The 72,089-nt window shown below is 42.1% G+C and overlaps 1 protein-coding gene and 1 long non-coding RNA gene across 2 annotated transcripts; one reads left to right on the top strand and one right to left on the bottom strand.

Annotated features, from left to right (window-relative positions):
* Positions 1-3,909: 3,909 nt before the first annotated feature.
* LOC144596317 (uncharacterized) lies at positions 3,910-30,935 on the bottom strand. The gene is made up of 3 exons (XR_013547585.1): positions 30,621-30,935; positions 24,330-24,506; positions 3,910-5,375 (listed from the first exon to the last, which is right to left on the bottom strand). It is a non-coding gene; the product is annotated as an uncharacterized LOC144596317 (long non-coding RNA).
* A 4,933-nt stretch (positions 30,936-35,868) lies between these two features.
* On the top strand, positions 35,869-64,220 carry zswim2 (zinc finger, SWIM-type containing 2). The gene is given in 10 exon segments (XM_078404562.1): positions 35,869-36,030; positions 40,101-40,177; positions 44,437-44,477; positions 47,053-47,272; positions 53,913-54,164; positions 56,025-56,109; positions 56,515-56,642; positions 60,902-61,061; positions 63,422-64,195; positions 64,197-64,220. Coding segments are annotated over 10 exon segments (1,911 nt in total). The 5' UTR covers positions 35,869-35,880.
* Positions 64,221-72,089: the final 7,869 nt, after the last annotated feature.

Raw genomic sequence — 72,089 nt, 5'->3', positions numbered from 1 at the left:
GCCTACCTCGTGTTCAGTTTCCAAGCCATTCTTCCCTCTGTGCTGGTGCATTTTCTTTAATATTATGTATGTTAATTTATAGAGCTAGTCCATGGTCTGAAATCTTTCCAAGCTCCTTCTAAAAATATATACTTACAACAGCTATTTTTAAAACTTGGTTTAAGGTCTCTTCTGGGAATACAATCACAAAATCATTCACACTGGCTGTTAGCGCTTTGCGCTGGCTATTTGAAGAGCTTCTGAAAGCATCTTAGGTTCCTCACCCTCAAGTACCTACTAAGCTCAGATTGATTGCTTCCAGGATCTTCCTTCGCATGCTTTTCTGGTCGCGTGTATCAGATCCCAGTAGTTCACCGAGTGAAAACATTTCTCTTCATCTCCTTCCTATAACTCATGATGATTTAAGAAACCTCACCCCTGTTTATTGACCCTTCTAACAATGATTTGGAATCCCTACCCCCTGTTTATTAAACCAGTTTACAAACTGAATGGAGGCAGGAGGAACTGCAGATGCTGGAATTTTGAGATAAACACAAAGTGCTGGAATAACTCAGCAGGTGGGGCAGAAATGATGGAGGTAACGGATCGGTAACGTTTCAAGTCGGGACCCTTTCAGTCTGAAGAAGAGTCCTGGCCTGAAACGTTGCGTAGCCAATCCCTCCGCAGATGCTTCCTTCTCTGCTCTGTTACTCCAATATTTTATGTTTTACAAACTGAATAACTTTTTTCTATGAGTGTTTCATCAACTTAAAATACCTCCATTAGGCCACTCCTTAACATGCTTTTGTCCGAGGACAATTATCCTCATTTTTTCAACTCCCTTCCGATAATTAATGTCCATCATCACTCTTAATAAATCCTCTCTGTACCCGTTCTACGGTACATGTGATTCTATATTTGAAGCAAGATGGAAAACATACTATTATTTGAATGATATCTTGATTAATTTTGGATTATTATATGAGATTACATGACCATGTTGTATGCGTATATTAGGGCAATCAATGGGTGGAAAATGGGTTGGGGTTCATAATCCAATCTCACTTATCGCTTTCTGGCAGTGAATTGCACAGTCTCACAGTAAGTAAAAACTTATCCTCACATCTCAGCAGTCAAGTTCTGATATTTCAGCTTGTGTCGGTGCTCCCTTGTTCCTGACCCTGCAATCACTGCAAATAGCCTGCATCAAATCCGTCCTATCTATTTATAAGTTTACAACATCTGACCACATCAGTGGTCGTCAGATCTAACATAAATAATTCCAATTATTTCAGGACTTCCTTGGATTTCTTAAATCAGTGTTACAGAAGGGGCCACAGGATTTATTCCCGTGAGGTATGCTCAGGGAAGGTCCCACGCAAGTGAGGCCGGCACAGTGGCGCAGCTGGTAGAGCCACTACCTCACAGTGAACGTGACCCGAGTTCGGGCCCGACCTCGGGCGCAGTCTGTGTGGAGTTTGCACATTCTCCATGTGGCTGCGCATGTTTCCTTCAGGTGCTCTGGTTTCCTCCCACATCCCAAAGACATGGGTTAATTGGCCTCTGTAAATTGCCCCTGGTGTGTCGGGAGGGGATGAAAAAGTGGGATAACATAGAATCAGCGTGAAAGAGTGATCGATGGTCGGCGTGGACTCAGTGCCCAAAAAAGCACAGAATAACTATTTTATTATAATCTACTTCAGTTCTTGAAAGTGCTTCTGGAAACATAGAAACATAGAAAATAGGTGCAGGAGGAGGCCATTCGGCCCATCGAGCCAGCACCGCCATTCATTGTGATCATGGCTGATCGTCCACAATCAATAACCCGTGCTTGCCTTCTCCCCATATCCCTTGATTCCACTAGCCCCTAGAGCTCGATCTCTCTCTTAAATCCATCCAGTGATTTGGCTTCCACTGCCCTCTGTGGCAGAGAATTCAACAGATTCACACTCTATGGGGGGAAAAGTTTCTTCTCACCTCAGTTTTAAATGGCTTCCCCTTTATTCTAAGACTGGGGCCCCTGGTTCTGGACTCGCCCAACATTGGGAACATTTTTCCTGCATCTAGCTTGTCCAGTCCTTTTATAATTTTATATGTCTCTATAAGATCCCCTCTCATCCTTCTAAACTCCTGTTTGTCATTTAGGTTCATGTGTTTGGAGTTGTTTGGAGGTCAGCTCAAAAGTGGAGAAACAGTTTTGTTCTCTGCTTCCTTGTGGAAGTATTGCCTCTGTAAATTGATCTGTTCTGTTAAATTATTGAAGGATAATTTATACGCTGAAGGAAGTCTCCAGACACCATCAGAAAAGCCTTTAGCTGTTGGTCTTATTTTCCTTTCATAACCACCAGTCATTTCATCCTGCTCTAGTTTTGCCTTCATTAAAAGCGCATAAACAGAAATGCCTTTGATGATTGCTCGCACCATAAGCAAACATATTCTTCTGCAAAAACTTGAAGGAAGAGTGTTTGGTAAATTTTCCCTTTACACTAGGACTTCAATCCAATTAAATCCATAACTGCAAACATTTCCTGGTTTCACAAGTTTTGTAGGTAATCTATTCTCCTTTACTTAAATTGGGTTAAATCCAGCATAAATCCTTTGTTTAGTTTAGTTTAGGTTAGTTTGGATTAGTTTAGTTTAGTTTAGAGATACAGCGTGGAAGCAGGCCCTTCAACCCAACGAGTCCGCCCCAACCAGCGACCCCCACACATTAACACTTTCCTACACTAGGGATCATTTTTTACATTTATACCAAGCCAATTAACCTACAAACCTGTGCGTCTTTGGAGTGTGGGAAGAAAACAAAGTTCTCAGAGAAAACCCACGCAGGTCACGGGGAGAACGTACAAACACCGTACAGACAAGCCCCCGTAGCCAGGATCGAACACGGGTCTCTGGCACTGTAAGCGCTATAAGGCAGCAACTCTACTGCTGAGCTACCATGCCGCCCATTTTCTCAAATGACCATGTGCATCATTTTGAAGAAGCAGCCGTAGCTATTAACGACAAGCTCCACGGTAATTTGGCACATATTTTAGAAATGAATAACATTTGCACACTCATCATAAATTCCCCGCCATCCCAGAAATAAGTTTTATTCCCTATAAAATATTTGATTCAAGATTTCCAAGCTGACAGATGTCAGCTGCAGAACTCTGAAGAAATATACTCAACCAACGCATAGATTTTTTGTGTTACGTTGTAATAAATTTTGCAGCATGCAGTTTGCCAACAAAATGGCAGTCAGCAGGGTGCACAGTGCACATCCTTTATTTTGATATTATTTATTTCATTACTTCCTTGGTCTCCTCCTGTAGCCTCCCATTAGAAAACATTTGTCCAGTCTGAAGCAGATGAAAGCTTAGCTCCCACACGCGTTCGGTAAAATGTAATACAAAGTAATGATGGTCATCACTTTTTTTGGCCGAATGTGAAGCAGTAAAAAGTCACAGCTTTAACATTTCCTGTTTGCAAAAGGCCATATCTGAAGTCATGTTGTAAAACTGTACTGTGTGTGCATTGCCCATTCTGTGGCAGGCAGATTTGCAAAATGATCTAAATATAGGTTTTGTGGTGATGTTCCAAGACAGATTCAGAATGGTCAAATATTTGCTATATTCGGAGCACTGCAAGTCCCACCCACTGTCCTTGTATTCCTAATGGCATCGACATCCAGGAGGCCACAACAAGACTATTGCAGGGAAATAATTGTTACTCCAGGAAGAGTTGAAAAATCCATGGGCTATCCAAGTAATGCGTAAAGGTGCATATAACAGGGACGGTAGAAATCAATACGACTCATTTATGAAGTATTTAGTTTAGTTTAGTTTAGTTTATTGTCACGTGCACCGAGGTACAGTGAAAAACCTTTGTTGCATGCTAACCAGTCAGCGGAAAGCCAATACATGATTAGAGTCGTGCCATCCACAGTGTACAGATACATGATAAAGGGAATAACGTGAATAATGTTTAGTGCAAGATAAAATCCAGTAAAGTCCCATCAAAGATAGTCCAATTGTCTCCAATGAGATAGATGCTAGTGGATGCTCCATTGGTGTCCTGGATCATCAACTACCTGACTGGACAACCACAGTATGTCAGGCTTCAGAACTGTGTCTCAGACATGGTAGTGAGCAACACAGGGGGCCCACATGGGATGGTCCTCTCTTCCTTCCTGTTCACCATCTACACCTCGGACTTTAGATACAACTCGGACTCCTACCACCACATTTTCGGATGACTTTGCAGTTCTGGGTTGCATCAGTGAGGGTAGGGAAGCTGAATACAGAGGTGTAGTCAACGACTTTGTTGAGTGGTGTGGGCTGAATCACCTGCAGCTCAACATCGGCAAGACAAAGGAGTTAGCGGTGGACTTTAGGAAGAGAAGAATGCCCCTGTCCCCTGTCTCCATCAAGGGCGTGGATGTGCAGTTTACCAAGGAGTACAAGTACTTTGGAGTTTACCTGGACAGTAAACTGGACTGATCCAGGAACGCTGAAGCACTGTATAGGAAGGGACAGAGCCATTTTTCTGAGGGGGCTCTGCTCTTTCAACGTCTGCAGTAAAGTGCTGCAGATGGACTATCAATCGGTGATGGCCACTGCCACCTTCTTCGCTGTCTGGTGCTGGGGTAGCAGGGTGAAGGCCGCGGACACCAACAGAATTAACAAGCTCATCAGGAAGGCTGTCTCCAGCCTGCGGGGGGAGTTGGATTCATTGGAGGTGCTCTTGGAGGGGAGGATGCTCCTCAAACTGCAGGGCATCTTGGACAATACAGCTCACCCCCTCCATGACACACTGGTCACCCTGAGGAGCACCTTCAGCAACAGACTGGTTCCACCAAGATGAAGAACAGAACGCCACAGGAGGTCCTTTTTCCCTGTGGCTATCAAACTGTACAACTCCTCGCCCTTCTGCCGTGGGGTAGACTGACTCCCCTCCTCCTCCCCAGTCTTTGCAATCCCAATCCTCGACTTTCCACTCATCACTTTAATTTCATGTCTCATGTATCTTGTTGTGTTTTATGACTGTTGGCAGACCAATTTCCCTCCTGGGATAAATAAGGTTCTATCATATTATATCACATCATATCATGGTAGCTCAGGACTGCTCTCTAGTTGTTGGTTGGATGGTTCATTTGCCTGATAATAGCTGGGAAGAAACTGTCACTGAATCTGAAGGTGTGCGTTTTCACACTTCTATATCTGTTGCCGGACGGGAGAGGGGGGAAGAGGGTGTGGCCGGGGTGCGGCTCATCCTTGATTCTGCTGGTGGCTTTGCCGAGGCAGCGTGAGGTGTAAATGGAGTCATCGGAAGCGAGGTTGGTTTGTGCGATGGTCTGGGCTGCATCCACAATTCCCTGTCATTTCTTGCAGTCTTCGATGGAGCTGTCCTGCCTTTGGAAAATAAGAAAGCCATTTTTATGCAATGTCTTTCACAGCATCAGGGCCATCTCAAAGTGTCTCACATCAAGTGAAATAACATTAAAATCCTAGGCACATGTAAAACATCAAGGACAAGAAAAGGAAAGGGTAAGGACAAAATACTTGAGTACAAACTAAAGGAAATATTGTTATTAAAATCTATTCACAAGACCAAAAGACATAGGAGCAGAATTAGGCCATTCAGCCCATCAAACCTGCTCCACCATTCAATCAAAGCTGATTGATTCTTCCCCTCTCAAGCCAATTCTCCCGCCTACTCCCCGTAAACTTTGACTCCCTTCCTAATCAAGAACCTATCAATCTCCGATTTTAAAATATCCCAAGTTTTGGCCTCCACAGCCGTTTGTGGCAATGAATTCATGGTTGCATTCTGTGGCTAATTTGCACACTGCAATGTTCCACAATTAACAAGGGAATAACAAGCAGATAATTTCTCCTTTTCTTTCTCAAATAAGAGATGCAAATAGGTGCCTGGGATTTTAATGTTATTTCACTTGATGTGAAGCACTTTGAGATGTTGCGAGACATTGTATAAAACTATGTTCGTTCTTCTTTTTCCAAGGCAGTACAGTGAAATACTTCATGATTGAATAGTTCTGTATTACCATCCCTGCCTACACATATGTAGCAATCACCTGGACATCCCATGGAATATTCACCTCTTCCTGGAACAACAACTCAACCAGTCTCCACCTACTAACACCTGCCATGTGATGGATGCCACAACCATATAGAGCTTTGCCTCTTCTTTCGCTCAGTATTCTGGAGGGACTGTTCCTCCAGATGCCCCAGTCCTTTCTGCCATGTCTGATATTTCACCCCTTTCCTTTAGCTCGTTCTGACTCAACATCCAGAGCCTCACATAAGGTGCCCCTCATATTTTACCAAATTCTTATAGCATATTCACTGCTCTTACTTTGTTGCCTCTTGATATATATATATTTTTTAGATTTAGAGATACAGCGCGGAAACAGGCCCTTCGGCCCACCGAGTCCGCACCGCCCAGCGATCCCCGCACATTAACACTATCCTACACAGACTAGGGACAATTTTTACATTTACCCAGTCAATTAACCTACATACCTGTACGTCTTTGGAGTATGGGAGGAAACCGAAGATCTCGGAGAAAACCCACGCAGGTCACGGGGAGAATGTACAAACTCCGTATAGACGGCGCCCATAGTCAGGATCGAACCCGAGTCTCCGGCGCTGCATTCGCTGTAAGGCAGCAACTCTACCGCTGCGCCACCGTGCCGCTAACCAGATTGGGTAACTGTTCAGCTGAAGTGTTACAAGGATAAACCTCTGCGCTGCCATTTTAATTCTCAATTCCTCTCTCATTCGATCCTCTCAGTCTCTGGCAATGATGCAATCTCAACGAACACTAACTTGCTTTTCAAACTAGACACTTTCCAGCTTTCCAATAAATACCAAAATGAAAAACTTGAGGCATCAATCAACACATTCCTTTCTCCTTTAGTCCCCAAGTGTGAATAATTGAAGATGGCTGCACCAGCCACATAGACCCATAGAGGATGGAACCAGGCCCTTTGGCCCAACTTGTCCATGCCGACCAAGATGCCGCGTCGAAACGTTCCATTTTCCTGTTTTTGGCTCATATTCCTCTAAAACGTTCCAATCCAATATACCTGTCCAAATGCCTTTTAAATGTTGTTATTGTACCCGCCTCAACTACCTTCTTTGGCAGCTCATTCCATATGCCCACCACCCCCCATGTGGAAACGTTGCCCCTCAGGTTCCTATTAAATCTTTCCCCTCTCAGCTTAAACCTATGTCCCCTAGTTCTTGATTCCCCTACTCTAGGAAAAAGATTCTGTGCATTCACCCTGTCTATTCCTTCATGAACTTATACACCTCTATAAGATCACCCCTCCTCAACCTTGAGGTGAAATATTCATTTGATTTATCTCTCCCCTGGTGCAGATCTGACCTGCTGACTCCTGCATTTTAATTTTTTCATCTGATTTTGAAAGTTTATTTTAATTCTTCTTTGCCATCTCGACACAAATGAACATTAATGCTGAGTGCAGCTGGCATTTATGCAGAGGGAGAAATTATCTTTGGTCATTCAACTTAAGGAGTATCACCTGTCACTTCTGATAACCTCAGCACATTTGAACTCTTTGAAGTTGGTGAAATATGATGAGGTCAATGCAGCTGGCAACCAATATAGTCACACATGTTAAGTACTAACAACTAAAAAATATTTTTCCCACATATGCTACATTTTTTTTTTTTTTAAAGTGTCTGAGATATATTAAAATAAAATAAAACAACTAATCATGTCAACTAATCGTGTAAAGCTGATAATTCATGGTGAATTTAGAGAACGCCTTTTGAATCCATCGCGTTGATGTAAATATGCAAGTGTGTCAGGTTACTGAGCTGAGGTTACTGAGCTGATTTAAGATTTTCAAAAAGATTTTCAGGTTAATAGGTTAATCTCCACTGTGGTACATACAAAGAAAATAACCGCACGGAGAAAGTTAATTAAGAAACAATAGAAAACGTTTATTATATTCTTTCCATTGAGTTGACAAATATGTGAAGCAATTCTCCAACTACTACTTGGTAGGTTTGTTCAAGTGGTAGAGGATGAAGACGGTCAGTCATGTAGTAGCACAACGCAATAGCCAAAATGTTAAAGAAAGATTCCCCTTCATCACTCCAGGTACACTTGTAAGTTTCATGATGATAGCAGGATATCAGTGAAGAAAATAACAAAGCCATGAGTAGCGAGGAATATCTTTGAGTGTAATATAAATTCAGGCTTTTCTAGTTCCTTGGATAACATAGAACATTGAAATGTACGGAAGAAAGACACAAAAGGCTGGAGTAACTCAGCAGGTCAGGCAGCATCTCTGGAGAAAAGGATGCTTTTCCGCACGGCCCAGTTTTATCCTCTCCCCAAAATCCATAACTCAACCCGTCTTGGTAGACCCATTGTTTCTGCCTGCGCCTGCCCCACTGAAATCATTTCCACGTACCTCATCTCCATCCTATCCCCCCCCCGCTCCAATCCCTCCCGACCTATGTCCAAGATACCTCACACGCCCTTCGTCTCTTTCATGACTCCCATTTTTCAGGCACCCGTTCCCTCATCTTTACTATGGATGTTCAGTCTCTACACTGAAATGTACTGAACAGGAATAGGTCCTTCATTCGGTGCTGAACATATTTCCAAGAAAACAAATCTCATCTACCTATATATGATCCGTATGTCTCCATTCCCAGCATGTCCATGAGCCTATCTAAAAGCCTCTTAAATGTCACAATCGTATCTTCCTCCACCACCACCTCTGGCAATGTGTTGCAGGCAGCCACTACTCTATAAAATCTTGCCCTGCAGTTCTGCATTAAACTTTGCCTCTTTCGCCTTTAAGCTATCTTTGACATTTCCATCCTGGGAAAAAAATATTTTAACTACCCTCTTTATGCTTCTCATACTTTTATATCCCTCTCAGGTCTCCCCTCAATTTCTGGCTTTCCAGAGAAAATAATCCAAGTTTGTCCAACCTCGTAGCTAATATCCCCTAATCCAGACAGCATTCTGGTAAACCTGCACCCTCTCCAAAGCCTCCACATTCTTCCTGTAACGGGACGACCAGACCTGCATGTCATACTCCAAATGCACCCTAACCAAAGTCTGTAAAGCTGCAGATAGACACAAAATGTTGGAGTACCTCAGCACGACAGACAGCATCTCTGGAGAGAAGGAATAGGTGACGTTTCGGTTCAGACCTGCAAAGCTGCATCATGATTTCTGGACTCTTATACTCAATGCCCCTACCAATGAAAGCGGGCATACCATTCACCTTCTTTATCACGTAGTATAAGAAAATAACTGCGGATGCTGGTACAAATCGAAGGTATTTATTCACAAAATGCTGGAGTAACTCAGCAGGTCAGGCAGCATCTCAGGAGAGAAGGAATCGGTGACGTTTCGGGTCGAGACTGATGTCAGGGGGCGGGATAAAGGAAGCTTCTTTAACACTCTATCTACTTTGTGTTGCCACTTTTAGGGAGAAAAAGAAAAAGACATATGTGTGAAAGGCTGTCTTTAATTTCTTTATTTACTGCATCACTTCAAGTAAAGAGTGAGGTTGTAGCAGGAGTTAGAAGACTACATAACTAATGAAAACTGACCATGTTTCAGGTTCTAGGTAATTGTTTATGGCATGATAATTGTTTAATACCTCCGAAGCAATGAACAAGATGCATTTCTATCCCACTTAAGCTTGTGTGCTATAGGCTTCAGGGGCACTAATTACTGGTTAAATGGCACAAAAAAAACCGAGCATTTTGTAAAGTTATATTTTAGGAAATTAAAAAAATTAAAATGTAAAATTATATTAAAAATTCTCCTAAAAACCATTTGATCCTTGAATTACACCGTGGGCAAACTGCACATGCATGCTAAACAGACAAGCCTCTTTCAATTATTTTAGAAGATCCACAAGTCACATGTAAATTTCAGCACTGTTTTTCTTTGACAGATTTTCATCTGCTAAAATTTATAAATAGGGAAGGAGAATAGAGCACACGTGGATAGGGAAGGGGCCCAAGCGGGACTTTGGGGGGAAAATGAAGGGGGTGATGGTTTAGTTAGGAACCTTAATCAAAGTACCAACAACATAGAATGCAAGTGAAAAGCCAGCTGGTATCTATGCCATCATTTTGATGCTGATTGTACTTACAGGAATAAGTTTAACATCAATCTTTGGGAGCTCTTTTGCACATGACGGGTCAAGACCAATTGCAATATTTTGATCAGTTAGAGGTTCGAAGGAAAACTAAACATAGAGGGAGTATGGAGAGGGAATGGTAGAAAGAAATGATGGAAAAGGAAAGGAACAAATAGAGGGACAGAGGCAATGGAAATAGTCAGAGAATCAGATGGGGAAATGGACTGCAAGCAGAATAGAGATGTTTGTTAATGGAATGCGAGGGAATAAAATTTGATAAGAGAGAAGGAACATTGAAGAAGTAACATTGAGAAGAGGACGGTGAGGAAGGATTTCCAAGAGAGAATGTGGTGGGACAAAAATATTGAATTATGGGGTGGGGAGATGGGAAAGAACTCTAAGAGAATAATGGGATTGAAAATAATTGGATGGTTAGTGGGAAGACACTTTCAGCAGGACCAATTTTCCTGGTCTTAGTTAGTTCCATAGTCAATCACTTTGAGTTTGAGGCCATTTGCCACTGACTTGTGGAATAGCAAGGGGTGTGTGGAATATCAAGGGGTGAGCTGCTGTTCAAAGCAGAGAATCTTCAACAAAACAATGTCTCAAGAAGAGACAGATTAAGGGTTGAGCAAATGTTAGGGGAAAGCGAACAGGGATCACGTTGATGCTTCAAGGGGATAAAAATGAGTGAACGTTTCAGAAATTCATTACTGTAGAGGAGTCTAAGAATTTCTTAATATAGTTGCCATCTACAGATGCAATTCAGGGTGGCCAGTATTTGAGCAGACTGTGAAAACAAGTGCCTATGGATACATTAAAGGATACGTAGCCTGCATGCGAACAGGGGAGTTGAGAGAATTAACAGGCTCAATTTCTCAGTATCAAGGTGAAAATTATAAAGTGGGATTGACTAATTAGGTTTCCAGCATTGAGAGTTTCCATGGAAAACGGACGTTAGCAGAGAGATAGGAAGTTCAATAATGCTGAGAAAGTGCCAATATTTTTACAAAAAATATTAGATTTCCTTATGAACTTAAATGCATACCTCATGTTTTTATCCAAAATTGCATAGGTGGCTACACAGCAACACCTAATGGCTAAAGTTTGCAATTGCACGCAGATGCTACTTGTTTCAGTGTGAGCTTTCAATGCGGTTATTTTAGGATCTAATGTTACATGATACTTTAACATTTGAAACTCTTAAGTTACCTGCTAGTGGTATGACTGGTATTACTACTAGATGTTGCTGCCTCTTATTTGGGTCCTCCATGACTGCTGATATTTCCCTGCATAACCAATATTAACTTTGGGTTTACTTTGCTAATCTGTAAGTTGCTGACAGCTATGTGTGATGGTTTATTTTACGTATGTGGTCTGGTGCTTGGAGTCAGCAATGGTTGATGCTTGGTATCGGGGCAGCTTCTCCATTGATTTCAATGGAGAAGCATAATTATGAGGGACTTAAGTGAGTATGAGTATTTTCAATGGTTCAGCGATACTTTATAGTCACATGTACCTAGTTCTTTATTTTTCACACACAACAGTAAAATTATACTATAAATAAGCACAATCATTCGTAAGAACAAGAGTGCACAATAGCATTATTTTATTTTAAAGATTTTAAGTCTAAAGATTTTCAAGTTATTTAGTTTTCATATTTGTATATTATAAGCGTTTAAATATTTTGAATATTATCTATAATAAACCACAAGATATTTTAAAGGTTTCTGAATGTTTGCTCAACTTTGGCAGTTAATAAAGTCAGGAGTTGTGACTTAAGTGGCCATCGCTGTTATTTTGTGCAGCTCTGTGGCAGCATTTGTATTGTGCAAAGTCAATAAGTTCAGATAATCAGCTGTTCTAGCACCTCATTCACATTTCCAACATGGTTTTATCTTGATTCGCTCTCCCCCTCCCTTCCCTCTACCCCTTCTTGTATTTCATATTTCATTCATTTCCTCCTATTCACCCCCCCCCCCCCCAGCCATTCTTCCTTTTAAACATTAGCCTCTTTTACACTATTTCAGCTAACACCATTCCTTGTATCAAGGGCCTCCCCCTTTTACTCTTGCCAGTTCTCCACTTGTTCACTGTATAAGTATATCCTTTCTCACATTACCTATTCTGATCAAAGGTCAATGACCAGAAATATTCACTCTGTTTCTCTCTCTCTGCAGATATAACCTGAACTGCTGAGTGTTTAAAGTAATTTCATTTTTATTTCAGATTTCTGCCATTTGCAGCTTTTTTTGCTTTTCAAGCCACATTTCTTTCAGCTTTGGCACTGAATCGATAGCTCTGAGGGGAACCATTCCCTCAATCTTCCGTGGTTAAAGATTATACTTCACTGTTGTTTGCAACATAAAGGAAATCAATATGAACATTTCCCTTCGGTCTCTTCACAATACCATCATAAAGCTAAAAAGCTGTATTTCACTAAGGAATATGAGTACATTTCACCTCATTTATTGCTGCTAAAAATCTAATTGCTGGGTATACATTACCTGAACATGACACTGCTCTTTGAGTTTTCCAATACATCAGTATTTTTAATTATATATGTACTTCAAGGTGAAGACAGACCTTAATAATCGGCTTATCTTGAATATATATACACATGTTAAGCATGTACACAGCTGATTTAATTATCCTGATGATTTAAGTCCTTTTGGATCTCTCCCTCTCTCCCTCTCTCCCTCTCTCCCTCTCTCCCTCTCTTCTTCTCTCTTCCTGCCACGATTTTAGCACCGTTTAATTTAAATTGGTCTTATATTTTTAAAGCTAGAGAGATTTTAAAGTTTAAAAATCACCTTTCAAACCAATGTGTGAAAGGTCCTCAGCGTGTGACTTCACAATGGGACCCACACAACATTAATTGCGCTTCCCCCCACCCCCCAGGGAGCACAGCGCCAGAGAGAAGGTGAAGGAAGATGGCCGCTGCCAGTTCGGCCGCTCTCCTGCTGCTGGCCACAGCGATGGCTGCCCGGGGCCGGGGTCAGTGGCTCCCTCTCCCCCTTCTTCTCCCCCCTCGCCCGCACCCGACCCCGGGGGAAATTCCGAGCAGGAGGAAGATGGTCGTCGAACCCATCGACTCATCGTTCCCCTCCGTCTACTCCAGCATCCGCTTCAACCGACAGCGTCGTTGAGTCCCCGCTCCCGCCCAGGCCCAGCGCCCCGCATCATCACCGGAACACAAACTCCACCGGGCAGATTCTTCTTCTCCTTCTCTTCCCGCTTCTCCTCCAGCAGCCACTTCAACCGACGGCGTCGACGACTCCACAAGGGAAGGGGGTGGGTGTGGGGGGTAGTGGGGGTGGGCGGGAGTGGAGGGGGGGAGTGGGGGTGGGGAGGACGAGAGGGGAAGGGGGAGTGGGGGGAGGGGAGTGGGGGGGTGGGAGGGGGAGTGGGGTGGGGGGAGGGGAGATGGGGAGTGAGGGAGATTAGGGATGGGGAGGGGAGGGGGAAGTGGCAGTGGGGTAGGGGAGGATGGAGTGGGTGAATGGGGGGGATAAGGGGGATTGAGTGGGGGGGTGAGGGTGCTAGACCAATACAGGAGAGGCTTTGGGTCCACAGCTCACTCTGGCTGCAGCGCTGGCGTCACGGGGCCGAGGTGAGTTGCACCCTCTCCCCTTCCCTGTCCCTCCTCTATGAGGAATGGGCCCAACGGGTCCACTTGGTCTAGTATATATCTATATACTAAAACTCTCGTTTGTTATCTTGTTTGTGACTGAACGTCAGCCAAAACGGTACACGATAGCGCAACAATTTAGGCCCACCTTACTCACCATTGTCACTTTAGTGATAATGCAAGTAGTTTTATTGAAATCGGTGTTATATTTTTTGTTATTCCCATTTTAAAGTTCAAAAGGAGGGGAGGGGAGGGGGGAGAAGGGAGAGGGAGGGGGGTTGAGGAGAGAGGGGGGGGGGAGGACAGGGTACTGCACCTATGCAGGAGAGGTTTGGGCCCAACGGGTCCACGTGGAGCCAATGCAGCCAAAACGGTACACGATAGCGCAACAATTTAAGGCCCACCTTACTCACCATTTGCCTGCGGTGTGCAGTATCAAGTTTCATTATATTTTTTAAGTAATTCACTTTATAAACTTTAATAAACTTTATACTGTGGATGAGACAAGTCATTTTGATCTAATACTTCCGTGTTTGGCATCACAATGGGAACCCAACGGGTCATATATGAGATTGCCATTTGAGATCGCCATTTTGATCTAATAGGGCGTCACAACGGGGGAGGGTTGCTGGGCCCGGCGGTGGCGTGCCTGTGCAGCAGCGCCAGGAGGACCGGTGCCCGTCCCAGCGTGCCCCGCGCCTGACCTTCCTCCCGTGGTGCAGCGCGGTGGGAGAGAGGAGCTCAAAGAAGATGGCCGCCAGCAGGACGGGCATGGTGCAGCGCCTTGCGGCCACTCTCCTGCTGCTGGCCGCCGTGAATGGCCGCCCTGGGCCGGGGTGAGTAGCTCCCTCTCCACTTTCCTCTCCCCCCTCGCTCACCCCCGGCCCCGGGGGAGCCTCGGATATACCCTGGGATCTTTCTGTGCGCTTTTGGAGTGGTGAAGGGGTGGGTGCTAGACCAATGCTGGAGAGGTTTGGACCCAACCGGTCCACGGGTCATCTAGTAATATGTGATTATCATGGCAGATGACGATGATCAGATTTCTTTTGCCACGGTAGGTTGCCAAATCCATTTTTATATCTTAGGTAGACTGGTCTGATCCGAAGAAAGACACAAAATACTGTAGTAACTCAGGTAGTCAGGCAGCATCACTGGAGAAAAGGAATAGGTGACATTTCTGATTGGAACCTTTAGTAAAACTGAAAGATAGAGGTAGTTGGAGAGGGGGGCTAATGTGGCTCTAAATGCAAGAGTTCACCTGTCTTTTGAGCCCTGCCAGTTGGAGACTTCACGACAAGATTCTGTTGCAATACAAAGTGTTTTAAACCAACCCTCCCGCGGAATATCAAAGTGCTCACATCTAAAGTGCAACAGCACTTTTGAAACGCTCTTGAAGAGGGATAAGGAAGTATAGATGCATTCCTTACAAAAATAGCTCGACTAACATCTATATCATCCATCTTACTGGACTCTGGATCAGGCAATGTGTACTGTACGATTACTGAAAGTATCCAATTTGGAGCTTACATGTGGCTATAAATTCAGCGAATGAATTCTAGAAATAGCAAACAAAATAGATTACTCTGGTGAGAGTGTGGCCAGTTTTAGTCTCAGTATTATAGTCAGGATTTGGACTAGAAAAAGTGCAAAACATATTGCAAGAATGATGCCTGAATTGAGGCTATAAACAATCAGGAAAGACCAAAAGGAGTGATATCTATTCTCGAGAAGCTGAAAAGTGACTTAATTGTGATCTTTAAGACAAGGTAAGCATGGTTAAAATATGTCCACTTGTGAAAGAGTTGGTATTTGTGGCCTGCATGAGACAGTCGCCAATCTAATGAGGAAGTCAGAAAAGATCTTTTACAGGTGAATAGAATGCACCATTTGCTTCCACAAGAATTATTTCAAGTTAATAATAAAGAGGCATTTAAGAAGAAACTGAACAATTACATATGAGAAAAGAAGAGAGGGTTATGTTCATGTGATTGGATAGAGCAGGATTACTGGAGGTCAGTGTGAAACCTGGACCACTTAGACTGAATGGCTGTTGCTGTCTTGGACGTTCAATGTTATTTTATGTTGCAGATGTTATAGAATTGACAATTCTGGATCCTGAAACCAATGTCAAAGTGCTTTTTTTCAATGAGTGTGGTTCCAGAACATTGGAACAAATTAAATTCATAAGATCATAAGTGATATGAGAGGAATTAGGCCATTCGGCCCATCAAGTATACTCCGCCACTCAATCATGGCTGATCTTTCTCTCCCTCCTAACCCCATTTTCTTGCCTTCTTCCCATAACCTCCGACACCCATACCCGCACCAAAAAGAGACCAGTAATTGGACTTACACAAGGATATGCTGGAATCATGAGCAAAAGTCAAAGTGCTGGAGGAACTCAGCGGGTCAGTCTGCATATGTGGAGGGAATGGACAGGCAAAGCTTTGGGTCGAGACCCTTCTTCAAACTGTTTGTAATAGGGGAGAGAAAGTTGGAAAAGAGATGTGGGGGCAGGACATAGCTTGGCAAGTGATAGGTGGATACAGGTGCAGGGGGTTTGATTGGCAGATGGGTGGAGTAAATAACAAAGTATTTGGACTTATATTGGCACACGTTAGATTCAGGATATCAATTTTGTGGAGGTCCACTTCTACCATTTTAATATGCACAGCATCTCAGCTTCTGTCCAATACACAATCCTCATCAGAGTTAAACAAAAATGCTGAAACTCTTCACTAAACAGCATAGGAGTACCTTTAGCAAGTAAACTGCAGTAGATCAAAAACACATCACAAGCACTTTCTCAAAGACAACTTCAATGCAAAGTCAAAAGAAAAAATACAGCATTTATAGAAAATCTGGTAGCAAATTTACATACACTAATGCCCCACAATTTCTGATGAGATAGTGACTGAATTGTCATTGTGGAACATTCCTGTATATTTCAATTGTGATAGATGAAAAATAAATATTGTTGAGTCACTGATGGGAGATCCCCTGCCCTTGGATTAAGAGTCAAGTCAAGAGTGGTTAATTGTCATATGTACCAGGAATATACAATGACATTCTTACTTGCTACACTTTTCAGGCACAACAAATAAATATACAATAAACATGAATGCAATAAACGATGAGTTATACTAGGTAACCAGACCAAAATAGTGGAAGCCGAAGTATACAGTGCAACCTATAAAATGCCCATACTAGTTCATTGCTGAGGTAGTATTGTGCAGTGTGGTTCAAGTGTGGAAGCATGCAGGTACCGCAGGCAGTGAAGAAAGCCAATGGAATGTTGCACTTCATAACAAGAGGAGTTGAGTATAGGAGCAAAGAGGTCCTTCTGCAGTTGTACAGGGCCCTAGTGAGACAGCACATGGAGTACTGTGTGCAGTTTTGGTCTCCAAATTTGAAGAAGGGTATTCTTGCTATTGAGGGCGTGCAGCGTAGTTTTACTAGGTTAATTCCCGGAATGGCGGGACTGTCAAATGTTGAAAGACTGGAGCGACTAGGCTTGTATACACTGGAATTTAGAAGGATGAGAGGGGATCTTATCAAAACATATAAGATTATTAAGGGGTTGGACACGTTAGAGACAGGAAACATGTTCCCAATGTTGGGGGAGTCCAGAACCAGGGGGCACAGTTTAAGAATAAGGGGTAGGCCATTTAGAATGGAGATGAGGAAAAACTTTTTCAGTCAGAGAGTTGTAAATCTGTGGAATTCTCTGCCTCAGAAGGCAGTGGAGGCCAATTCTCTGAATGCATTCAAGAGAGCTAGATAGAGCTCTTAAAGATAGCGGAGTCAGGGGGTATGGGGAGAAGGCAGGAACAGGGTACTGATTGAGAATGATCAGACATGATCACATTGAATGGTGGTGCTAGCTCGAAGGGCCGAATGGCCTACTCATGCACCTATTGTCTATTGTCTAAGAGCCTAACGGTTAATGAGAAGAATCTGTTCTTGATCCTGGAGGCAATGGTTTTCAGGCTCCTGTTCCCAATGGTAGCAGCGAGATGGGAGCATAGCCAGAGAAGTGTGGGTTTTTGATTATGTTAGCTGCCTTCACAAAGCATGGTAAAGGACATTTGACATGTTGAGTAGAGTAATCCCATCTGTACCATTCCTCAGCTTTTACTTGGGCTTTGAAAATTATCCTCTGTCACGCACATTTCCAATTCCCTTTTTAAAAGCAGCTATTATTTCTTTATACCAGTCCTCTTTGCAGCAAATTACAGATGATGTTTACCTTTTGACTAATAGAGTTTTTGCTCACATTGCCCCCTTGAACCTTTTGCCCAAAATGGTTAATTTGTCTCCCTGGACAATTTGGTAATGGGAACAACTTCTTTATAATGATCCCATGGATTCCATTGCCTCTACTTGAGAAGAGCAAAGAGGTCTTTCTGCAGATGTACAGGGCCCTGGTGAGACCACACCTGATGAAGATGATGAATGATGATGAATAAATTTATTGGCCAACATACAAGGAATGTGCCTTGGTGCTCCGCTCGCAAGTAACAACACGAACATACAGTAAACAATTAAGAATAAAGCATAAAACATTAAAACATTAAGAATACAACATTACAGTTTAAACATGTGAGTGAAATATACCAGAGCAAAAAGAGACTACAGACTTTTGGTTATTGAGTAGAGCTACTACTCGAGGAAAAAAAGCGTTTTTTATGTCCGGCTCATGATGAGTTTTAAGGATTACTAATTTTGCTCATTGTTTGTTATACTTTGATATTTTCTATATTTAGGAAATTGATTTTAAACATAAAATAATAAGATACTTAACTAAGAAAGCAAAGTGGCATTGCTAATCTTGTTTGCATTCAGTACAGGGAAAGTGTTCCACTTCCCCTCTTTGTCGGGTTACTCCCTTACTGACTGCAGTGATGGTATTGAGATCTATGTACAGTGCCATCCATAATGTTTGGGACAAAGACCCATCATTTATTTATTTGCCTACGTATAAACACTACTGTAATTTCTACATGGTGAAACCAAAAGGTATAAAAATGGCCTTTATTAAAATGTGACAATGTGCACTTTAACCACACGATTTTTTTTCTATTACAAATCTCAAATTGTGGAGCACAGAGGCAAATAAATAAATGATGGGTCTTTGTCCCAAACATTATGGATGGCTCTGAAAATGAATAAGCCAGACCTCAGGCTAACGTTTTACCTGGAGAGCAGAATCTCTAACAATGCTGTGAAACACCTGGACGGCACGGTGGCACAGCGGTAGAGTTGCTGCCTTACAGCGCTTTCAGCACCAAAGACCCAAGTTCGATCCTGACTACAGGTGCTGTCTGCAAGTAGTTTGTACGTTCTCCCCATGACCGCGTGGGATTTCTCTGAGTTCTTTGGTTTCTTCCCACACTCCAAAGACATACAGTTTTGTCAGTTAATTGGCTTTCTATTAAAATCTAAATTGTCCCTAGTGTGTGTAGGATAGTGTTAATGTGCGGGAATCACTGGTCGGCGCAGACTCGGTGGGCCTAAGCGCCAGTTTCCCCGCTGTATGTCTAAACTAAACTAAACTAAAATCATTTGACAAAGATCTCTGTGAAAGACAAAGCCCTCCAACTGTTGTTGATTATTGTGGTTAAATAATATGCAGAAGAGCTGAGATATATTAATTTTAATGGTTTAACATAGTTTTATGAAGATTTTGTATCCCTGAAATTGAACCTTCATATACTTGTTTGAGAATTTGTTCATTACATCTTACATCTTGATAAGGGTTAGCATGAATAAACATCTGTGGTGGGCACCCTTGCTTTGTATTGTACTGATTATAACTTCTACTGCCAAGAGCAAAGGAGAAAGACTGTAACAAATTGGTTGACTTCAATGCGCGCATGTGGTTCTCTGAAATTCTCTCAGTCACTTTGTGTGTATACTGGATAGCAGCTGCCAGTGCCTTTAGGATCTGTGAAAGTCAAGTATTTGAGTTAAGAGTTATATATTTCATGACATCTGCCTGATGAGTTTTGAAGAAATGAAAATAGCAGAAGGCAACTAATTTGTTAGCTTTCATTAGATTTTCCTGGAATCACTTCCAAAATATAATGATATCCAATCTAATTGCATGCTTGGTATCACTTAAACAACTGTTTCAACTAAACAACACCTGGAATCCACATTAAATTAAAAGGGTGCATTAGTTGCAACAGATGAGTCATTCTTGGACACACAGATCAAATGCTGGGAGTCAAAAATAAATACATAAATTATAGAAATACTTAGGGTAGGTGAGTGAAAAATCTTGTTAATATTTTAGAATGTGAGTTTTATTGGGATCTAAGAAAAGTTAGAAAATAGTGTGTTTTAAGTTAGAAAGAGCTGGTGGGTAGGGGTGTGGAGAAAATACAGGGAAAGTCTATGAATACGAGATACCAAGGAAGGTTGAAAGAGTCAACGAGTGATGCAGCGTGGAAACAGGCCCATATCCCTCTGAACCTGTCCTATCCATGTAAATGAAGCTATGTTGCAGTTGATGGCACTCCCAGTTGAAAGTGGGTGATGAAGGCTTATTCGTCACAGCTGTTCAGTACCCTGACAGCTCAAATTTGCCTGACAAAGAGATGAAGTGCTGTTCCTCAACCGTTTGTTGGGCTTGTGGGAACGATATAAGAAAATAAAGCCTGGGGTCAGAATGCCAAGGAGAATTTAAGTGATAGGCATCTGGAAGGTTAGGGTCATCCTATGGACCAAAGAGAAGAGCTCGGGAAATCACCAGATCAGACTATCACTCCATACGTCCTCTTAATCCTTCTAACTTTCCTTTATGCTAATGGGAGTGCAACAACCCAAAACATTAAACCGATTCTCTCTCCAGAGATTCTGTCTAACCTGCTGAATATTTCCAGCATCTTCCGATTTGAGCTTGGATAGTAGATTGTCTATTGATATTAATTGAGAGTTGTAGTCTGCAATGCACCTAATTTCAGATAGCCACCTTCTCTTTGATGGGTATTTTCTTCGAAATTTGGTTTACCTTTGGAGAACAATTTCAATATATTGCACTGTGCCATGGATAGTGGAGTATTTTATTAAATACAAAGACCTGGGAAATCAACATTTCCCCAGGCATAGTTGAATATTGCCTCAGGAATTGATGGTATAATGGTCATTGCCCAGGCAACGAATGTATATTATATATTGAAATGTGATATATTGATATATTATATATTGAAATATACTAGAAAATCTAATAAAAGGGAACTAAAGATGCTGGATTATACTAAAGATCGACACAAAATGCTGGAGTAACTCAGCGGGTCAGGCATCATCTCTGGTGAAAATGGATAGGTGACGTTTCGGGTCTGAAGAAAGGTCCTGAACCAATTTTTTTTCCAGAGAGGCTGTCTGACCTGCTGAGTTACTCGGCATTTTGTGTCTATACTAGAAAACCTGCTCTTCTTAAATTAAAGGGTACTTTGAATCATCACGAAATATTACATATTTATTCAATAAACTGATAGGTGTAGTTTAAATAATTTACTAGTGAATAAATTTGACTATTCATTCACATAGATAATCCCATCATTTATGAGCAATTTTCCCACTTTTTCAGCAAGTACAGCAAACGGATACGGTAGGTTTGGAGGGATATGGACCAAACGCGGGCAGGTGGGACTAGTGTAGCTAGGACATGTTGGCCGGTGTGGGCAGGTTGGGCCAAAGGGCTTGTTTCCCGCTGTATCACTCTATGGCTATGACATTAAATATATATGGCTGATACCACTGGCTCTTATTTATGGAAACTTAATATTCATGGCAAACAAGTATGAGAAAAAATGATTGAAACCTCTGTTGCTATCTGCGCATTCCCTATATGCTGTAGCAGGTTTACTGTGCTTCCTCTGAGACATAACATGGCTTTTACCTGCACAGGCTACCAGTGAAACATTTCCCTCAGATGAGACAGAGCGTGAATGTCACTCCAATACTCGAATTCTTTGTGTTATTCTACACTACCCTTTACAAACCTACAATTCTGATGAAAACAATACAGACAAACCATCGACAAACTGATGGTGTATGTCATCCTGGGTCCCTGCTAAGTTAGCAATAATAGTTTAGTTTAGTTTATCACTTATACCAAGTTACAGTGAAAAGCTTTTGTTGCATGCTAACCAGTTAGCGGAAGACTATATATAATTACAATCAATCCATCCAGTGTACAGATATATGATGAAGGGTATAAAAATTTGTGCAAGATAAAGTCCTCCCCTTCCATCAATTTCCGTAAAGTCCTAATAAAGATAGTTGGAAGGTCTCCAATGAGGTAGATGGTAGCTCAGGACCGCCCTCTTATCTTTAATAGGATGGTTCAGTTGCCTAATAACAGTTGGGAAGAAACTGTCTTCCAATTGTCTTCAAAAAATATTTTTTGAACCAGGATATGTGGTTGAGTATTTTCTATGATTTCATCAGATTCCTGTTTTCCATCTGATATTTGCACTGAACACTCCTGAACCTCTTAGCAGGGCACAGATTGAAAAAAAAAACCTTCACATCAAAAATATCAGTATCTTTTTTTTGGGACGTAGGCTTTGCCCTTCCCTGGCGATCAATATGAAGGGGAGGTTAAGTCACTTTCTTCAACCTTGAGTGAAGTTACATCCACGATACTATTAGGTAGAGAGTTTCATTGTTTAGACCCCACACGTCTGCTGCCTGCGTCCTGCTTGGTAGCAGCTATGGGTTTTGGAGATGCTGCTGAAGTGACAAAGACAGTATGCAGCTTGTTTTGCACATGTGTGGTACTAGTAGAGTGAACATTGGCAGGTATGGTGTCAAGCTTTTTGAATATGTTGGCGCTGCATTCAGCAAGGGTAGTGAACAGTGTTCCACCATTGCAGACATCTACCAAGCAGGTGAAGGAAAGCTCTGAAGTGTCAGGAGGCAGATCCCACCAATAGTATAGTTGAGTTTCTGATCAATGGTGATCTCAAATAAATTGATGGAAGGGGAGAAGTAATGATACGGACTTGACAGGCCAAGTGCATGGGAACATAGTTATGTTTCAGATCAGTGATCTTTCATTCATACTGTATAACCTACTATTGAGAAGGACTTTCACCAAATCATAGCATGCATCAATCTATCCTCCAGTTGATTATTAAGAGTGCAGTAGTTTAGGCTTAACATTATTTTAACCAAAAATTTGCCATATGTGAGCTGGTGTGGCAGTAAATCAAGCCACTTACTGATCGAACCTTCGTCACCAGAACTGGAACGATCACGTGACAGGGAGATGACTGTTGACAGTAGGTGATGACAGTTGACAGTTGGAGATGAGAAGCTCAGATCGAGCCCACGAGTGGACAGACGTGTGGTGCTCCTCTCAACAGCAACAAGCACCCAACTGTTCTCCTAACTAAGCGCGCATGTGTTCAACCACTGTTTCGTTAGTAAAACACGCTTGATTCACAACGCTTGGATTACTACACTGGTGCTTTTATGTCAATAATACATTAACATAATTTTAATCGCCATTCAAAATGATAATCTGAGGTTGTTATAGTTATGGAAAACATGATATTAACATGATAATAACCATAAATCAGCTGAAAAGTGGCTAATTGTTTGAGATTAAAGTCTCATGTGTTTTTCCCATTTTTATTTCTGATTCGTTACATGCATACAGCATAACAGCGAAATTCAAATATATATTTTTTAGAAGATGTACAAACAGTTTCTAATGAGTGCAGTTATTATTTTATGGGAGTAGTTTTCTGCAAATATTAATAATGAAAATTAAATGGCAAAATAAGTTTATCAATGTGCAAATTATTGCCCCTACAAATATGATACTGATTAATCTGCTCTTGTTGGAAGCACTTTAGTCTCCTGAGTCAGAACATTGATGGTACAATTTGTACCTTGAGCACAAAAGTCTTGGGTGACTCTTCAGTGATGTACTAGGAGAGTACAATGTAGCATCTATTGGTCCCACCTTCCTGCTTCAATAATTGAAAAATGACACAAACCATAACAACAAAGCAGTGGACTATCCCCAGAGTCTGGATAATAGTTATACCTTAACCAATATCTTGGAAAGAAGTTGTTAACCGATCACCTTTTCACATTTGTGTTTGCGGAAGCTTGCAGTGCACAAATTGGCTGTTATGTTATATCACAGCAGTAACTACAATTTAATACCGTTTACGTTTTGGTTTATTGTTGGCACACGGAACCTTTTGATTGGGTCTAAGATGCTTTAGGATATACCAGGGTCATGAGAGGCATAATATAAACAATTCTTTCTTATTGTGCAAATACATCGAAAATAACTGAGGAAGTGAAGCAACGATAGATGTTATCACGTTAGAATAGAATGTACGTCACTGAATCAGGGCATTCAGGTCATTGACTTCCCCACCATTGGTCATCTAATCCCATGAGTATAATCTTTCTTGAATTACTTTTATGAAACTGAGTTATTTAACAAAACTAGTAATTAGATTTGAAAATGAAAATCAGTAAATTTCAAATACTGTATCAGAAATCAGAACTAAAAATAGAAGTATTCGAAAGCAGTACCTGTGGAAAGAGAACAGAACTGATGTTTCAGGTTGAAGACCCTTCTTCAAAATTGGGCGAAAGCTGAGATAAATTATTTGTAGAGGAAGTGAAGCAACGATAGATGAAATAAAGGGAATATCGCTGGTAGGGTGAAGCCAATGTTGCAGTTGGTATAAGTTGAAGAATTCATGCATTCTGTGGGTTAAGAGCCACAGTTAGAAAAAAAGTGAACAGATGTAAAATGAGTTAAAGGATGGTAATACCAGTGAAGGAACATAAAGCAATGTGAAATATGGAGCTACGGGAAGGATGAGCAAGTGCTGTTCCTTGACCTTATGTTGCATCTTTTAAGAATGCAGGAGGCTGCAGGCAGATAGGTCACTGTGGGAGTGGGATGGAAAATTAAATTGGCAGGCAGCTGGGAGACCCGAGTTGCCAATACAGACTAAACACAGTTACTCCATAAAGCAATCGCCCAATCTGTTTTTGGTTTCTCCGGTATTGTGGAGACCACATAGTGAAAACTGAATGCAAACACTAAATTGGAAGGAATGAACCACTGTTTCACTTGGAAGGACTTTTCTCACCCCCTTCCTTCCTGGACAAAGCAATAGAGTTACCCTCCACCCCACTAGCCTCTGCATTCAGTAGGTAATTCTTGACAGTTTCAACAAGCTTTAGAAAGATTCCACCACAAAATCACATCTTCCCTGCCCTTTCAACATTTTGAAAGGACAATTTATATTACAATTCCTGGTTTGCTCTTTTATCTCCCTTTCTTACAATCCTTTCCCAATGAAGACACTGGGGATGCAACACCTTGACTTTTTACTTTGTTCCTTCCTGCCAACCAGGAACTCAAACAATTTAAAAATACTGTGCAATATCTACCAGTACATTTCTGTAATTCCAACTCCCTTAAACAACAGCACCACCCTGTGGCAACACAATATAATTTTTTGCTTTAGAAATATATCATCGATGGAATTATCCTGTAGCAAAATGAATCCTTGAACTAAATGGTTAAGAATTTACTGCAAAAACAAAACATGGATTTTTAAGCTCTTTAAAATCATTCAAATTCATTGAATCTTTACGATTCATGATCTATCATCCTAGTGCACTGCTGGCAATTCTGGGGTTTATTGTGCAGTCCCAATTACTCCAGAATGAATGGTGGAGTTAAGAATCATATTGAGGTACCGGGCATCACATTTAGGCCAGATCAGGTAAGGACAGCAGATTTCCTCCCTTGAAGGACATTCATGAATTAGACATACTTTATAGCAAACATGTGAATGCTTTCAAGAGAGAGCTAGATAGAGCTCTTAAGGATAGCGGAGTCAGGAGGTATTAGGGTATGGGGAGAAGGCAGGAACGGGGTACTGATTGAGAATGATCAGCCATGATCACATTGAATGGTTGTGCTGGCTCGAAGGGCCGAATGGCCTACTCCTGCACCTATTGTCTATAGACTCCCTCTCCCTTGACTCTGTCTGAAGAAGGGTCTCGACCCGAAACGCCACCCATTCCTTCTCTCCAGAGATGCTGCCTGAACCGCTAAGTTGCTTCAGCATTTTTGTGTCTATCCTTCTCTTAAGACTTGCTCTGTGTCTACCTTTTCCGACGAAAGACTGAAAGATTAACTCTGTATCCATCATCCCGCGCAAACACCGTCAGTCTGGCCGAGCAGTTTCTTCCTAATTGTTGCAGGATGCCCACGGGAGGCCGGTACATTCCTCTCCCTGAGGGTGGTGTTTGGGGATCCTGCTCCAGATACACTGTATTTGTCCTCACAGACTTCTGCAGCTCGCAATGAATGAGTAGGTGGGTTTTGCACAGACTGTTGGAAATACCAGTGCATCTAGCACCACCATCCAGGAAGGTGGGAAAACAAAGTGATAACATTTCATCAGTAGTTGATTCTCCTTTCTGTGTAATGTTGTCCGACTTACTGCGCATCTTCATAACGTTTTCAACTTTTAATTTGTCATCTCTCAGTTGCCTATAATAATAGATCTTCCCTGAGATTCATTCTTTAGCTCCTACCTCACTCAGCAAATTGAAATTCGTGTAATAGATCTTCCCTTAGATTCATTCTTTAACTCCTACTACCTCACTCAGCAAATTGAAATTCGTGTAATAGATTTTCCCTGAGGTTCATTCTTTAACTCCTATCTCACACTCAGCAAATTGAAATTCGTTTTTTGTTTAAATCTCTCTTTCCCGGTTCGAATGAAAGCTTTCTAGATGCTGCATTTTTCCAGAATTATTCCAGGATTCACAGCTCTGTCTTTACATCTTTTTCCTCCCGATTAATTAAAGATTAATTCTGTGTCCTCGCCGAGTAAAGGTAAAAAGTTAGCCGAGCAGTTTCTCCCTTGTCGTGGCAGGAGGCCGGTGTGTTCCTCTCCCTGAGGCCAGTGTGTTCCTCTCCCTGAGGCCGGTGTGTTCCTCTCCCTGAGGCCGGTGTGTCCCTCTCCCTGAGGCCTGCCTGAGGCCGGTGTGTCCCTCTCCCTGAGGCCGGTGTGTCCCTCTCCCTGAGGCCGGTGTGTCCCTCTCCCTGAGGCCGGAGTGTCCCTCTCCCTGAGGCCGGTGTGTTCCTCTCCCTGAGGCCGGTGTGTCCCTCTCCCTGAGGCCTGCCTGAGGCCGGTGTGTCCCTCTCCCTGAGGCCGGTGTGTCCCTCTCCCTGAGGCCTGCCTGAGGCCGGTGTGTTCCTCTCCCTGAGGCCGGTGTGTCCCTCTCCCTGAGGGCGGTGTGTTCCTCTCCCTGAGGCCGGTGTGTCCTTCTCCCTGAGGCCAGTGTGTTCCTATCCCTGAGGCCGGTGTGTCCCTCTCCCTGAGGCCGGTGTGTTCCTCTCCCTGAGGCCGGTGTGTCCCTCTCCCTGAGGCCGGTGTGTTCCTCTCCCTGAGGCCGGTGTGTCCCTCTCCCTGAGGGCGGTGTGTTCCTCTCCCTGAGGCCGGTGTGTCCTTCTCCCTGAGGCCAGTGTGTTCCTATCCCTGAGGCCGGTGTGTCCCTCTCCCTGAGGCCGGTGTGTTCCTCTCCCTGAGGGCGGTGTGTTCCTCTCCCTGAGGCCGGTGTGTTCCTCTCCCTGAGGCCGGTGTGTTCCTCTCCCTGAGGGCGGTGTGTTCCTCTCCCTGAGGCCGGTGTATTCCTCTCCCTGAGGCCGGTGTGTTCCTCTCCCTGAGGCCGGTGTGTTCCTCTCCCTGAGGCCGGTGTGTCCCTCTCCCTGAGGGCGGTGTGTCCCTCTCCCTGAGGCCGGTGTGTTCCTCTCCCTGAGGCCGGTGTGTTCCTCTCCCTGAGGCCTGCCTGAGGCCGGTGTGTCCCTCTCCCTGAGGCCTGCCTGAAGGCGGTGTTTGGGACCCTGCTCCCCCGGGATATCTTTCTTCCAGATTGCAAGCGATAGTGGAGTGCAGTGGACATGCGGTGTTGGGGTTTTCGCTGCGACTGGAGCAGAGGCGTCGTCTCCAGACCAAAGTCAGACAGCAGAGCAAGATAGAGCACTCGACCCTAAAAAACCCGTCACATAGAAACATAGAAAATAGGTGCAGGAGTAGGCCATTCGGCCCTTCGAGCCTGCACCGCCATTCAATATGATCATGGCTGATCATTCAGCTCAGTAGCCTGTACCTGCCTTCTCTCCATACCCCCTGATCCCTTTAGCAAAAAGGGCCACATCTAACTCCCTCTTAAATATATCCAATGAACTGGCCTCAACTACCTTCTGTGGCAGAGAATTCCACAGACTCACCACTCTCTGTGTGAAGAAATGTTTTCTCATCTCGGTCCTAAAAGACTTCCCCCTTATCCTTAAGCTGTGACCCCTGGTTCTGGACTCCCCCAACATCGGGAACAATCTTCCCGCATCTAGCCTCTCCAACCCCTTAAGAATTTTATATGTTTCTATAAGATCCCCCCTCAGTCTTCTAAATTCCAGCGAGTACAAGCCCAGTCTATCTAGTCTTTCCTCATATGTAAGTCCCGCCATCTCAGGGATCAATCTGGTGAACCTTCTCTGTACTCCCTCTAAGGCAAGAACGTCTTTCCTCAGGTTAGGAGACCAAAACTGCACACAATACTCCAGGTGCGGTCTCACCAAGGCCCTGTACAACTGCAGCAGAACCTCCCTGCTCCTAAACTCAAATCCTCTTGCTATGAATGCCAACATACTATTCGCTTTCTTCACTGCCTGCTGCACCTGCATGCTTGCTTTCAATGACTGGTGCACCATGACACCCAGGTCACGTTGCATCTCCCCTTCTCCCAATCGGTCACCATTCAGGTAATACTCTGCTTTCCTGTTCTTGCCGCCAAAGTGGATAACCTCACATTTATCCACATTATATTGCATCTGCCATGCATTTGCCCACTCGCCTAATCTATCCAAGTCACTCTGCAGCCTCCTAGCATCCTCCTCGCAGCTAACACTGCCACCCAGCTTCGTGTCATCCGCAAACTTAGAGATGTTGCATTCAATTCCCTTGTCCAAATCATTAATATACACTGTAAATAACTGGGGTCCCAGCACTGAGCCTTGCGGTACCCCACTAGTCACTGCCTGCCATTCCGAAAAGGACCCGTTTATTCCTACTCTTTGCTTCCTGTCCGCCAACCAATTTTCTATCCACCTCAACACTGAACCCTCAATACCGTGTGCTTTAAGTTTGTACACCAATCTCCTATGTGGGACCTTGTCGAAGGCCTTCTGAAAGTCCAGATATAACACATCGACTGGTTCTCCCTTATCCACTCTACTAGTTACATCCTCGAAAAATTCTATAAGATTCGTCAGACATGATTTGCCTTTGGTAAATCCATGCTGACTTTGTCCGATGATTTCTCCACTTTCCAAATGTAATGCTATCACATCTTTAATAACTGACTCTAGCATTTTCCCCACTACCGATGTTAGGCTAACTGGTCTATAATTCCCCGTTTTCTCTCTCCCTCCCTTTTTAAAAAGTGGGGTTACATTAGCTACCCTCCAGTCCTCAGGAACTACTCCAGAATCTAAAGAGTTTTGAAAAATTATCACTAATGCATCCACTATTTCTGAGGCTACTTCCTTAAGCACTCTGGGATGCAGCCTATCTGGCCCTGGGGATTTATCTGCCTTTAATCCATTTAATTTACCTAACACCACTTCCCGACTAACCTGGATTTCCCTCAGTTCCTCCATCTCTTTAGACCCCCGGTCCCCCGCTATTTCCGGCAGATGGTTTATGTCTTCCTTAGTGAAGACAGAACCAAAGTATTTGTTCAATTGGTCTGCCATCTCCTTGTTCCCTATGATCAATTCACCTGTTTCCGACTGCAAGGGACCTACATTTGCCTTAACTAATCTTTTTCTCTTGACATATTTATAAAAGCTTTTGCAGTCTGTTTTTATGTTCCTTGCCAGTTTCCCCTCATAATCTATTTTCCCTTTCCTAATTAAGCCCTTTGTCCTCCTCTGCTGGACTCTGAATTTCTCCCAGTCCTCTGGTATGCTACTTTTTCTGGCTAATCTGTATGCTTCATCTTTTGTTTTAATACTATCCTTGATTTCCCTTGTTAGCCACGGATGCACTACCTTTCCTGGTTTGTTCTTTTGCCAAACTGGGATGAACACTTGTTGTAGTTCATCCATGCGACCTTTAAATGCCTTCCATTGCATGTCCACCGTCAACCCTTTCAGCATCAATCGCCAGTCTATCTTGGACAATTCACGCCTCATACCCTCAAAGTTACCTTTCTTTAAGTTCAGAACACTTGTTTCTGTATCGACTTTGTCACTCTCCATCCTAATGAAGAACTCTACCATATTATGATCACTCTTGCCCAAGGGGCCTCGCACAACAAGACTGCTAACTAACCCTTCCTCATTACTCAATACCCAGTCTAGAATGGCCTGTTCTCTCGTTGGTTCCTCGATATGTTGGTTTAGAAAACCATCTCTCAAACATTCCAAGAAATCCTCTTCCTCAGCACCCCTGCCAGTTTGGTTCACCCAATCTATATGTAGATTGAAGTCACCCATTATAACTGCTGCGCCTTTAGTGCATGCATTTCTAATTTCCTGCTTGATGCTATCCCCAACCTCCCTACTGCTGTTAGGTGGCCTGTACACAACTCCCATTAGCGTCACGGCGCCATTTTAGTAGGCAGAAACTTGCAGAAACATTTAAAAAGAAAAATAACAAAAAAAAAGCTGTGAATTGATTGATGAGGTGTTTTCCGCGTTTTTATGGTGTCATCACACATACTGTTCCCCCAAAACACTGATTACACTGCGAGAGGCCTAGGCAGCGAACGGCGAGTTTTGCTTACTAAAATGGCGGCCGTTGCGCACTACACTTCAGTGCAGGCGATTTCGACGGAGTGGTCCATCTTGCTCCTCTAGTATCTTTGGTCTCCAGGCCGTTGCCACCTTTGACGCGGGCGGCGCTGACCTCCCCCTGACCCGCAGCCAACCTCCGCGTCCCCGTCTCCCCGGCAACGCCGGCCGCCATTGCAGTCGCAAACTGCAGAAGGAAGCCGGCGTGTGTGTGTGTCCCTCCCCGGCCGCAGTCGCAGCCGGATCCCGGTCCCCCCCCCGCTCCAGGGCTGCAGGTGAGAGAGAGAGAGAGAGAGAGAGAGAGAGAGAGAGAGAGTCCCGAAAACAAACCCGGCAACGGTAACAACGGTCAGGTAAAGTTAGCGGCAGCGGCAGCGGCGGGCGGGGTGGGGGCAGAGGGAGGGAGGCGACTCTGCAAGTCAGCATCGGGGGCGAGAGGGACGGAAGGGAAAAGAGGATAGAGAAGGGGGTGGCCCAACAGAGTAATGGGGTGGCAGGGGCAGGGGAGGGGGTGTCAGGGGGAGAGGAGGGGCTGATGGGTAGAGGAGGGGCTGATGGGTAGAGGAGGTGGTGTCAGGAGCAGGGAAGGTGGTGTTAGGGGCAGAGGAGAGGGTGACGGGAAGAGGAGGGGTGTCATAGGGCAGGGGAGGGGGTGTCAGGGGCAGGGGAGAGGGTGACGGGAAGAGGAGGGGGTGTCAGGGGCAGAGGAGGGGTGTCAGGGGCAGATGAGGGAGTGTCAGGGGCAGGGGAGGGATGCTGGGGAGAGGGGGGGTGTTAGGGGCAGGGGAGAGGGTGTCAGAGGGAGAGGAGAGGGTGCCAGGGGGAGAGGAGAGGGTGCCATGGGAGGTAGCGTCAGGGGTAAAGAGGTGGGTGACGGGCAGAGGAGGGGGTGTCAGGGGCAGAGGAGTGTGTGTCAGGGGCAGAGGAGTGTGTGCTAGGGGCAGAGGAGGGTGTGTCGGGCAGGGGAGAGGGTGTCAGGGGCAGAGGAGGGGCTGACGGGTAGAGGAGGTGGTGTCAGGGGCAGGGGAGGGGCAGAGGGGAGTTGGTTGGGCAGAGGAGTGGTGTCGGAGAGGGGGGGTGTCAGGGGCAGGGGAGGGGGTGTCAGGGGCAGAGGAGAGGGTGACGAGAAGAGGAGGGGGTGTCAGAGGTAGATAAGGGCATGTCAGGGGTAGAGGAGTGGGGTGTCAGGTAGAGGAGAGAATGTCAAGAGAGGAGGGGGTGTCCAAGGCAGAGGAGGGGGTGTCAGGGGCAGAGGAGGGGGTGTCAGGGGCAGAGGAGGGGGTGTCAGGGGCAAAGGAGGTGGTCTCAGGGGCAGAGGAGAGGGTGTCGGGTAGATAAGAGCATGTCAGGGGTAGAGGAGTGGGGTGTCAGGTAGAGGAGGGGGTGTCCAAGGCAGAGGAGGGGGGTGTCGGGGGAAGAGAAGGGGGTGTCCGAGGCAGAAGAGTGGGTGGTCGGGGCAGAGAAGGGGATGTCTGAGGTAGAGTAGGAGTTGTCCGGGGCAGAGGTGTAGGTGTCCGAGACAGAAGAGAGAATGTCAAGAGATAAGGAGGGGGTGTCAGGGGAAGAGAAGGGGGTGTCTGGGGTGATGAAGTGGGTGTCAAGGGCAGAGGGGATGGTGTCACGGGCAGAGGAGGGGGTGTCAGGAGAAGAGGGGAGGGTGTCCAGAGCAGAGGAGTAAGTGTCAGAGGAAGAGAAGGGGGGGGGGTGGTCGGGATAGAGAAGGGGATGTTCGGAGTAGAAAATGGGGTGTCCACATCAGCGGAAAGGGTGTCAGTGGAAGAGGAGGGGTGTCAAGGGCAGAGGAGTGGATGTCAGGGGAAGAGAAGGGGGTGTCCGAGGCAGAAGAAACTGAAAGGAAGCATGCAGGTAGAGCAGGCAGTGAAGAAAGCCAATGAAATGTTGGCCTTCATAACAAGAGGAGTTGAGTATAGGAACAAAGAGGTCCTTCTGCAGTTGTACAGGGCCCTAGTGAGACCGTACCTGGAGTACTGTGTGAGTTTTGGTCTCCAAATTTGAGGAAGTGTATTCTTGCCATTGAGGGCGTGCAGCGTAGGTTTACTAGGTTAATTCCCGGAATGGCGGGACTGTCATATGTTGAAAGACTGGAGCAACTGGGCTTGTATACACTGGAATTTAGAAGGAAGAGAGGGGATCTTATCAAAACATATAAGATTATTAGGGGGTTGGACATGTTAGAGACAGGAAACATGTTCCCAATGTTGGGGGAGTCCAGAACCAGGGGCCACAGTTTAGGAGTAAGGGGTAAGCCATATAGAACGGAGATGAGGAAAAACGTTTTCAGTCAGAGAGTTGTAAAACTGCGATTCTCTGCCTCAGAAGACAGTGGAGGCTAATTCTCTGAATGCATTCAAGACAGAGCTAGATAGAGCCCTTAAGGTTAGCGGAGTCAGGGGGTATGGGGAGAAGGCAGGAACGGGGTACTGATTGAGAATGATCAGCCATGATCACATTGAATGGCGGTGCTGGCTCGAAGGGCCAAATGGCCTACTCCTGCACCTATTGTCTATTGTCTGTTGTCTAAGAGTGGGTGCCAGAGGAAGAGAATGGGATGACCAAGGCAGAGGAAAGGGTATCAGGGGCTGAGAGGTGGTTGTCCAGGGCAGAGTAGGGCATGTCTGAGGTGGAGAAGTGGGTGTCGAGCAGAGAAGAGGGTGTCATGGTCAGAGGAGAGAGTATCTCTGTCAGAGGAGAAAGTGTCAGGGACAGAAAGGGGATAACCGAGGCAGAGAAGTGGATATCAAGGGCAGGGGAGAGGGTGTCTGGGGCAAAGGAGTGGGTATCCAAGGCAGAGGGGAGGTCATCAGGGGCAGAGAGTGGGGAGGGAGTCAGGGGCAGATGATAGGGTAGACACAAAAAGCTGGAGTAACTCAGCGGGACAGGCAGCTTCTCTGGAGAGAAGGAATGGGTGACGTTTCAGATCAAGGCCCTTCTTCAGACTGAAAGTCACAGGAAAGGAAACGAGAGGGATAGTGTAGATCCATGTCTGGTTTTACTGTTGTGCATCCGGTCCATAAACCAGGCCGGGTTTTGTACTGCGTTATCCTGGTGTTAGTTAAGAGACTGTGCTGAGGGCTGGAGGTAACGGTAGCCAGCATCTGTACTGCCAGTGATCTGCTAATAAAGGACTTGTATACACCGGAGTGCCTCTGAATGTACCCACTCACAAACAGATATATGTTGATGTAGAGAGATATAATGTAGAACAAGAATGAAAGATATGCAAAAAAGTAACGATGATAATAGACAATAGGTACAGGAGTAGGCCATTCGGCCCTTCGAGCCAGCACCACCATTCAACGTGATCATGGCTGATCATTCTCAATCAGTACCCCGTTCCTGCCTTCTCCCCATACCCCCTGATTCCGCTATCCTTAAGAGCTCTATTGATGCAATAGTGAGGAGTAGGTTGGGAGATGTGGCAAACCTTTGCGGAGTCTGCTTGCAAAATTCTTTGTAACAAAATGTGCAGAGACAACATATCTTTGAGCTCCAAGGAGAGAATGGTTCAGATGCAAGAACCTGGCTAATGGTCTTCCTTCATGCATGTCAATGATGACAGCCTTAGAAATCTTGTCTGTGATTGTGCTGTTCATCAAAGAGATCTAGGTAGATCATGATGTCTTGGCCATGTTTTCGCCTCCCGCCTCAGGTTCCAAGCCTATTCTAATGTTCAGCAATCTTCCAGCAATGGATTGCTGCCAACTGTGTCACCATTTAGACGTATGGAATGAGTATCCCAGCAGCTAAAAGCTGGAGAAAACTGTCAATCAGGTTATGCAACTCTGGGCTATGGAAGGTGCCTGAGCAGCCTTGAGACAGTTTAGTTTCGAGACACAGCATGGAAACAGGCAATTCGTCTCACAGAGTCCACACCGACCATCGATCACCTGTTCACACTAGTTCTGTGTTATTCCCTTTCTCATCCACTCCCTGTAGACTAGGGGGAATTTACAAATGCCAATTAACCAACAAACCCACACACCTTTGGTATGTGGGAGGAAACTGGAACACCCGGAGGAAATCCACGCGGTCACAAGAAGAACGTGCAAACTGAACATAGACAGAAACAAAGATCAGGATTGAACCGGGATCTCTAGCACTGTGAGGCAGCAGCCCTACCTGAAGGTGAAGATCCGAAGCTACTCAGCCAGTTTTCCCAATCTCAACAAGTGTCCCTTTAAATCATGAGAAAATGAACTAACTCGTGTATTGTTCTGCATTTGTGGAGAGAATCAGTCTGAAGAAATGTCCTGACCTGAAATGCCACCTATCCGTTCCCTTCTCAGATGCTGCCTGATCTGCTGAGTTACTCCAGCACTTTGTGCTTAGCTCAAGATTTCAGCATCTGCACCTCATTGTGCCTCAAGTGTAATGTTCTCAATCTTCTGAGACTCTCCCATAATGGACACATTGTGCAGTTTTGAAATCCAATTGATGTTGTTTGCTGACAGAATTGTGTGATGTGCATATAACAACATCATAAAGTACACATTCAGCCCAGGGAAAATCTGCACAGAAAGGTTTGGTCCAATTTTGTAATTGCCATAATTTCACCCAGACGTAATTGCCAGCACAACCTACTTACAGCAAATTCAAGATTTTGCATGTTTTGTGCATAAAATCTGATATTTTGCAATCTAATTTCCAAATCAAAACAGATGTCAAAGCCACAAAACCATCATATTTTAAACGTAAAGTTGTCACAGAATGAAATGTATTGTTTTCTTTAGTTTGTACTGTCACTTGTATTAATTTAATTAGGTGAGTGTAATTACTAACTGCTGCAGTGCATATTTACCTCATTGCAAAATAAACCAGTTTATATGTAGATTTGTGTTTTCTCACTTAATTCGTGGAAAAATTGCAAATGTGCATGAGAATGTGTGTAAAAAAAAAAAACCCGGGTCACCAGGGCACTGCTGCTACACCCAGAAGTTATGCTATTGTGCTTGTAGATAAAAGAAAGTGAGTCAATTCCCATCAAAGCCAGGCACGCAGATCGTGTAAAGGAGTGGCTGATCTCACTATGAGAAATCATAAACTTGTATCACTGCCCAAGATTAAAACACTACAATTTGTTTAGTCACATAGACCGTAAATAAACAACCTCAGTGAACCTTTGCTCTGAGTGAAGAAAAAAAGTAACCCATACTTGACCTGAAATGTACATTTTCACTGACATCGCTTATTCCTTTTCAGATTTTTGAATTTATCTCACCTTGCTATCTCAACATGTCACGAGTAGCACCCTTGAGACGAACTGCAACTGATTTAGTTAACAGGAATCAAGATCTCGCACTCAATACAACTATATACATTTTGAGAGAATTAGGCCCTGTTGGATTCCTTCTTAAAGAAGAAGGTATATCTAAATGCTTTAAAGTAAGTATAAAATAATCAACAAACAATTTCCTGTTTTACTTGGAATTAGTTCAATAATGAAATTTGTATTATTTTAGCTGTTTTGCATTTCTCAGACTTGCCATTTAGAACATTGTTTGATATTTTTATAATTTTAATTGAATATGACAGAACTCAAGCCATTTCACCAATTGCATCCAGCATGACACATGAAATCAAGATCTTCCTCAGATTTATGGTATCATTTTCTTTCTTCATTGCCAAAAGCATTCAGGATTTTTTTTAAAACAGTTTAGGAATCTGTGGAACTTCATTCTATTACTCCGTTCTTAGTTCTCTATTTTATTCATCATCTTCAAAGAACTGAAGGCACAGAATATATTTGAGATGGTTCTGTATTCATGTTGTGAAGACCTCTGCAATTTTACTTACATTTGTCAATTGCTAACAGTTAATAAGAGCATAGTTTTTACCCATACATGCTGCAAATGTATACATGTAATTCAGCAAACTCATTTCAACAAAATGTTCGTTTTAATCAATGGTTTGAACTCTCATATTCCTATTGTTATCTGTAGCTTCGTGGAGTAGGTACTAAATTTGCCATCTCACCTGAATTAACAACCTGTCTGTTTTTGCTTAATCGAGTGACAATTTACTGAAATGATTCACATGAGGTCCATTTAATCAAAAGTAATCAATCGAATAAAAAAATGAACAAGTTATATAAAAAAACAACCCATCTGTTGAAATAATATTGAAATCTTTGTCCTGGATGCTTTGATTCTTGAGGCAATGGATAGATAAATTGGGTAGAATTATAAGGAACGATGTCCTGTGTGAACCTCCCATCTAACTGTTTAACTTTTAACTTCACTTCCTTTCTTCGCCATATAATTGTCCAGAAATTGCATAAATGGTACTGTTTTGAATCATTCCATTTGATTTGAGATTTCCACATTCTCATCATTCTTGGTTTAAAAAATTTAAAATATCTTAGTGGTATGAAATAGAGTGGTAAAGCACAGAAACAAGCCCTGCGGCCTAACTCGTCCATGATGACCAAGATCCCTCTGCTCCCCCACACTCCCCAGAGACCTACTGTTTACTATGAAGTTCCTTCCCTGGTTTGACTTCCCAAAATGTAACTTATCTGAATTATACTCTACTCATTCCACTTGCCCAGCTGATCAAGATTTTGCTGTAATTTTTGATATCCATATTTTTGGCCATGATACCCTCTATTTTAGTGTTATATACAAACTTACTATATATGCCTTTTACATTGTCACCCAAATGGTTGCTCTAGATGACAAGCAGCAAAGGGGCCCTGCCGTGAACCATGAGGCACACCACTAATCACAGGTTTCCAGTACGAAAAACAACATTTTGCTGCCACCCTCTGCTTGCCTCCATGAAGTCAATTCTGTTTTCAGTTAGCTCGTTCACCCTAGATCCCATGCAATATAACTTTCCAGAGCAGCCTAACATGCAGAAATTTATCAAAGGCCTTGCTGAAGTCTAGATGGACCTCATCTACCGCCCTGTCCTTACCAACCTTCTTAATTACTTCTTCAAAAAACCATCAAATACACAACACTATCTCCCACACACAAAACCATGCTGACTATCCCTAATTAACCCATGTCTTTACAAATGCATGTATATCTTATCTCAGAATCCTCTCCAGTAACTTTAATAGCACAGATGTGAGGCTTAGTGGTCTATAGTTCCAAGATATTTCTTTACAGTCCTTCTGAAATGGAGGCACAACAATAGGCACCCTACTGTCTTCTGGCACCTGACCTGATATATTCATATATCTCATCCAGGACTCCTGTCATTTCTTCTCTAGCTTCTCATAATGTCCCTGGATATATCAGATCGGACCCTGAGATTTATGTACCTTGGTATGTCTAAGTATTTCCAGCACCACCTTGACTGTAATACGGACTGTCCTCAAGACACTGCCATTAACTTTCCAAGTTCCCCAGTCTTTATGCCTTTGTCCATGGGAAAAACACAGGAGAAATATTAATTCTGGACCTTGCCGATTTCTTGCTGCTTCATGCATAGATGACCACTTTGTTTTTTTAGGAGCCCAATTCTCTCTCTAGTTATAATGTAATAAAAAAGAATTGCAGATGCAGGTTTATACATAAGATCGACACAAAAGGCTGGAGTAACTCACTGGGTCATTCACCATCTCAGACCCAAACCGTCACCTGTCAATTTTATCCAGAGATGCTGCCTGACCCACTGAGTTACTCCAACATCTCTAGTTACCCTTTTTCCATTATGCTACTTTAAATTCTTTTGATTCTCCTTAATATAGGTATCTCACAACCCCCTTTTGCCCTTTCCGTTTCCTTCTTTAATATGCTCCTGATCTCTTTGTACTCTCCAGGGATACACTTGAATACCCGGCTTACCTATGTGACCAATGCACACTTTTCCCTGACCAGAGTCTCAATTTCTCTTCTCTTCCAGGATTCCTTACTTCTTGCCCTTCACTCAAACAGGAAATTGCATACCTTGAACTTTTAGGTTCACACGTTTAAAAGCATACCATTTTCCAGACATCCCTTTGCCCCCAAGCAACCTACTCCAATCAACTTTTCCAAGCTCTTGCATGATACCATCAAAGTTGACCTTGCCCCAATCTAGAACTTTCACGTGGACTAGCCCTATCCTTATTCATAACTATTTTAAAGTTAATGAAATTGTGTTCACTGTTCCCAAAGGTTCAGACACCGACATTTAGTCTCTTGCCGTGCCCAATTCCTCAAGGGTAAGTCAAGCGTTGCCATCGTCCTTGAAGGGTCCTCTACATATTGCCTGAAGGAACATACCTGAATACACTTGATAAATTCCATCCCATCTAAACGCATGGCATTATGGCAATGTTAATCTATACAGGGAAAATTAATATCCTCTACTATGACAACCCTGTTAGTTTTGCAACTGTCCTGGCATATTTGTTCCTCTCATTCCCATTGACTATTTGAGGGCCTATACCACCAACCCAACAAGGTGATCATCCCCTTTTTATCTCTCCAATACACCCATATAACCTCACTGGGTGATCCTTTGGAAACCATCCTTCCTCACTCCCTGCCATGCTCCTGCCTATCGTGTCTGTTGAACCTGTTGTCTTTGCCTTCTATGCTGACTTTCACCTCCCACCGTCCTCACTATTGCATTGGGTCCTGTTCCCCAGCCAATCTAATTGAAACGCTCCTGAGTAGCAGTAGTGAACCTGGCCACTCGTAGATAGATACAAAATGCTGGAGTAACTCAGCGGGTCAGGCAGCATCTCTGAAGAGAAGAATATACGTGTGTATCAGTTCCCCCTCCGGTTTAGGTGCAACCCGTTCCTCTTGTACAGGTCATCTCTGCTCCTGGTTAAAAAAACAATCTCTGCCTCCTGCACCAATTCCTCAGCCGCACATTCATCTATCCAATCATTCTATCTTTCTTTCTTTCTACTCCTCCCCTTACTAGCACATGGCACTCGGAATAAACCAGAGATTACTACCCTTGAGGTCCTGATTTTTAAACTTTTTTGCAATTCCCTATGTTCGTTCTGTGGGACCATAACCCTTTTCCCACCACTGTTATTTGTGCCAATATGCACAACGAGTTCTGGCTGCTCACCTTTCCTTTTGAGAATATTCTGCAGCTGCTCCAAGACATCCTGAACCCTGGCATCAGGGAGGCAACACACCATCCTGGAGTCCCAATTAGGACCACAAAATCTCCATCTGTTCCCCTAATTAATGAGCTGCCTATCAGTATAGCCCTGTCCAAATCTATTAATAGGTATCCGTTGTGGAAAACGTAAAAAATGACCACAACACATAATAATTGAGAAAAATAAGAGCAAATAACTGATAGGTTTAATTAGGGTTTCTTTAGTTAAATTAATATTTGCAAATATTGCCAATGAAAGAACCAGAAAGAGTTTATAATAATGTGATCACCATCTTTAGAATAAACAGGAAAAAAGGATAAGCTGTATGTGAAAAGACATAATGCTGTGTATATTTAGAAATAAGGAAGCCATTAATTTCTCTTCTGTTTTCTGGAAGGTAAATATAGGAAATCCTCACAATTGCAGCTGTTCCATATTTCTCAAAGAAAACGACCTCTGCAAACACATATGCTGGTGAATTTATTTTCTTGTTTTGTGTCCAATTCATGGAACACTTTTCTGAATTTAAAGTCTTGATTATTCAATAAGAATACAGATTTAAAACTAACTTCAGAAGAATACTATTATCAAAAACTAAATGTTTTACACTTTATCCTTTATCATTGCACTGTGAATGGCTTGATTGGGTTCATGTATAGTTTAGTTTAGCTTAGAGATAACAGTGCAGAAACAGCCCCTTCGGCCCACTGAGTCTGTGCCGACCAGTGATCCCCATACACACAAACACTATCCTACAGACTAGCGACAATTTACAACCGAAGCCAATTAATCTACAAACCTGTACATCTTTAAAAACCGGAGCACCCAGGGAAAACCCACACGGTCACGGGGAGAACATACAAATTCTGCACAGACAACACCCGTAGTTAGGATCGAACCCAGTTCTCTGGCGCTGTAAGACAGCAACTCTACTGCTGCGCCACCATGCCGGCCCCTGTAACCTTTGACTGGAAAGCACGCAAACAAAAGCTTTTCACCATACCTTAGCACATGTGACAATAATAAATTAAACTAAAATATGTGTTAAGCAGTGAACAGCTAAGCTGGGACACCTCATTGTATCAGTCTGAAGTATGTGAGATTTTAGGCAAAATTCTCAGTTCACTTTATGGTACATTGCTCTTCGTAGTTTTAAAAACAAGAGCAAATGATTCACCTATGTGCATCTTCACAAACACCCAGCCCTTCCTGACTGGAGTTTTCGGAGGAAAATTGTTTTTGAACTGAAAGGTAATGAAGGGACTAACAATAACATTTTAATGCTTATGTACTTTCAGCAGAAGGAAGTCATTAAAATCCATGTAAATTGGCATGCAAACATTTAGTCATTTTAACCACACAAATCTATAATTATCGATAAGATGCCTTGAATGACAAAAGAGGTTGTAAATATGGTCAAACAAAATGAATCATTAGTAAGGATTAGGAAAATGAAATCAGAAAAGGTATTTGAAGAATACAAAAATAGCAGGAAGGAGCTCAAGCAGGGAATTTGGAGGGACCAAATGGTCCATGAAATGCCTTTGGCAATAGGATTAAAGAGAATCCCAAGGCACTTTATACCTATGTTAAAACAAGAGCGTAACTAGGGAGACGGTACGACCTCTCAAAGTTAAAGGAGGGAATTTATACTCGGAGTCAGGGCATGTAGACGAGGTAGTAAATGAGTATTTTACTTCTATATTGACATAGGAGAAGAAACTGGAGGTTAATGATTCAGTGTTGGGTATACTGATTTGCTAGGGCATTTCAAGATCAAGAAGGTGGTCCACAACATTAAGGTTGATAAGCCCCTAGGCCTAGGGCCTGATGGGCAGTGGATGATGCCTACATCAACTTTAGTAAGGCATTTCAGAAAGTCTCTCATGACAGTTTCATCCAGAATATTAAGATGCATGGGATCGATGTAACCTGGTAGTTTGGATTCAGGATTGGCTTACCTATAGAGGGTAGAGGGAAGACAGAGGGTAGTGGTGGAAAGGTTTTATTCTTGCTGGAGATCTGTAACTAGTACTACCTCATAGGAATCATTGCTGGGACTTCTGTTGTTTGTGATATAAATGACTTGGATGAAAATGTATATGAAAGAACTGCAGATGCTGGTTTAAATCAAAGATAGACACAAAATGCTGGAGTAACTCAGTGGGACAGGCAGCATCTCTGGACAGGTGACGTTTCAGGTCACCCATCCCTCTCCAGAGATGCTATCTGTCCTGCTGTTACTCCAGCATTTTGTGTCTATCTTGGATGAAAATGTAGATGGGTTGATTAATAAGTTTGCAGACAGCACAAACATTGGTGGAGTAGTGGATAGTGAAGAAGTCTGTCATAGGGTGCAGCAGAATTTAGATCAATTAGAGATATGAGGAGCGAAATGAGTGATGGATTTTAATCCAGGCAAGTTTGTGGTTTTGCACTTTGGGAATGTAAAGAGGAAAATGTAAGAGGAAATTTGAGTTAATGGCAAGACCCTGAACATTAAATATGTACAGATGGATCTTGCGGTGCAATTTCATCGCTACCAGAAAGTAGCAATTCATGTAGATTGTGGTAATGGAGGGATATGGTATGCTTAATTTCATTGGTTTGGGCATTCAGCAGAAGAATCAACAAGTTATGTTGCTGCTGATTGGAACATTGGTCACACAGTGAAGTATTTTGAGCAGTTCTGGTTGCTATACCAGAGGACGGATGCAGAGGCTTTGGCGAGAGTACAGGGCAGCAAGGTGGTGCAGCGGTAGAGTTGCTGCCTTACAGCGAATGCAGCGCCGGAGACTCAGGTTCGATCCTGACTACGGGCGGGTTATGGAGTTTGTATGGAGTTTGTACGTTCTCCCCGTGACCTGCATGGGTTTTCTCCGAGATCTTCGGTTTCCTCCCACACTCCAAAGACGTACAGGTATGTAGGTTAATTGGCTGGGCAAATGTAAAAAATTGTCCCTAGTGTGTGTAGGATAGTGTTAATGTGGGGGGAATCGCTGGGCGGCGCGGACCCGGTGGGCCGAAGGGCCCGTTTCCGCGTTATATCTCTAAATCTAAATCTAAAAATCTAAATCTAAAAAAAAAATCTAAAATCTAAGAAGAGATTTGCACAATATTATATGGATTAAAAAGTATTAGATTTAAGGGGAGGTTGGACAAGCTTGTATTGTTTACTCTGGAGCATTGGAAGCTAGGGAATACCTGATAGAAGTATTTAAAAAATGAGAGGCATAGATAGGTAAGGTAGACAGTCAGGATATTTGTCCCAGGGTGGGAATGTCAAATACCAGAGTACACAGCTTTAAGGTGAGATGAGGACAGTTTAAAGGAAAAGTGTGGGGCAAGCTTTTTTCACAGAGAGTATTAGGTGCCTGGAGTATGCTGCCAGGTATGGAGTGAAAGTAGATAGAATAGTGGGTTTGAGGTTTTTATATAGGCACATGGATATGCAGGGAATGGAAGGATGTGGATCATTTTCCAGCAAAAGAGATTAGTTAAATGTGGCATCATATTTGGTACAGATATCGTGGACCAAAGTGCATGTTCCGGTGCTGCACTGTTCTATGTTCTATCTGAATATAGTGAATACAAGAAGAAATATGTCTGATATAATATTTATATTTACCAGGCTTGTGACATTGGTGCATAGTTTGATTTGCCGATTTGAAAATACATCCGTTTTCGATCCTTCTTCCAAATCTTACAGTTTTATTTTTAAAACTGGTTCTCATTGTATTTATGTCAGTAAATAATGATGTAAATGACATTGCATTATAATTAACGGCAAGGGGAAGTTTGTGGAAGAGGAAAGTGCTTTCAGTAGAAATGATGTTCCCTTTTTTCCCACCCTGCAGTGTGGGCCTTGTGTCTCATCGGGGAGCTGCTCTTCAACACAGTGCTGATAAGCATTATTTTTCTCTTCCTCTATCTAATTTGAAAATATCTGAGCCAGGAAAACCCAGCTCTAATTGAGCACTGGTGTGTATTTGGCTAGTTCTAAATTTTCCCAGCATAGGTGCCTCGCAATCTGCATGCAGGAAAAGGAAGGATATCAATCAGCGTTCTTTCCAAAAGGGACACAGAGAGTTCCACAGCTAATGTCATCTAGGCTTCTTCTTGATGAGAGGGCAAATTCAAAATGATTCTCCATAGGATAAGAAAGTAACACATCAAATGTATTTTAATAATTTGATTATAATTACCATTAAATGGAGGGGAAGTAATTTATATTTTAAACACTCCCTTAGCACAATTTTTTAACAAAAGTTAAGCTCTCAAAGTATATTTAGTAAGTTAATGAAAAAAATTGTTAAGTGTGTGAAAATTCTGCTTTTGTGCTATTTATCCTGTGATTCAACAGCAATACAGATGGGCCAGCAATGTCCAGGTTTAGTTCTAGTTTATATCAAGTTATCTGACTTTAGGTGAAATGGTGGTAGGATGCTGTTGTTTCCCTCATTCTTCTGTGCCAAATAAAGTTAAATTACTCATGTTTTCTCCTCTGTAATGCTTATCAAAGATTAACTGCTGCAGTCAAATGCCCTGCCAACATTTTGCATTAAGTTTCAAGAATAAATAATCGTCATGCAAATGCCAAGAATACTTTGAATTATTCTTCAATAAGGAGTTAGCACTTTGTAAAAGAAAGATAAAGTAGAAAATAGAATACTGTGGTTATTCTGAAACTGACATTTTAGCATTTTCAGATATATTTTACTTCTTTAAAACAGGGTTTTGTTAAAGAAATTCAAGCTTCCACGTGATCATGAAAGTAAGTGCGGAATTCATTTCTTCATTTAACCATTATGTAATGTTCTTAATTTTTTTTTATTGCAAGCCAAAGTAAATGGAACACATTTGGACTGTAAAGCATAATTCAATAACATTCAGATTAAAATAACTTAAACTGAGTAGATTTATTTTACAGTAGATGCCAATAAATTGCCTGATGGTAAGAACTGATTGTGCATGATCAGCCATGATCACGGTGAATGGCAGTGCTGGCTCGAAGGGCCGAATGGCGTACTCCTGCACCTATTGTCTATTGTCTAACTACGATATCCTCACCAAATGTAATCACTTTGCTTGCTATTGCTTATTGGTTGACATTTGCAAAAACACAATTCTATTTAAGTGACCCTGCTTAATGTCAATCCTCGCACATTTCAATGAGATAAAAGGAAGTGTAGTGTGAGTAAAACAGTACTACAACACAAATCTGAAAGGGCTGGACATATTTTGTAGGACAGGCTGTTTTTGTGGAGAGATAAACATTGCTTTGACATTTCAAAACAATAAGATGGAGCCACAAAGAACTGGAGATGCTGAAATGTTGAGTCTGGTGAAGGGTCCCGACCCAAAATGCATCTGTCCATATCTCTCAACAGATGTTGCCCGACATGTCAAGTTACTCCAGCACTGTGCTTTATTTCAAAGCATAAAGCTGCCAACACATTGGAAATATTATAATAATAATAATAATAATAATAATAATAATATTCATTTATTGTCATTGCAACGAGTACAACGAAATTAAAAAATAGCCAATCCTGACGGTGCGTACAAACATATATGCAATAAACGCAAAAACAAATAAATACATAAATACAATTATATTAAGTACAGGATTTTTTAACGGTGTTGCCTAGTGCAAAGGTAGTGTTCAGTTCTCGTATGGCCCTGGGGTAAAAACTGTTCTTAAGTCTGTTTGTTCGGGATTTGATCGACCTGAAACGTCGACCAGAGGGCAGATGAACAAACAGACGGTGGCCGGGGTGGGATGGATCTTTTATTATTTTGCCTGCTCTACTGAGGCAGCGTAGGCTGAACAGGTGCTCCAGGGAGGGCAGTGAGCAGCCGATGATCTTCTGGGCCGTCGTGATGACCCTCTGAAGGGCCTTCCTGTCCTTTTCTGAGCAGCTGGCATACCATGTGGTTATACAGTATGCCAGCACACTCTCGATGGAGCAGCGATAGAAGGACAACATGAGCTTCTCCTGCAGGTTGGTTTTCCTGAGGATCCTCAGGAAGTGGAGTCTCTGCTGTGCCTTCTTTACTGTGGTGATGGTGTTGGTAGACCAGGTAAGATCCTCTGCGATGTGCGTACCCAGGAACCTGAAAGCGGGTACCCTTTCCACACAGACCCCATTGATGTAGAGTGGGTCGTATTCTACACTGGTTTTTCTAAAGTCAATTATAATTTCCTTTGTTTTGGAGGAGTTCAGGACCAGATTGTTCACTGAACACCATGCTGCCAGCCTTTGGATTTCATCCCTATAGGCTGTCTCATCTCCTCCTGAGATGAGTCCAACCACAGTCGTGTCATCCGCGAACTTGATGATGGTGTTGGTGGGATGGGTGGGGGCGCAGTCGTGAGTGTAGAGGGAGTAAAGGATGGGGCTCAACACACAGCCCTGTGGTGAGCCGGTGCTCAGTGTAATGGTGGAGGAGAGGTGAGGGCCTATTTTGACGGTCTGGGGGCGGTTGGTCAGGAAGTCCTTGATCCATTGGCAGATGGTTTGGGAAAATCCAAGGTCGGAAGGTTTGGTGACCAGTCTGCTCGGGATGACCGTGTTAAAGGCAGAGCTGAAGTCGAGGAAGAGCATCCTCACATAGCTCCCCTGGTGTTCAAGGTGGGTCAGTGCAGTGTGAAGAGCAGTGTCGATGGCATCCCCTGTAGACCTATTTGCTCTGTAGGCAAACTGGTGTGGGTCGAAGGTGGGTGGGAGGCTGGCTTTGATGTGCTGCAGGACCAGTCTCTCGAAGCACTTTGTGATGACCGGTGTGAGTGCTACCGGACGGTAGTCGTTAAGACCGCTGATGACAGACTTTTTCGGCAGTGGGATGATTGTGGCGGACTTCAGGCAGGGAGGGATGGTGGATTTTAAAAGGGACAGGTTGAAGATTTTTGTGAAGACCTCAGATAATTGGTCTGCACATTCCCTCAGCACTCTGCCCGTCACACCATCGGGGCCTGCAGCTTTCCTGGGATTCACTGCTCTGAGCACGCGCTTAACATCATACTCCTGCACAGTGAAGGTGTTGCTGTCAGGTGCTGGAGAGGGTGTTATGTCTGCCACTGTAGCTTTTCAACTATAATATAATCAATAGTGGAGCCAAATCACATGGAGAATAAAATAATTTTGCATTGAGTTCTATTTATAATATACTGTAGCTCTTGAATATTGTAAGCATAAGCCAAAGAACAGATGATGTAGAAAGTTTGTATTAATTTTATAATTACAAGGAACTTAGTATTGGAAAATAATTCAACATTAAAGGTAAATTAAAGAATTCCCATGAATATTGGAATGAGTGTGCCATTTCTGGGATTATATTCCTTTCAGGTGCCTTCCAATTTGGCCTTGTGGACCGAGAAATTGAAATACTACTGGACAATCTTCACATGGACAAAACACCACAGCATCCCAACAAAAATTCTAAAATAAAGCAGAATGTTGAAGAAGCAGTTGGAGTTGTGCCTCAGAAGGAAATTTCTCCAGAGGATGCCTGTCCTATTTGCCAGGAAGCACTATTGAAAAAGAAACAACCCGTGACATATTGCAGGTCAGACATGTGCTTGTTGCGCTGTTACATTACGATTTTGAGCAAAGGGGCAGAATACGAAATAAGACACAAAAAGCTGGAGTAACTCAGCGAGACAGGCAGCATCTCTGGAGAGAAGGAATGGGTGACGTTTCGGGTTGAGACTGGGCGAGTTATAGAGTGATACAGTGTGGAAACAACTTGCCCACACCGGCCAACATGTCCTAGCTACACTGGTCCCACCTGTCTGCGTTTGGTCCATCTATATACTAAAACTCTCGTTTGTTTGTTCCTGAATTACAGCCAAAACGGTACACGATAGCGCGACAATTTTAGGCCCTCCTTACTCACCATCATCCCTTTGGTGATAATGGAAGATGTTTTATTGAAATCGGTGTTATATTTTTAAAGTTATTCACATTTTAAAGTTTAAATCTATCTTCGAGGGAGGGAGGGGGGTGGAGGGAGGAGGGAGGATAAGGGGGGTGGAGTAGGGGAGAGAGGGTGGAGGGGAAGGGGGGAGGAGAGGAGAGGGTGCTGCACCAATGCAGGAGAGGTTTGGGCCCAACGGGTCCACTTGGTCTATATCCCTCTTGTCCTATCCATGTACCTGTTAACTGTTTCTTAAACATAAACAAGTGAAATAACTCTATTTTCTGTTCCACAACTTGACATCATCTACCTCTAAAATAATAGGATATCTCTAGGAAATTGTTACACAGTTGAATTAAAACAGTTCCAGGTTTGATTCCTCCTCTGCAGTGACCCAGTGAACTAGTTGCACTGTTGTGTGATGGTGGCAGATGCACCACAGCAAGTTCAATAATATTAGCCTTTTATTTTTCGATGAGGGAAATTGTCCAAAACACTAATCCTGGTTCTTGAATGCTAACCACTCCATTACTACAAATCTGTCGAGGTTGGAAATAGCCTGTGTTTTGATACTTCATAAACCCTGAGTAATCTTTACTCATGTTTCACCTATGCCAGAGCAAATGATGTTTAATAAAATTTTAAACATCCCCGTACCATTTTTATTTTAAAATATTTGAAAATCAGTGCTTTTTCATAGGTTTGAACTTATTTAAAATTAGAGCAGTTTTCCATGGTTTTTTTGCATCTCTCTCCTTGTTTCTCTTTGATTTATCAGCTTTCTTTCACCAGGTGGAACTGAAGTTTACCTGAAACTGAATGCTTTACGGCATTTTATGTTTAGGTTCCTTTCATGACTCCTTGGTCCACGCTTCCGTTCACATCAACCATCCTTCTTCTTGCTGCATTCTCCCTTGCTCTCAGGCAAAGCAACATCTGCCCTTTCATCTCTTCCCCTCCCACCGTTCACAAAACCATATAGTTGTTCTAAGTGAAGCATCGATTCACTTGCACTTCTTCCACTCCAGTCTACAGTCAGTAACACAGACATCTTTGTTGGTGAAACTGCAAGTGACTGTTAAAGATTCCAGAGGCTGCCTGTGTAGAGACTGTCCTGTATTGTACTGGGCTATGATGAGATACTGAGTTCCCAGATGAATGGAGTTGCCAGTTGTGTTATGGAGCCCATTAGGAACAAATAGCTTGACATCGAGACTGGCATCAGCAACTTTGAGGAAACTGGAGAATATATACATTTAATTTTGTACAGCCAATGCCACTATGAAACAATTCTTGATTACTGACAAAAAAAGTAGATGATTATAGTTCCCTCTTTTCTGGCTCAACTAATGTCTCTGCATTGTTATTTTAGTTTAGTTTAGTTTAGAGATACAGCATGGAAACAGGCCACCGGGTCCATGCTGACCAGCAATCCCTGCATCTTAACACTATCCTACACACATGAGGGACAACTTTTACATTTTACAAACCTCTACGTCTTTGGAGTGTGGGAGGAAACCGAAGATCTCAGAGAAAACCCACGCAGGTCATGGGAAGAACGCACAAATTCCATACAGACAGCACCCATAGTTGGGATCGAACCCGGGCCTCTGGCGCTGCAAGCGCTGTAAGGCAGCAACTCTACCGCTGCGCCACTATGCTGCCATTGTATTGGCATTATATTTGTCATTTTCTTCCTCAGTTTGTCATTTAATGCTGACGTTTGAACACTTTAGTGCATATTCATAATCCAAAAGCAATTTTAAAGATTATCATTGTCAGCATTACACAAGTTATTACATTGAAAAATAATTCATCAGTCTAGGTTGTTTCAGTACATTCATACCTTCCCAAAAGTCAGATATGCAGACACGTGATTGATGTCTGTTGGCTTAAGTTGAGTTTAATCCTAGACAGTAATATTGGTGATAAAAGCATAGGATTATTATTTCCCATTGATAGGCAATGGAAGTTTAGGAACAGGACATCTCTTAAGTGGTGCTTTGGAAATTACTTTTGGAAATGGCTCTTTTTCTATTGCACGCTCAATTTCAATGCACATGGAAACAACGCAAAAGATGTTGAACAACTTTGTTCCATTGTGAAAAGAAAAAGAGATCACATAAACTAAATGGCGTATACCATTGCAACCCCCCTCCCCCCACTCTTTCACGAATGAAAAATGCTCTCAATATTTGCCTTGCAAGAAGTCTGTCATAGAAGAGAGTGATAACTGTGTATCACTCAATGATATTGTTATAACAGAAATACTCATTTAATTTACTCTTGTACGTAAGGGAATCCACACCATTGGAAAAGCAAATGACAATATGCTCTGTAATCTAGTTGCTTAAACTAGGTGTAGGAGCCATTTGTGTTTTCGTACTATCTGCTTTGGCATATTATATTATTGTGTCTAGATATATCTTGCCGTATTATTTTGGTCACTTGGGGGCTGTCGTTAGGTGAATACATATATGGGCATAATGGACTGGGAGGAGCCAGAACTAGGTGGTATATCTGTGGAAACAAGGACTGGGAGGAGTTAGACATGGGGAGCTTGGAGAGATACAGTTCTTACCAGACCTGCAACGAGAGCTGTGGACAGACGGAGAGAACAGAGCAGCCAGCTATGACTTGAATGCGAAATAAGTACAGAGCTGGCTTAACTGGTATGTTCATCTCCGTGGTTGTACATCTACTTCAATAAACAACTAATTAAACTGAAAATACATCTGGAAAATCTCTCTGTTGGGTTTGCGTCAAGATCAGTCCAGCTCCCAGTGGAGTAATGGCAATTAAAAGAGAGTTTACTGTAAAAGAGTGAAGTTGCCATTACACTTAAAGTAAGAACTATATCTCTAAATGAAGTACAATCTAACCTGATTCAATTAAGCCAGCTCTGTGTTTAAAGTGGATTGGTGCGTGAAGCCCACAAGCTTTGGTCAAATCAGATATGCATAGCTGCACCATTTTTCAAATGCCAGCGAAAGTGGCTACGGTACTGTTTCATTTCTCAGACTGGAAAACAATAGCAAAGAAGTGCATGTTGCATTCATAATGGGAAAATCTGGAGTGGCACCATTAAAAAAGATGACGATTCCCAGAATGGAGATAACAGCTGTCAGAGTTGACACAATGGTACAAAAAGAATTACAGCTTCAACTGGACAAATCCATCTTCTGGACCGATAGCACAACAGTGCTTAAGTACATCAACAACGAAACCAAACGCTTTCAAACATTTGTAGCAAACAGGATCTCTTTTGTAAGGGATGCTACTGATATATCACAATGGAGATATGTTAGCACAAGGGAATATCCTGCAGATGAAGCCTCTAGAGGACTTACAGCAGACCGCTTCTTAAGCTGTGAAGGATGGCTCAAAGGACCAGAGTTTCTCTGTAAGCCAGACAGAGAATGGCCAAAGCCTCAGTTGAAATCTGCAATCTCTGCTAATGATCCAGAAATTAAGCAAGGCATCACAATTAACATTATTGTCAAAAATTCATTGGACCCAACAAACTCTCTGATCACCTATTGCTCATCATGGAGGAATCTGAAGACTGCCATAGCTTGGCTTCTTAAAGTAAAGACAACACTCTTGCAGCTGACTCAAAGCAGAAAGGAAATTCAGACTGCTGTGAGTAGCCTTGAAAAGGATCCTAGCAAACTGAAAGAAAAGGTTGAAAAGGAGATGCAAGTCTTTAAAGCAACTCTGCGGACAATGTTAATGTCCTGAAGATCTTGTCCAAGCAGAAAGTGCAATCATCTCTTTCAGTCAAAGACAAAGATTCAAAGAACTATCAGGACTAGAAGCTGGTAGTAATGGCAGCAAAAGAAGCAGTCATTTGTACAAATTGGATCCGGTGCTGAATGAAAGACTTCTGAGAGTAGGCGGTCGCCTGAATAGACTAGCAATGGCTGAAGAGGCCAAACGTCCTATTATTCTCTCGAAGGACCTTCACATATCAACACTACTGTTATGACATATCCATGAACAGCTCGGACATGGAGGAAGAAATCATATGCTGTCTCGTCTCCGTAAAAGATACTGGACTATCAAAGCTAGCTCTGCTGCAAGAAAAATCCTTACAGACTGTGTTGTGTTTAAACGGCAGCGGGGAAGAGTTGGGGAACAAAAGATGGCAGATTTGCCCCGGTGAGAATTCTATCAGACCAGCCTCCATTTACACATGTAGGAGTAGATGTAGGAGTAGTCTACTCCTAGGATCTCTTAGGTCCTATAGAGATCAAAAGAGGACAAAGTTTTGTTAAAAGGTATGGTGTAATCTTCACCTGCATGGCAAGCAGGGCAGTACATCTTGAAGTTGCATATACACTTGACATAGACTCCTGCATCCATGCATTACGAAGATTCATCTGTCAACGAGGCCAGGTTTCATCTTTAAGATCAGGCAATGGCACAAATTTTATCGGGGAGGAAAGAAAATTGAGAGAAACATTCAATAGCTTGAATCAGGACAAGATCCAGGATGCTCTGCTTCAGCAAGGGGTAAGGTGGTACTTTAACCCTCCAGCAGGACCCCATCACGGCGGAATTTGGGAACGATTGATCCGCATGAGGGGGTATGGGGAGAAGGCAGGAACGGGGTACTGATTGAGAGTGATCAGCCATGATCGCATTGAATGGCGGTGCTGGCTCGAAGGGCTGAATGGCCTACTCCTGCACCTATTGTCTATTGTCTATTGAAATGTGCTGCGCTCTGTTCTTAGCCAACAAGAAGCCGAAGTTACCGGAAATACTCATCATGTTAGGCCGTAGTGTGGTAATGAACGGTCATTAAGCTGAAATGTTAGCACATTTTTTCTCACTCTAGATGGCTGTTGAATATCACACGCATGGCAGATTTGCTACGTGTTGTTTCCTCTGATGTTACATTCTGTGCAGAATTTTAATTTTAAGTCAGATTTTGCCATGCATGACAACAGCTATCTCAAAAATAAGTGGACTGCCATCCAACATAGGTTTATAGCTCCAACGTTTTATATAAATTCTAAGCCACAAGAACTAATTTTTCTATATGAGAAAGAACAAATATTAAGGTACTTTAATGGTAGAATCAATGAAATATATATCTATAAAGATATTTGGTGCACTCTAGTGGTTATAATTGAGTACTACAAAAGATGATGTAAATTAATATAATAGTGTAGGAAAAGAACTGCAGATGCTGGTACAAATCGAAGGTATCACAAAATGCTGGAGTAACTCAGCAGGTGAGGCAGCATCTAGGAGAGAGGGAATGGGTGACGTTTCAGGTCGAGACCCTTCTTCAGTCTGAAGAAGGGTTTAAACCCGAAAAGTCACCCATTCCCTCTCTCCTAGATGCTGCCTCACCTGCTGAGTTACTCCAGCATTTTGTGATACCTTAAATTAATATAATGCTACTTTCAAATTGCAAATATCATAATGTTTGCTGAGTTTCTGATTACATAACATATACAAAATGAAAATAAATGGATCACTTGGATTTCCTTTTTGCTTTCCTATATCTTTGGTACAAAATGTGTTTATTGAAATGTTTTTACTCTGTAATTGTCATGGAAACCAGCACAAGGGCAATGGTAGAAGCTACAATGTACATCTAATTTGGTAATTTTTCTAAAATAGAATGATGTTACACCATTTGTTGCAACAATCAATATTGTTGTAAGTAAATCACTGCTCATTTTACAGAAAGATGCTTCTGTGTTAAGGCACTGTGTTGCTTACCATTAATTTACATTGCCCAATTTCTCACATTAAATGTACCAAATGTTATGCTACTTTTAGCAGTTGTAACACCATAGGCGTTAAAACCATAACATTTTAATTGCTAGAAGCTGTGGTCCGGGAAATAACTATGATCAATATCAACTTAATCTAAACAAAAAAGCACAGATGCGCCAGTTCTAGCAGCAATATTGGTACTTTATTTTGTGGGTTCCCACATTATTCTTCAATATCACAATACTCAATCTAACTTTGTTGTAAAGGGATAAAAGATTGTGCTGATGAAGAAGCACAAACTTTGGCATAAGCTAAATTCTGGTGAAAGATGACCTCAATCTGAAACATTGACTCTGTTTCTATCTGCACAAATGCTGTCTGACTTGCTGAATTTTTCCACCATTTTCTGTCTTATTTCAAATTTCTGACTATTGCGTTGGTTTGCTTTTGGTTCAAGTTAGTGGATGAATGGTCTATGGTCATGAAGAGGATGTTATTAAATTATATACATACAGTTAATTTTTGGTGACAATTTGTTTTGCTTTCTTGAGCACAGATACACCTGCGGAAACAGTGTCCATATCAAATGCATGAATATTTGGGTAGAACACCAAACAAAGACAGAGAATGAAACTACTATCAAGTGTCCTCTGTGCAGGGAGGAGTTTGCACCACTGAGTTTCCTACAGGAAGAATTTAGAAACATCACCAAATTTACCAAGGCAGCGGAAAGGGAAAGACTTGACAGACACCTTGGAATTCCTTGTAATAAATGTGAAATTTGTCCAATTCAGGGCAAATGCTACAGGTGAACAAATTGCTGCGCAATACTATCATGTATCTATTTGCAGGATATAGTGCCTTGTTCTATTTCATGTAAATACCACACCATCAGTTGTTTGCTTTATGATAATCTGTGGAATTCTCTGCCTCAGACGGCAGTGGAGGCCAATTCTCTGAATGCATTCAAGAGAGAGCTGGATAGAGCTCTTAAGGATAGCGGAGTCACGGGGTATGGGGAGAAGGCAGGAACGGGGTACTGATTGAGAATGATCAGCCATGATCACATTGAATGGTGGTGCTGGCTCGAAGGGCCGAATGGCCTACTCCTGCACCTATTGTCTATTGTCTATAATCCTTAAAATATATACAATGCAGATGCACAAGTTGCTGTTTGGAATGTGGAAATAAAATTATAAAAATATGAATATGGGGCTTTTTCAGAGATCGTGGGGTGGCCCGATAGGGAATCTATGAAAATAAATAAAAATAAGATACCCCAGTGATCTTAAGTAAGGGATAGAGATGTATGATTCTGTGCAGCAGGTTTTCCCTCTTCATATCATATCATATCATATCATATATATACAGCCGGAAACAGGCCTTTTCGGCCCTCCAAGTCCGTGCCGCCCAGCGATCCCCGTACATTAACACTATCCTCCACCCACTAGGGACAATTTTTACATTTACCCAGCCAATTAACCTACATACCTGTACGTCTTTGGAGTGTGGGAGGAAACCGAAGATCTCGGAGAAAACCCACGCAGGTCACGAGGAGAACGTACAAACTCCTTACAGTGCAGCACCCGTAGTCAGGATCGAACCTGAGTCTCCGGCGCTGCATTCGCTGTAAAGCAGCAACTCTACCGCTGCGCTACCGTACCTGGTAATGCAATGGGATGCACTACCAGAGTTGCCGATTGAAGCAGAGAGCATGTGAACATTTAGAGATAGGTTAGAGTTGATTGAAGGAAAGCCAAGCAATAGGACATGAAAAGTGATTGAAGACATTGGATGAGGACCACTATTCTTGTGGAGAATACACATTAAAGTGGATTGAACAAATCACAAACTTCTGGTGGAATTCAAGCAGCATAAGTGGAGAGAATGAACAGGTGACGTTTCCAGTCGGGACCCATCTTCAGACTGATTGTAGTGGGGAAGCTGGAATAGTGGCAATGACGGACAAAGCCTGGCAAGTGGTAGGCGAGGGGGGTTAGGTTGACAGATGGGCGAAGTGAGTGACAAAGGAGACAAAAGGGTGCCAGATAAGGAGTGAAGAAGAGTGAAATATAAAGCCAGAGGGAGGGATATAGGTTGAAGGGGACATAGGGAGGGGGATTAAAAGGGTAATATAAGGGACTCGGAGATGGGAGATGAGGTGGGGGGGGGGAGGGGATGATCAGGGTGACGGGGGGAGGTGAGAGACTTTTTAAAATTTCAATGTGTTATCTTTGAATTTCTAAAATATTAAAGATAACTGTGGAGCCCCTTACTCTGATTTCCAAATGTTGATAAAACCTTTTACAAGTTAGGTTACAAGAATGGGGCTGCTGTGAGAAAAAAGTTGGAAATTATTGGGCCCTCCGATTTTGAGGGATGATGTAATGGAAAGGGTGGCAGCGGTAGTTGTAGGGAAGAGATCATTAAGGAAAGGAATGAGAGAACTTTGGCAGGTGGATGAGAAGGAAATAATCAGAAAGCATTTTAAATGGATGGAAATTAAACATTAATCAGTAAAAAACTGTTTTCAAAAACAATACAAAATGGCCTAATGGAGTTGAATTACAAAAACAGAATTGATGTTGGATTTATTTATTGAAATAAATGTACTCTTTATAAAGTTAATGCAAATGTTGTTTCTGTTTCCTCTTCTCATTTTCGGAAGATGTTTGAGCTGTCCTGATTTTCACCTTTGTCAGGAGTGCTTCCCATGTCCGAGCCACTCTCACCATGAATTCTCTTTTCGGGAGGTAATTCCAGTCACTTAAGTTAAAATATTATTTTTATTTATGGAGAAAAGAAAAAAAATCGATGTGCAAAACCAGTAGTAATAAACGCCTAAACTGTGATAACCACTAAGTGTTATGTGGGAAAACATCAGTTCGCACAGGCAATATCTTAAGCAATGATAATATTAGGAAAACAATCCAAAGTTCAGTTTAAGAGCATACTAGGCGTGGGCATTTTACCTGTTATGTCCAGATATCGGCCATTGAAAGATAAGATTATGTATCAGGTGACTTGGAGATTAAACTTAATATACTTTCATAACAGTTTGAAAGGGGGGGGTGATGAAATGTAATGAATAATAAATACAATAAGAGCACATACTTCATTAATGTCTAAATACAAAACATCTTTTTTTTTCATTTTAGAAGAGAAATCAGCGTTGGAGACCACTACAGCAGGTTTCCAGTGTGCCTTTACCTCTAGCAGTTATCAATGATCTGATGAATAGAGAAATAGCTCCCAATGATTATAATCTACTTCTGCAGTTGGACAGGTAAGTATTTTTCCAGACACTCATGGCATTGTGGTCTTGAAAATGGATCATAAAGCACCTAATTCTATTTGCTGAGCGATTCTATTTTAACTAAAAAAAATCTAGCGTAAGGAAAGAATCACTCTTTTTTAAGTAAAATGTTGTTCATCATGGAAGTTGTTCCTCAGGATCCCAATGCACCTCACTGCCATTCATGGTTCCATATTTTCCTAATCTGTAGCTCCATCTTCCACCTGAGCCTCTCCCAGTCAACCCCTATCACCAATTTCCATTCAATGCACTAGCCTACAACCTATCTCCTGCCCTTAAGCCTAATCTCCCATCCCAGCATCAATGTTCAATGCAATTAAGGTCCAAATTGTTTGCATCCTAAACCTATATCACAATTCAACCAAACCATCTGATATAAACCTGCAGCAGTTAGATCAATATTACACCTTCAACTGGGCCTGATGCACTCTGGAGATATGCTGCACCATTGAGTAAAGCCTGCCTGGAGGTAAAATAAATCAATGTCATTTGAGATAAACAGAAACGTTTAGCTCTTTTTTAAAATGCAAAACACAAAGACCCTTTGTGCAAATTAGTACTTAAAAATGAGGAGATGACAAAATATACCAATGATAGGCATAGGGTCTAGGAAACAAGCCCTTCGATGCACTGAGTCTGTGTCAACCATCATGCACACATTTACATTAATGCTATGCTATACAATAAAGGAATGTAAATAATTCAGAGATAATGAACACATTACGGGTGTAATAGGGAAATCTCTGGTTTAGATTTAGGTTTATTATTGTGGTTTATAATTGTCACATATACCACAGTACAGAGAAAAGCTTTGTCTTGCCTGCGATCCAGTGATGGAAATGGGTGGTACGCAGTGGGATGGTGTTCCCCTAGTTTTCAATTTCCAGCTCGGGTTTAATGAGTACTGCAGAAAGATTCAAGTCGTTTATCACTTTATTCAACTCAGACGAAAACGATTTGTTAACTGCCACTGTTAACACTTGTTAACAGCCAGTAGTTAACAGGTAGTAGTTATACCATGTGTCATCAATACATCGATCCACATTCCTCAGTAAATGTAATTGTGTTTTGACCATGTATTAATGACACCGCGTTCCTTTGAATAAAATTCAAGGGAGAATTTCTTAAACTCACTGTCAGGGCTACCGGACCGCGAGCACGGGCTCAGGTAAAGTCACGTTATTTTATTATTCCACGTTATTTTATTTGCCGCTCTGCCGCTGTGCCTCAGTTGTTTCAGTTAAATTAGAATGGATGGAGAGAAAATTAAATAAGTAGTACCAATAGTTTTTTCCAGCCTAAATCGTGAGTGGTGAATATTTTATTGTGGGTGGTTTTATTTAGCAAAACAATAGTGCAAGCGGAAATATTTTATTATATATCACTATGAAATTTTATTATATATCACTATCAAATATCTATAAATTTCAGATTTATGTACCCCTGTGAAAATGAGCATACTGAGATACTTTGAAAGATAGCGTCTTCAGATCGATGAAGAAATAAATGATAATGAAAACACTCAGCCAGAAAAGAAGGCAAAATTACTTGAAAATGATAATATAGCTGATGCAGCTGTTTCGCCTGATGCTGCATGTGAATATATTTCAAAAGATATTGAAAAATGTGACCTTCCAGACTGTTGGACACAAGAAATGTACCTAAACAAAAACAGTGTTAATGTAGTAGGAGTGAGTGATGACAAAGCAAAACAGTTAATGAGTTTAAGAAAAAAGATTTTTAAGCACAAAAATAGTGAAGCTCATATCAGATGCCAAAAAATCAATGAAACAGCTGGAAAAAAAAGCAATCGAAAATGTAGTGTATGTCACTGAAAAAGGCCGAAGCAAAAACAGGTCGAGTTTTTAGAACTGTATATAATATTGTACACAAAGGTAGGCCCTACACAGATATGTCTTCTGATATTGAACTGCAAGAAAGAAACGGCATCGACTTAGGGTACGTTCTACACTCTCGTAAGTCATGTGCAGATGTTTCTCACCACATAGGGAACCAGATGCGAAAGACAGTGGGGGAAAATATAATTTCAAAACAATCTAAAATGTCTATTATGATTGATGAATCTACTACTATTAATGGGAAAACTGTTCTAGTAGTCTGTTTGAGAGCAGCAGTTGGTGAATCTTCCCAACCTATATCATTCTATTTTGACTTAGAACATATGAAACTTGGTGCAAATGCAAAATCTATATATGATGGGCTTCTAAGTTGCTTACAAAGAGGTGTTTTTCAATACAGTACCTAAAAGAAAATGTGATATCACGTAACTGATGTTGCATCAGTAATGTTAGGATGAAATGCAGGGGTTGCAAAACTATTTCTTGATGATTTCCCTAATGCAACTGTTTGGCACTGTGCCAGTCACAGGCTTGAACTCAGTGTACGTGATGCTATAAATGAAGTTGCAGGTTTGAATCATTTTCAGATATTTTGTGATAAATTGTATTCCTTATATCATAGGTCTCCTAAGAATCAGGATGGGTTAACTGCATGTGCTGAGGCTCTTTACTGTCAACTGTTGAAAATTGGTCGTGTTTTCAGTGTGAGATGGGTTGCTTCGTCTTACCGAACTGTAAAGGCAATGTGGCAGTCTTATAAAGCTATTTGGGAGCATTTTGGAAAAGCACACTGTGATGCTTCAAGATCTAGTGCAGAGAGAGCAAAGTACGAGGGGCTGAAAAAAGTATTAGAGTCATCAGCTTTTGTAAATAATTTGGGCTTGTTGATGGACAGTTTGCTAGAGTTGTCTGAACTGCCACTTGAACTGCAGAACCGAAATTGTACACTTAGTAAAGCACATGAGGAAATTAAACGAACTATCAAGGTTCTTGAATGTCAAATAGAGAAGCCAGGAAAATGTTATACTCAAGTGGAGAAAGCAACAAGCCAGATGATATTTAATGGAATAAATTTGAGAGCTGGTAAAGTACCTACTATACATAGACAACAGTTTTTGAGGAGTTTGGTCAATAATATGAAATCCAGGCTGCTTGAACAGCTTCCAATGATAAATGTAAAAAGTTAATTAACAAGTCAAAATATTTAGATATTAACAATATTCCAGAAGATTCACTTTTTACCTTTGGGGATAATGATGTAGAAGAAATGGCAGAACAATCTGGCTTAAATGGTCAGTTTTGTGTCAGAGCCTTCAGAGAATTCAAGGATTCTAAAGGGAAGATAGTTTCTGCAGATTTTCAGCAGCTAGTAACGGCTGTAAATACAATTCCGGTATCAACAGCAGAATGTGAAAGAAGCTTCAGTGGCATGAATTTCTGCATGTCACCACAACGTGCAAGACTTCAAACTGATCATCTCCCAACTCTTCTATTTATTAAGTTGGTGGGACCTCTGTCAAAATTCAACCCTGAAGAATATGTGAGGACATGGCTTCTTAGTGGCAGAAGGCGTGCTGAAGAAACGGCATGCAGAAAGAAAGAGGAGGTGACAGAAAAAAATACAAATTATATACCATTATGGAACATTTTGTAATGTAAACAGAGAGAGAGAGAGAGAGATACCAGAAAGCAGCTATGACATATAATACACAATAAACTATATTATAAATACATAATAAACAAGTTATGCATTCTTGTACTCTTACATGGGTATGACCGCACATTAAAATATCCCCCCCCTTCCTTCCCAACCTCAGCCTCACGGACCTTAGAGTACCCCTAGTTCCTAAAACCCATTTCCATCACTGCTCCTATCCAATTAGATCAGAAAGTACAATACGTAAATACAACCAAGTCAAACTCAAGTACAAAAGGGAAAGATACAGACAATATAGTTCTCAGCAGAGTAGAGCAACAGTTTCATAGACAGAGTCCAATGTCCGCAATGTGGTAGAGGTGAATTGAACAGTACCCTAGCTTGTGGAAGAACCATTCAGAAACACTTCCTGATTCTGGTGGTGTATACTTTCTAGCTTCTGTAGCTTTTGCCCAATGGGAGCAGGTGGGACAAATCTTTGATTGTGTTCTTTGTTCTGTTCAGTCTGTACCCAATTCAAGAGGATTGGGTGTGAAAACTACAGCCATCTTGAGTAATTGCAACATTCATTTGATTATAGTTGATGCATTACTCATACTACAATGGATGCAAAAAGAGTTGTTAAAAAGGACAACATATGCGTGTTTACTTGGTAATTTCTCATTATAAATTCATCTCGGTAACAGTGCACACTTCTCCCCATCTGTTTCAAGAAATAAATCAACCTCGGTGCCTGGACATGTCGTACAAACTTTACCCATGATAATCGTGAACGAGCGAAGCAGACTGCTGGTGCCTGGTCAACAGTGCAGAGTTTGTCTAAAAGCATTCAGACTAAGGCAGGAAGTTCGATGTCTCCCTTGTCAGCACAAGGTAAGTGTATTTTTCTCTTTGTTAAGTAAACCAGTGGATATATTTAAGGCAGAGAAAGACAATTTCTTGATTAGAACGGGTGTCAAGGGTTATGGGGAGAAGGCAGGAAAATGGGATTAGAAGGCAGAGATCAGCCGTAATTTGAATGGCGGAATAGACTCAATGGGCCGAATGGCCTAATTCTACTCCTATAACTTATGAACTTAAATTATATCACTGATCTTCAAATACAGAATATATTTGGCACATAAGTGTAGCATTCTCTTGGCTGCATCCATGCTCTTACATAGAAGGCTTCAAATGGTTTAGAAATCAAGGGAATAAAGTACATACCATCAACTCTGTTCTTGTACGTTCAGAGTATCTGGAGTCAGTTCATTTACCTGTCGTAGATGTGGACCTACTGTAGCTTGGTTTACTATCTCAGCGAATGAAGAGAATAAAAATGGCCAGATTATCCCCAAACACTTCTTCCCAATGCCCCAACAAGCCATGCCTTCTTCAACACCCAAAAATGTAGATACCTCCGAATCAGCTTGTTCTGGAGGAGAACCTATTTTCTTTTTAACAGTTGGATTTCTGAAGCTATGCAGTCCCTCTCGTGTCCTACCCTTAAGATCTCAGTGTGTCCCACTGCTGGCCCATAACCGATCTGTATGTACACGTTCGTATAAGAAAATAACTGCAGATGCTGGTACAAATCGAAGGTATTTATTCACAAAATGCTGGAGTAACTCAGCAGGTCAGGCAGCATCTCAGGAGAGAAGGAATGGGTGATGTTTCGGGTCGAGATCCTTCTTCAGACTGTATGTACACTTTCAATAGCTAAGTTTTGGGCAGGGAGAAAATGGATTCAGCATTATCCCCATTCAAATTGCAACTACCAGCCCATTATCACTGCGTTACTGGTCAGGTCTGTATATTATTTTGAAATTATATCAGGCAACATCTCGATAAAATAAGCGGCCAACTTTCCCTGGCAATAAAGAGAAAGTTAAATTAATTAAATTAATCCTTGCAGAAACAATCCAAATAGATTATAATCCTGAAATCACTCAGAACTCTGGTTAATGCATCTTCTACACTGGGTGTTTGGAAGAATCACTCCTTAGATTGCTGGAGGGACCCCCCATCCTGACCTCTCTGCTTCACATGATGAGGTGGTTAAGCAGTACATTATTTTACTAATGACCGCCAAGATTGTTCAGCGTGCATATTCTATTCAATAAGTAATATTTTGATCACATGATAATTGTAGGTCTCTGTCTCTCAGTTTTATTTACTAATAAAAATACAGTCAGCGACCCTTGTCTTTGTGTCATGCAAAAGAAGTCTGGAAGATTACCCAGCACTTGAAATCCACCTTACAAAGAAAGGATATCTTCCTGTAATGATTTCCAGCCCTTTAGATTTGTGGACGTTTAACCTGCACAGCATCCTAATATCTCCCGCAACCTCACTGAAAGGCTGACAGGGGTTGGGTACAAAATCAGATGGAAAATTGCCCAAGATCATTGCCTGGGCCAAGCCGGCCATCCGTGACTCACGGCGCCAGGCGGAAGAGGGCTCTGCCCGAGCCAGTTGCCTGCCCCTTTTCCAGGGTTACGTCCGCACCTGGGTGGTGTTGGAGAGGGACTATGCGCTGAATACGGGTACCCTGGGGGATTTTCGGGACCGTTGGGCATCGCGGGGGATTGGATGCATCCTGGATAGGGATTGTAATATAGTTGTATAATAGTTTCATTTGGTATATTTGGTTGTATTGTATTCTGGTGGTGGGTTCTGTTTTGTTTTATTGCATTGTAAATATTATTTTTAAATAATTGAATGAATATTTTGAAATATAAAAAAAGAGCATTGCCTGTACAGTCGTATTAACAACTTTGGACTTGAATCACACGAAATGGTGCCGGTAACATGGTGACTCTTGTGTAATCTCAGCGTAATCTACTATTCTTCCACTCTTGTACTTAAGTATATGATTGTGGCCATGTATAGTAACATTCATTACTGAACTGTATGCAAAAATAAGTCAGTGTAATTTGGTACATGTAACAATAAAGTACTATTGGATTGAATTGAATTATATTTCATGTTCATGTTCATGTTATAGGAGCAGAATTAGGCCATTTGGTCCATCAAGTCTACTCCGCCATTCAATTATGGCTGCTCTATGTTTTCCTCTCAACCCCATTCTCCTGCCTTCTCCCCATAACCCTTGACACTCATTTGGCCTTGATCTTTAAAGTAAATTATCATGGTTTCAAGGTGCTTATATCTTTTTTTATAGTGTTGATCAACCACCAGCAGTGAAGTAAATATAATTTTTAATTATTATTAAATTACCTTGTTTTCACCAGTTTCATAAAGAATGCATCGACCATTGGTTGTTGCATGAGTGCAACTCTTGTCCCATTGATGGTCAAGTAATCTACAATCCATTAACCTGGAATGAAGGACCAAGCCGAAGCAAAAAGAAAGAAGCAACTACTAATTCAGAGCATTCCAGGACTCCAGCCCAAATGGAGCAACCTCATTTTCTTATTCCAGTAATTGGTTATAATTCATCGCTGAAGAAAGCATGCAACAACCAAGCCCATGGACATCAGAAACAAGGTCACGTTCAAAGAGGGCGCAGGACTCAAAATGCAGTAGGCTTCACAGAGGACTTCACTGTGAATGGTTCGAGTTACCCTCATTTAAACAATGTAAGAAGTGAAACAAGTCTTGCTGCTGGACATTCAATACCTAGTGGGATGTCTCAGGAACCTTATTTTCCAAGTCTTTTACCAGGTATATTTGATAAAAGAAATGAAAATCATTCCATTCATATTGCAGTGAAATCAAAGAATTCCAACAGCAGTCAGATAAAGAGGGAGATTGGCATGAGTAGGTCTCGTACAACTGGTTCAAGTAGTGCTCCTGTTCTACATCCACACAGCAGCAGCAAGTCAGACTCACCAGAATTAGCATCGCCGCAAAAGATGCTACACCTGGAAGTTTGTCCCCTTGAAAGCAGCAACACAAGAAAGACCCAAAGCAGTGGCTTTAAAGGCGACATCAGAAAACAAGGCAGCGTCCTTCCAAGAGGACCCAGGTGTCCTCCTGTTAGTTCAGCAGCTGAGAATGTGACTCTTGCCATGGAGGGAATCTCAGTGAACACCAGGATATAAATCCATTCACTCATTGCTAAGCGCAGGTTTATTAATACTTCTAGAATTATTAGGAAAGTTATTACTTGAAAATGTTTTATATCAATGATTTAAAACTATGAGCAAATTACATACCGTTTTACCAATTCACGGGGAACGTGGAAACTTCTTAGGATGTACAGACCTGTGAAATTTATTTCAATAGAGTTTTCAAAATGATGGTATTTACCTCACTTTACAGTCTGGTAAAGATGATGGTCAACTCAATAATATCAAAAATCTGACAGTTGCGTTTTAATAAATGAATACAGACATTTGCAGTGTATACCTTTCTCCGTTTAAAAATTCTATTCTTTCTTATGTGTGGAAATATAACTTGATTTTTTCTCTTGATGATTCATTTACTTTGAATCGGGTGAAGGCTGGAACTCATTCCGAGGTTTCTAACGAACAATGTATTTTCCATGAAATCAAAATAAACTTCACAAAAATAAGACTTCCAAAATCATTCAGATTTTACATTTTCTTTGCATGCATCAGCTGGTCTTAAAAACCTGTGTCATATAATTCATTTGCAAAAAAATTAAGTGAGATGGTGTGAAATTATGCATTTGATTTGGAGTATTAGGTAATATATGGAGGTATGTATAAACGTTCTAGTTAAACTGTAATTTTATGAAAGTGGTCAATTGATTATACCAATATATGACAAATCAGCATTTTGAAAATAAATGATCTGTGTAAGATTATTAAAATTCTGTTGAGATGAAAAATGGTTTAATGAATATTTATGCACCTCTGACCCATCTTTCGGAAACATTGTAGCATATACTTGCTTCAAAGAATTGACTAAAGGTTCAATCGTTACCCTTGCTACTCATTTCTTAGTAAACTGCTAAAGACTGATATTGGTGATTGTCTGGCTGAAGCTAATCTGCCACATGAATGCACTTTGTATCAAGGTAAAGGTATGACAAAGAGACCTTCTCAGTTATGTTTTATGATCCTTTTTTTATCTTTTATTTCAACCAGTTTCTTATAGTTTCTATTGATTTATAGTTTAGACATCATAAAACCATGAACCTCATTCAGAGGCAGGTATTTTATTGTTCTATTCAGGACCACGTTGCTGCATTCATTCATCTAACTATTCTTTAACAAACTTTTTTTAGTGTTGTTTCTGCAGTTAACCTGAACTCCATCCCACCATTAGTTCAAACGTTTTAACAAATTTGCCAAAGATTCCTGATATACAGTGCCCTCCATAATGTTTGGGACAAAGACACAAAGACCCATCACTTATTTATTTGCCTCCGTACTCCACTATTTGAGATTTGTGATAGAAAAAAAATCACGTGGTTAAAGTGCACATTGTCAGATTTTATTAAAGGGTATTTTTATACATTTAGGTTTCACCATGTAGAAATTACAGCTGTATTTATACGTAGTCCCCCCATTTCAGCGCACCATAATGTTTTGGACACATGGCTTCACGGTATTTGTAATTGCTGAGGTGTGTTTAAATGCCACCTTAATGCAGGTATAAGAGAGCTCTCAGCACCTAGTCTTTCCTCCAATCTTTCCATCACATTTGGAAACTTTTATTGCTGTTTATCAACATGAGGACCAAAGTTGTGCCAATGAAAGACAAAGAAGCCATTATGAGACTGAGAAACAAGAATAAAACTGTTAGAGACATCAGCCAAACCTTAGTCTTACCAAAATCAACTGGTAGGAACATCATTAAGAAGAAAGAGAGCACTGGTGAGCTTACTAAGGGACTGGCAGGCCAAGGAAGACCTCCACAGCTGATGACAGAAGAATTCTCTCTATCATAAAGAAAAATCCCCATACACCTATCCGACAGATCAGAAACACCATTCAGGGGTCAGATGTGGATTTGTCAATGACCACTATCTGCAGAAGACTTCATGAGCAGAAATACAGAGGCTGCATTGCAAGATGCAAACCACTGGTTGGCTGCAAAAATAGGATGGCCAGGTTACAGTTTGCCAAGAAGATCTTCAAAGAGCAACTACAGTTCTGGAAAAAGGTCTTGTGGGCAGATGAGACGAAGATTAACATATCAGAGCGATGGCAAGAGCAAAGTATGGAGGAGAGAAGGAACTGCCCAAGATCCAATACACACCACCTCATCTGTGAAATACGGTGGTGAGGACGTTATGGCTTGGGCATGTATGGCTGCTGAAGGTACTGACTCACCTATCTTCATTGATGATACAACTGCTGATGGCAGTAGCGTAATGAATTCTGAAGTGTAAAGACACATCCTATCTGCTTAAGTTCAAACAAATGCCTCAAAACTCATTGGCCGGCAATTCATTCTACAGCAAGACAATGATCCCAAACATACTGCTAAAGCAACAATGGAGTTTTTCAAAGCTAAAAAATGTTCAATTCTTGAGTGGCCAAGTCAATCACCTGATCTGAACCCAATTGAGATTGCCTTTTATATGCTGAAGTGAAAACTGAAGGGGACTAGCCCCCAAAACAAGCATAAGCTAAAGATGGCTGCAATACAGGCCTGGCAGAGCATCACCAGAGAAGACACCCAGCAACTGGTGATGTCCATGAATCGCAGACTTCAAGCAGTCATTGCATGCAAAGGATATGCAACAAAATACTAAACATGACTACTTTCATTTACATGACATTGCTGTGTCCCAAACATCAGGTGCCCTGAAATGGAGGGGCTATGTTTAAACACTGCTGTAATTTCTACATGGTGAAACCAAAATGTATAAAAATGGCCTTTATTAAAATCTGACAATGTGCACTTTAACCACATGTGATTTTTTCTATTACAAATCTCAAATTGTGGAGTTCAGAGGCAAATAAATAAATGATGGGTCTTTGTCCCAAACATGATGGAGGCCACTGTAACTGTCAGAAATATTGGCACATGCACACACAATTACAGAAAGTCATGGTTAGCTGTGCACCACTTTATACTTGGCAGAGTGTGATCATTCAACCATTGTCTTTAATGGAAGGAAACAGTTCGTATTATTTGAAGATGGACACAAAATGTTGGAGTAACTCAGCGGGGCAGGCAGCATCGTTGGAGAGACGTAATGGATGATGTTTCGGGTCGAGACCCTTTTCCAGACTAGAGTCAGGGGAAAGGGATACGTTCCTTCTCTCCATAGATGCTGCCTGTCCCACTCAGTTACTCCTGTATTTTTTGTGTCTATATTCGGTTTAGCATCTGCAGTTCCTTCCTGCACATGTGATTATTTGAATATCTTTAAATGTTTCAGGTTTCTTTTTATTTACCAAACATTTAAAAAAGCTTTCGATAGATGTTATAGCTTTTGAATGTCCTTGGATGCTTTTGGTCATCTAGTGCATTCAGACTGCTTCAGGTATTTCCCAGCACTGAGGATTCTGATGCATTAAGGACATTGTGCAATCCTTTCACCTTTTTGTAGGCGGGCCTGATTTTCGGTTCCACTGTTCCTAAGGATACCACAACATCACAGAAAATAGCGCTAATTCACATGTCCAACGACCAGGGCTCAATCTTAATGTCTAGTGTTGTTTACTTTAGTTTGGAGATATAGCGCAGAAACAGGCCATTCGGCCCACCTAGTCCGCGCCAACCAGCAATCCCCACGCACTAACGCTATCCTACACACACTAAGGATAATTTACATTTATACCAAGCCAATTAACCTACAAACCTGGAGGAAACCGGAGATCCCGGAGAAAACCCGGACAGGTCACGGAGAGAACGTCCAAACTCCATACAAACAAGCACTCGTAGTCAGGATCGATCCCGGATCTCTGGCACCGTAAGGCAGTAATTCTACTCCCGCACCACCTGTTTGCGTGGACTTTGCTTGTGCCCGATTGTCATAAAGTTATACAACACGGAAACAGGCCCTTTGCCCCAACTCTTCCATGCTGACCAATACATCCCATCAAAGCTACTCTTATTTCCCTGCATTTTGCCTGGGCCCTTTCCAGCTGTTGCATTAGTGAATGCAGAAATATAGTCCTGAATGCGACTGCATGAGTATCCCCCCCCCCGGTATGGTGGTTTGCTCCCATGTCACAAAATGTGTTGAATTATAGATTATTTGTCCACTGCTAAATTCTCCCAAGTGTGAGCGGATGGCAGGAGAATTAGGGAGAGTTGATGAGCATGTGAAAGGGATTAGGTTTCTGGGAAATGTGGGAATGATGGAACTGTTCTTCTAGCCCACATGGACTTGATGGATTAAATGATTTTAGTTGAGTTTAGTTTAGAGATACAGAGCGGAAACAGGCCCACTGAGTCCTCACCGACCAGCGATCCCCGAACACCAACACTATCCTACACGCACTAAGGACAATTTACAATTTTACTGAAGCCAATTAACCTACAAACCTGTATGTCTGGAATGTGGGAGGAAACCCACGCGGGTCATGGGGAGAACATACAAACTCTGTACAGACAGCACCCGTAGTCATGATTGAACCTGGGTCACTGGTGCTGTAAGGCAGTAACTCTACCGCTACGCCACCACGACTTCCATCAATGATGTATGGAAGTGTGTAAATTCCGGTTGTTGCCACTGCAAGCATTATGGTGAGGGATCTAGCCAGCATCCCAGAAGTTAATGGCAAGCCTGTACTGCACTGCTAACTGCAAATATTCTGCAAGTATCTGTGGTTGGGAGAACCAGAACTTTAGGTGTATTCTTAAAGTTAGAGCCAGGTCACTGGGGGAGGGATATCTGTAATTACCTTGCTTTATTTTCCTACAGAAAGACCTATTGAACTCTATATCGTCTCTATTTCATAATTTCCATCTCCTTATTGCCAATTCTTCGCAAGAATTAGCCCTCTTGCTCTCTTTGTCATCCCTAGACTTAACTGTTACTATGCTCGTTTAACAATCTTCGCCACATATGCTGTGCAATCCATAGATGTCAACAGAACCAAAACTCTATTGAGTGTAGTTTTGTTCGCCAAATCGAGGACTATGCTGTCATTGAAGACAATGCTGAATTTCATCATCAAAATCCCCCTTTTGCGAAGAAGTGGTTCTCAAGGTACAGCAGATGGTCCACTTTACCAGGGGACTTTTAAAATGAGAAGACGCCAACTGACATTTGATTTAACAGCTGAAGTTTCGGAGTCTTGTTTTGATCACTTTATCACGTCAGTATAATGTGATTATATTGTCACTATCAAAAGACTTTCACATCTACATTTGGCTGTGGTTGTTTGGCTGCAACAGGGCATTGATTGGTGTCTAATTTAACCTACAATGCAGTCACATGTGCAGCACAAATTACATCATCCTCCAAGGCCGTGTATTCCTCCTTCCCCTTTGGGATCTACTAAACCTTCACTCGGCCTATCCATTTCTTGCAGCTCAGCTGTGGAGGGATCTCTGCTTCAGCTTACGTCACCTGGTCTTTCCAGACTTCTTTACTATTTGTAATATCTGCAGGGAATGGAATGTCAGCATCTTGGGAGCTTGTGATAACCTCAGGAGCCTGGCAAAATCTCATTGGTCTCAGGCATAGCTCATACGTCAGAGGAGCAGAATTCAGCCATGCAGTCCACTGAGCCTACTCCCCCTTTCAATCATGGCTGATCTATCGTTCCCTCTCAATGCCATGCTCCCGCCTTTTCCCCAATACCTTTGACACAATTACTAATCAAGAACCTGGTAATCTGCGCTTTAAAAATACCCAATGACTTGGCTTCCACAGCCGTTCACAGTTCACCACCCTCTGAATTCCACAGTTCACCACCCTCTGACTGAAGAAATTCCTCCTCATCTCCTTTCTAAAGTATTGTCCTTTTATTCTGAGGCTGCTACATCTGGTCCTAGTGTCTCTCACTAGTGGAAACATCCTCTCCACGTCCACTCTATCCATGTCTTTCACTATTCGGTAAGTTCCATTAATGTCAGGACACAGGCTGCCTCGCCAACAGTCTGTCTGTCCTTTCCACTGTTTTTGTTATTTTAAGTATGTGTTAAAAGTATGTTTTGGTGTTCCTCGGTTTGTTTTATGTGGGGGGTGGGTGGGGGGGGGGAGGGAGTTGGGGGAAACTGTTTTTCAATCTCTTACCTCGACGGAGATGCAATTTTTCTCCGTATCATATCTCCATCTCCACTGCGGCCTAACATCGAGGAGTTGGCGGCCTTTCCTGGAGACCGGCTCGGCGCTTCAAGCCGCGGGTGCGACGCGGACTTTAACATCGCGGAGCCGTGATCCTTTGCCGTGGATCGACCATGGAGAGCTCCAACCGCGGGGCCTGTGGACTTTAACACATGAAGCCCGCGGTCTCTGGTAAGAAGAGGCCGTCTCGGGAGCTCCATGCCGCGGAGAGTTTTTCCAATCGTCCCGACGCAGGGAGTTTCGATCATTCCGACGCGAGGGCTCGGACAGTTGGCAGCGGCAACTGCAGATAGATTAACAGCCCCGACCGCGGGTGAACAAAGAGGAAGATGATGGAACTTTATTACCTTCCATCACAGTGAGGAATGTGGAACCCGCTGTGGTGGATGTTTATGTTAAATTTTATTTAATGTGGCTGTGTGGCTTGTTGCTTTTCATTTAGTATGGCAACTCAAATTTCACAGTACCTTATTTGGTACATGTGACAATAAATTGATCTTGAAATCTTGAAATCTCGACTGGACTATGTCCCATTACCCTGACCAGTGTTATCTACTGACTATCACATTTGTGGAAGCCTGCGTTACAAAATGTGACCTACATTTCCAACATTTCAATTGTGTCTACATTTCATTGACTTTGGAATGTCCTGGCAGTGCTTTATAAAAATCTTCCTATTTTAAACATGCCATTGTGACATAAATCAAACAGTAGTTTTTGAAAGGCAAGAGTTAGTTTTATTGAATAAGGTCCAACATGACAGAATATTGCGTCTCGCACAATTTTGTAAAAAGACAGCCAGAAACAGATTTAGACCTTGTTAGGTATTGCAAGAGTTTTCTCATCTTTTCTTCAAGTGTCTTGCAGGACATGATTTCAGAATACATTTCATTGTTGAGGCCATTTCCCATCATGTGGTCTGCAATTTCATCCACATTCTTTATTCTCTGAACCAGATTTCCCCAGTTTTGTTGCAGAAACTGTTCCTTGTCTGATACAGAAAATGAAAGGTATTAAGTCAGGTAGAAATGAACAGAGGACCAGAAAGGAAGATTTTTGGACGCAACCATTTTTAAATTTTAAAAAAATTGGAGAGTTTAAAATATGATTTAATGAATTGTGATTCTGTTAAGTGGTTGAAAAATAGGAAGAACTAAAGAACTACAGATCCTGGTTAATACACAAAATGACACATGTAAGACAGCAGATCAGGTAGCATCTAACCTACTGAGTTATTCCAGCACTTTATGTCCTTTTGTGAAAAATAGGAATACTTACTTTGACGTGATTGGAAAATCTGATGCAATTTTGTCTCATCGAGAAATCAAAAGAAAATTGTTCCGCAGTTACTTTAAAACAGATTTGGGAAGAGACATAATGCATTTTTACTCAAGTGCCTTTGACATAATAACATCGTTCCAGAGTTGAATGAGGACCAATGGGCCAAGTAATGGATTTTTTAAAGCAATTTATTCTGTGACAGCTGAAAATGGTCTGAAGTTAAGGACTAGCCAGTACTACAAGAACACCAGCAGCTCAAGCCTGTTACACCATTGTACAAAATCAAAGCTAATCTTCTACCTCGTAGAAACTGTGGGTGCTGGTTTACACAAAATGACACAAAGCACTGGAGTAGCTCAGCAGGTCAGGCAGCATCTCCGGAGAACAGCAATAGGTGACATTTCTTCAGCCTGCATACTAAAGATGGATTCCGACCTGAAACGTCACCAATC

This window comes from Rhinoraja longicauda, chromosome 8 (genome assembly GCF_053455715.1).
Source record: "Rhinoraja longicauda isolate Sanriku21f chromosome 8, sRhiLon1.1, whole genome shotgun sequence".
Taxonomy (NCBI): Eukaryota; Metazoa; Chordata; class Chondrichthyes; order Rajiformes; family Arhynchobatidae; genus Rhinoraja; species Rhinoraja longicauda.
Note: the sequence above shows the minus strand (reverse complement) of the source record. Positions and strands in the feature narration are given on the sequence as shown.